At 44.3% G+C, this 69,916-nt stretch overlaps 4 protein-coding genes and 1 long non-coding RNA gene across 10 annotated transcripts; 4 read left to right on the top strand and 1 right to left on the bottom strand.

Annotated features, from left to right (window-relative positions):
• Window positions 1-22,686: 22,686 nt before the first annotated feature.
• Window positions 22,687-38,249, top strand: LOC131591194 (kinetochore protein NDC80 homolog). Of its 3 annotated transcripts, none has more exons than XM_058861668.1 (17): window positions 22,690-22,862; window positions 25,340-25,557; window positions 26,000-26,086; window positions 26,848-26,971; window positions 27,092-27,264; window positions 28,432-28,534; window positions 29,273-29,362; window positions 30,612-30,705; window positions 31,842-31,948; window positions 32,756-32,900; window positions 33,098-33,303; window positions 34,379-34,531; window positions 34,799-34,888; window positions 35,394-35,486; window positions 36,935-37,065; window positions 37,584-37,686; window positions 37,952-38,249. In XM_058861668.1, the coding sequence occupies exons 2-17, from the start codon at window positions 25,457-25,459 to the stop codon at window positions 38,072-38,074; spliced, it is 1,923 nt and encodes a 640-aa protein (XP_058717651.1). In that variant the 5' UTR covers window positions 22,690-22,862; window positions 25,340-25,456; the 3' UTR covers window positions 38,075-38,249. The 3 variants fall into 3 exon arrangements, with proteins under 3 accessions (XP_058717653.1, XP_058717651.1, XP_058717652.1); XM_058861669.1 differs by lacking the exon at window positions 22,690-22,862 and adding an exon at window positions 24,172-24,282; XM_058861670.1 differs by lacking the exon at window positions 36,935-37,065 and having other exon boundaries at window positions 22,687-22,862; window positions 37,952-38,042.
• A 3,578-nt stretch (window positions 38,250-41,827) lies between these two features.
• On the top strand, window positions 41,828-46,867 carry LOC131591206 (E3 ubiquitin-protein ligase FANCL-like). Of its 4 annotated transcripts, XM_058861686.1 has the most exons (5): window positions 41,828-41,946; window positions 43,767-43,825; window positions 44,846-44,906; window positions 45,681-45,737; window positions 46,167-46,867. In XM_058861686.1, the coding sequence occupies exons 1-5, from the start codon at window positions 41,848-41,850 to the stop codon at window positions 46,191-46,193; spliced, it is 303 nt and encodes a 100-aa protein (XP_058717669.1). In that variant the 5' UTR covers window positions 41,828-41,847; the 3' UTR covers window positions 46,194-46,867. The 4 variants fall into 4 exon arrangements, 2 of the variants coding, with proteins under 2 accessions (XP_058717669.1, XP_058717668.1); XM_058861685.1 differs by having other exon boundaries at window positions 45,681-46,867; XR_009280292.1 differs by lacking the exon at window positions 41,828-41,946 and adding an exon at window positions 42,068-42,216 and having other exon boundaries at window positions 45,681-46,867.
• A 193-nt stretch (window positions 46,868-47,060) lies between these two features.
• Window positions 47,061-49,076, top strand: LOC131591188 (coronin-2A-like; the record flags this gene model as incomplete). The annotated part of the gene is made up of 1 exon (XM_058861659.1): window positions 47,061-49,076. A coding segment is annotated over one exon (753 nt), but the record flags the coding sequence as incomplete, so codon positions are not given.
• Window positions 49,077-54,518: 5,442 nt separating this feature from the next.
• On the bottom strand, window positions 54,519-57,314 carry LOC131591208 (uncharacterized). The gene is made up of 4 exons (XR_009280293.1): window positions 57,202-57,314; window positions 55,927-56,144; window positions 55,398-55,484; window positions 54,519-54,636 (listed from the first exon to the last, which is right to left on the bottom strand). It is a non-coding gene; the product is annotated as an uncharacterized LOC131591208 (long non-coding RNA).
• Window positions 57,315-57,872: 558 nt separating this feature from the next.
• Window positions 57,873-62,721, top strand: LOC131591187 (uncharacterized). The gene is made up of 3 exons (XM_058861658.1): window positions 57,873-57,883; window positions 58,503-58,973; window positions 60,596-62,721. Exons 1-3 carry the CDS (start codon window positions 57,873-57,875, stop codon window positions 60,819-60,821), a joined length of 708 nt encoding a protein of 235 aa, XP_058717641.1. The 3' UTR covers window positions 60,822-62,721.
• Window positions 62,722-69,916: the final 7,195 nt, after the last annotated feature.

The following is a 69,916-nucleotide window of genomic DNA, read 5'->3' as shown; positions in this document are numbered from 1 at the left end:
CCGGGGTTGGTGCCGATGGAAATCTCGGCGGAGTCTCCCCCTTTGTTTCCAGTGATTGTATCTCCAACACTGGTCTGACAGGTGGGCGATTCAGGACTAGCAGCGGATACTTTTCTGGGGCTTGTCTTTGTCGACTTTGATTGTTTCACAACCGAGGTCTGCAGAGACGTTGGTCAGGTCCGGAGTTGGGTTCCTCCTCCGAGCTAGTCCTTTTGTTATCCTTGATGGCTCCCATCCTGTCTATTTTCCGAGTTAATGTTTCTTATCTGGGTGTTGGCTACAATCCTTTTTCTTATCTGGGTGTTGGCTACAATCCTTTTTCTTTCGGGGAAGAGCTCCCAGCCAGGTTTGGGAGGAAGGTTTCTCTCTTTTTACATACACATCTTTGGTTTTTATTATTTTAACATATACATCTTATTTATATATCTTTACGAATTTTTATTTACACATAATTTATTACAGAAAGATAAACAAAACACTCACCCTTTTGTCTTCCAGACACACCAGATTCCAACACAGCATAAAATGAAGACAAGCACCAAAGAAAGCAGGCCTGACATTAATTCTAGCCAACCGCGTGTTCCTTGACAGAAACCTCTTCCAATGCCCTTCTGGGAATTGGGAACATGTGTTGTGCTGGCTGCATCTGTGGGAGCAATGGGCAGCGTGAGTCCGTGCTGTGCTCCACTGCTGAGCTGGCAGCACGGTGGGTATGTCCAGGATATTCCCTGTTTCCCCCAGAGCTGGGGCCTGCAGGCACCTTGCCACACCTTGGCACAGGGTGTGACACCCAATAAAACCCAGAAAGCTGAGAGGAGAACCTGGGGAAAGCACAGCTTCTTGAGCAGTGGCTCCTTCCAGGAACACGGGCCAAAGCCATCCCTGAGCAGCCACTGCCACCCCTGACCCTCCCTGCTCCATGACAGCTCCCCCAGCCCAAGGGGACAGAGCCAGGCCCTGTCAGGGGCCAGTGCAGCCCCTGCCCAGTTGGGAGCCAGGGCTGGCTGTGGCCCTGGGCTCACAGCAGGGCTCCCACTCGGGGCTGCTCCTGTGCCTTGGGCCTCTGGATGCTTAGGGCCAGCTCTGGGAGCAGCTGCAGTGGAATGGACATCGGTGCACGAGTCCCGTTTCCCAGGGGCTGGGAATGAGCTCCAGAGGCCTGGAAGCTGAGGTGCCTCCAGCTTTGGCTGCTGCTGGGCCATGCAAGGAGAGGCCCTGGGGAAGAGCTGCTGGCACACAGCCCCACCGAGGGCTGAGCCCAGGACAGCAATTACCTCCTGTGCCTGGGCCCATGCCTGCAATTGCCTCCCTTCCTTCAGGAAATGCCACCTTCCATAGAGCCTCTCTGTCCATCCCTTGAGAAAGGAAGAGGCACAGCTGGATCAGATGGAACCATTACATAGCAGGGAAGTGGTGTCTTCAGGAGGCAGTGCTTGTCAAAGACATGGAAGAGGATCAGGAAAAGTCAGGCTCTCTCTTGTCCAAACCACCACCTCTCCTGATCTGCTCAGAGACCAGGAAGTTGCAGAGGATCTCAAGGTGTGTATGGCCCATTGTGCAGTTTGGGCAGCCTGCCTGCTGATGCCAAATGCCTTCCTGCAGAGGCTGGGGAGAAACTGCATCCAGGCCAGGCTGGGAAACAGCCCTGCAGTATGTGAAAGCAGCAGTGAGGCAGTGAGGCTGCCATGGATCCCTTCCCGCTGTGGTGGGCACGGCGTGTCCAGATGTGCAGAGAAAGTCTCCAGCTGCTGAGTCTCGGGAGAAGGCTGAGGGACACGGACCCACTTTGTGCTCCCTGCAACTTTTCCTTCAGAATTTGACTCATGGGTTTGGATGGCTCATGGGGTTTCATAACTCCTGTAGATTTGTTCCTCCTCCTCAGAGGACCATGACAGCAAGTAGATCCATTTCCCAGGAATGGATCCCAGAAAAGCAATGCTCAGCCTGTGGGGTCAGCAGGGACACACCACTCACCCCTGTGATGGGAGCTGGGCTTGTGTGCAGTAACCAGCCCAGGAGCTGGGAATGTCCTCCCTGCAGACACACCTGTAACTCAACAGCCACAGAAGCTTCTGTCATCTCTGCCAGCTGGACAAGCTTTAAGGTTCTGAGCTGGCAGCTCTCCCAGGGGGAAAGGCCTTGACCTACCCTCACCATCTTTCAAGGGCAGAATCCTGGACATGGGTTGGGAAGCTGGATCACCTTCACCAATAGGTTCAGCTGCAAGGAAAGGCAGGACAGAACAGGTCCTGGACAGTGCTCAAGATTCTCTTTCAGGCTGGAGTGACAGTGAGGGCACCTGGCTGATTGCTGCCCTCCAAGGCACTTCCTCATCTCTGCCTTCCACCCAGGAGCAGGGAGACCATATGCCTGTAGTTGCCCCATACCGGGATAGAAGAAGCTTCTTGAATGGCAGTCAGGGGAGAAAGGACACCCTGGAACTGCCATCAGCTCTGAACTGAGCCCCAGGCAGGGCAAGGGCTTGGCAGTGGCAGCAGGAGCAGCTCAGGCTCCCTGGGGCTGGCAAAGGAACCACACAAGGCACAGCCCCGGGGCACAGCCTTGGGCCCTGCCCCTTCCCTCTCTGTTCTTCTCCATGGCTGCACAGAGCACACGGAAGGAGACACTGGCATTGCACACAGGAAGAGGATTGACAGCTAAATGCTCCTTCCTCCCACTGACAGCGATGCTGTGGGATCACTCAGGGCTCCAGAAGAGAGCAGGGCAACGTTTCCAGAATCCATCAAGCCTGAGATTATGTTAAGAGATATGGTACACGAGGGAGCTCTTGCCACTCTGACACCGATTATTCTCTCAGGAAAGGCACATTGAGAACTTGCCTCCAGCATTCTCCAAGCGTTTCGAGCCGTTGTCTAAGAGGGCATCCAGATAATGCAAGTTACGATCCCAGTCTGGAACAAAGTACAGATCAGAACCGTGTCCATGATGCGCTGGGACCCCCTTCTGTTTTAGGGAACTGGGCGCTGCAAGGGGGTCAGGTAAGGCTGGGGGAGCCAGATGTCAACGGACATGGCCAAAGCTGCAGAGGGGCCTGGAGAGCTCTGGGCTGGCTCTGGTCACTCTCAAAACCCTTTCCATGCTCTGTGCAACATCCCTGAAGGGCAGGCACTGCCAAGCAGCAGAGATGGCAGCTCAAGCCTCAGCAGGGCTCAGGCCCAGAGGCACAGCAATTACCTCCTGGGACTGGGACTGTGCCTGGCATGGCCTCCCTTCCTGCAGCAGGGGCTGTCCATGAGCCACTGCTTCCTCTGGGAAACGCCGCCTTCAACACTGCCTTTGGGTTCATCTCTGGAGAAAGGAAAAGAGACAGGAGGATCAGATGAAACAATTCCCCACTGGGGAGATGGCATGTTCAAGAGGTGATACTTGTCAAAGTCATGATAAGGATCAGGAGAAAGGCCAGGTTATTGGGGCTGGCCAGGGCCCTCCCTCCTCCAAACAGCCCCTACACCTGAGCTAGCCCAGGACTGGGAAATTGCAATGGAGCTCTGGGTGTGCATGGCCCATGGTGCCGTTTGGGCTCCCTGTCAGCTGATGCCAAATGCCTTCCTGCAGAGGCTGGGGAGAAGCTGCAGCCAGGCCAGGCTGGGAAACAGCCCTGCAGGCCATGAAAGCAGCAGTGGGGCAGCGAGGCTGACATGGATCCCTTCCTGCTGTGCTGGGCACGGCGTGTCCAGATGTGCAGAGAAAGCCCCTGGCTGCTGAGTCTTAGGAAAAGGCTGAGGGACATAGACTCACTACGGCGTCTCTCCAGTTCACTCAACATCTTATCCATGTGTTTGGATGTCTCCAGGGACTTACTATCCTCTGTAGGTTTCTTCCTCTCTCTAGGAGGACCTTAACAGAAAGTATTTCCATTTCAGATGAATGGATCCCACAGAACCAGGGCTCAGCCTGTGGGATCAGCAGGGACACACCACTCACCCCTGTGATGGGAGCTGGGCTTGCCTGCAGGAACCAGAAAAGGAACTTGAATCATCCTCGCTGCAGACACACCTGTAACTCAACAGCCACAGAAGCTTCTGTCACTTGGTTCCTGCCATGTTGTCAATGATTATTCCTTGTTGGGAAAGTGAGAACATACCTGCATGGGGCTCCAGAGGCTGAATATCTTCATGAAGCCAAGCTGCTGGAGAAGCCTTCCTACCACCCTCATCTGGAAGGGAGCACAGATCAGAACCATTCCATGGTGTGCTGGGACCTCCTTCTGCCTTATGGAACTGGGCACTGCAAGGGGTTTGGTTAAGGCTGTGGGAGCCAGATGTCAATGGAGATGGCCAAAGCTGCAGAGTGGCCTGGAGAGCTCTGGGCTGGCTCTGGTCACTCTCCACCCTCTTTGCAGGCCCTGTGCAACATCTGTGCAATCATGGAGGGGCAGCAGGACCAGCCCAGGGCCCCTGAGACCACTCTCCCTCCCACAGAGGAAACCCTTCCTAAAGCCCTGGGGAAAACCATCCCCAGTGCTTCCCAGGGAGAAGGGAGCGCTGTCCCGGGAATGGGGACCGAGGCCGCTGGCTCACCTGCTCGCCCTGCTCGCCACGGAGCAGCCTGGGCAGCCCTGTCAGGCAGGGCCACTGCCAGGAGGAGCAGGAGGAGGAGGCGCAGAGCAAAGGCCATGGTGCCTTGCCCACTGCCAGTCCTGCAGCTCTTGCTGCCACCACTGTCCTGACACCGCTGTCCCAATGTCAGCACCGCTGCTGCCGCCGCCGCTGCTGCCGCAACAGCCGTGGTCAAGGACTGACTGCTCGGTCCTCGTGGGGCTGTGCAACCACGGGGCTCTGGGACCTCTGTGACCTCAGAGCCTGCTGTCACCTCAGCCTGCTGTCACCCCACAGGCTGCTGTGACCTCATGGCCAGGGTGGAATTGTGTGGGGAGTGGGATCTGCCTTCTTCACTAGGGAGCTCATCCTGCCCAGCAGCTCTGTCCAAGGGCTATGACAGGGTCCCAGACCAGCTGATCTCACAGGCTGGGGGACGAAGGGATGGAGAGCAGCCCTGCCGAGAAGGACTTGTGGCTGCTGCAAGGTGAGAGGCTGGACATGAGCCAGCCATGTGCCTCCAAAGGAGGGTGCCCAGCAGCTTGAAGGAGGTGATTCCACCACCCCTCTGCTCTGCTGCGAGCCCACCTGGAGTACTGCATCCACCTCTGGGTGCCCAGCACAGGAAGGACGTGGTCCTGTTGGAGCTGGTCCAGAGGAGGGACAAAATGCTCTGAGGGCTGCTCAGAGCCCCTCTGCTTTGGAGACAGGCTGGGATAGCTGGGGGTGTTCAGCCCAGAAGGGAGAAGGCTTCACGGAGACCCGATTGCTACCTTTCAGTACTTTAAGGGGGCTTGTAAAAAAGACAAGACAGAATTTTTAGTAGGGCCTGTTGTGACAAGACTGAAGGGGAATGTTTTCAATCCAGAAGATGGCAGATTCAGACTAGACATAAGAAAGACATTTTTTACACTGTGGGTTTTGAAACCCTGGCACAGGTTGCCCAGAGAGGTGGGCATCCATCCCTGCTGACATTCAAGCTCCTGCTCTGAGCAACCTGATCTAAAGGTGTCCCTGCTCACTGCAGGGCACTGGACTAGATGGCCTTTAAATGTCCCTTCCAAGCCAAGCCATTCTGTGCTCCTGTGCACCATCAAAGCAGTGCTGGAATAATGCTGGGGTGATGATGCTGGCACCTGTGTTTTGGTAGTTGTACCATTTAGCTGTTGGTCAAGAGAGGATTGATGGGCTGAACAGTGAAGTCTGCAAGAACAGTGTGCTCAAGGAGAAACAGGAGAGGAACATGGCTTCCAGTTCAGATAAATGCCAGCATTTTGCTGCCCATTCCTTGTAAAGAAATAAAGGAATGTCCTGAAAATCCCTTCAATGTGGGTGCACTATTGGCTCAATCAGTACTTGTGTTCTGCTAAACAGGTGAGTTGTTACAGCTTCTTGCCCCATTCATCACTGGCTAAAACCCAAATACTGCATTGCTCCATGTCTACTTTCTTCCCAGCAAAGGCAGATTTTGTTCATTCTTGAGTGGGACATATTCATCTGTTGACAAGCAAATTCTTCTTGCCATTCACACAATGTTGATTTGCTCTAATGGGATTGTAATTAAGACTTGCCTCTCACTTTAATTAAGGCTGATGGATTGTGAGGCAAAGTGTTGCGTAATTCGCCCTGGCGAGAGTTTTTCTCTAATTCAATGACATTTGAAGACAGGTGTAGCCTACCCTACTTCTGGCATACTAGAAATGAAAAAACAGCCTTTGAAACAGGATTTTCTCCTTTCTTCATCCTCTTCCTCCCAGGAATTTTAATCCCTGAAGTCTGAGCTCTTCAGCTGCCTCACAAACATAGTTTCAATTCACACAGGCATCCATGCAGTGAGCAACAAATCAGGACTGTTGCTGTGAAGCTTGAAGCAATGTAGGTTTAGAGCACCAAAAATAAGAATCCATTTCCCAGGTTAAGCCGAGCATTTCGCAAATAACTCTGCTTATCCTCAGGGATGTTTCCAAAAGTATCATAGTAAAAGCTGGGAGCGGGGAGAGAGCATGTCAACAAAATTAAAAATACAGCTTTCTGAGATCTTTTTATTCTTATGAAAACAGTCAATTTCTTTTTATATCTGGAAAATTAACTAAGAAGTGAACAAGTGATTGTCAAAATAATTGCTTGGGGAATGAAAAAACCTAAATAAACATAAGTTTACATGTGGATTTATAAGAAAACAAACATACTAAGAGAAAAAACAGACCTACAAAAGCAAAAAAACAATAAAGCTCTTTCATCTATCGCAATAAAAAAAAAAAATCATTGAAAACAATCAGATCCTCAAGATCATATACAGGACCCTCCAGGTAGTGGGAATAAACAAAGGAAACTGTAGTGTGCAATTCACAGAGGTAACCTGGAACTTATTGCTGGATTGATTGCAAAATTTCTGAAAATTTCTAACTGAAAAGCAAATAGGCTTGTCAGACCATGTTTGGGCATTTAGAGCAGACTGACGGATATTTCTGGGAGCAATAGCAGAAAAAAACCAGCAGCACACAATTCCTGGGACAATCTGTTCCCTGGCTGTAGACTTTTTGACAGGTTTTTTTTCTCCTTGGGCTGGGGGAGCTGTCATGGGGCAGGGAGGGTCAGGGGTGGCAGTGGCTGCTCAGGGATGGCTTTGGCCCGTGTCCCTGGAAGGAGCCACTGCCCAAGCAGCTGCGCTGCCCCTGGGCTCTGCTCCCGGCCTTCTGGGTTTTATTGGGTGTCACACCCTGTGCCAAGGTGTGGCAAGGTGCCTGCAGGCCCCTGCTCTGGGGGAAACAGAGAATGCCCTGGCCATATCCAGCGTGCTGCCAGCTCAGCAGTGGAGCACAGCACGGGCTCACGCTGCCCATTGCTCCCACAGATGCAGCTGGCACCACAAGACATGCTCACAATATCTGGGAAAGCATGAGAAGAGTGCTATGCTGGAATTTGGTATTGCTGGAAGAGAAAACGGTGAGTGTTTTGCCTCAAACAGCTTCTTGAAAGGTTGGTCATAGTCAGGAGACATTTCCAGTGAGGCTGCTATGCACCTGTGGATAGTCCTTGGTTGTCCAAATAACCCTGCCGAGAGTTCTGCTGCTGCCCAGGCCTTTCATTGGCCTCTTAATTGCTGGGTCTTGTCCTGGGGAGCCCGCTGGGGCTGCAGCCAGTGCTGGCTCTCACTGAAGCTGCTGGCCAAGAGCAGCCCCAGGAGCAGCGGGCAGAGGCAAAGCAAGGTGGGCAGGGGAAAGAGCAGAGACGAGATTGCCCTTGAAAGGCAGAGGCGCTTAAGGGCTCTCTCCTGGAAAGGAACCCTGCCCAGAGCCATCCCCTGCTTGCCGGGACTTGATGGTGCCAGGAAAATTAATCCACAAACATCAGAGGTTTATGTCCAAAAAGGAGACAGAGGAGTCATTTTACTTTATTCCAATAAAGGGAGAGGCCATGGGGCATTCCCCTGGGGTCTCTCCAATTTTTGGAGGGCGCAGCCTCCTGTTTATCCGAATTTCCCAGCCACATCTCCCTCTCTCTTTCCCCAGTGGCTGAGGTACTTGACAGGCACAAGCTTTCCAGAGTGCCTGATACCGAAATTCCCCTCTAATGTATAACCCTCTTAATTTCCAATTCTTAGAGATTGATGGTATTTCCCCATTGTTTCTTTCATCTTTCAATATCCAATTTCATTTATCAGCAAACCTACAGTTTGTTTGTAAAGGCAAATATCTTTTTTCCATTCATCAATCACTGGAATCTTTCCCATTGTTTCTTTTATCTCTCAGTGCTAGTTTTATCAACCAGCAGACACACAGCTTGTTTGTGAAGACAAATCCGTCATTCCTCTCAATCTTTTTTATTTTTTTAATAATTGTCTTTATAAGCTGTAGTTATTATTGACTCATTGACTTAATTTACTGTTTCTGGGTTTTTGGTTTTTTTTGTTTTGCAGTTATTTCCAGTGACAGCAATTTCTGTCCTTTTGTAGCTATTCCTGGATTAGTAGGGATGGCTACTACCGGCATCCTTTTCATCACATGTTGAATAACTTGTACTAAGCAAGGGATCATTCATGCTAAAAAGATTAGAGTTGCTACAGCACAAGAAAAGCATTTGTTAAACCCATAGTTTACTAGGTAACCATGAAAACACGTCTTATTCTCATTCTTTCCATGTTTGGACTGGTACATGAGTTAACTTTCTTATTGCTTTTGTCATTTGTTTCACCACCTTTTATCTATCATTTAATTTGCCACACACTCTCCCTTCTTCTGCTGATAGTATTTGCATTTCTAAGCTCTCACATGAGCTTTCTACCTGCAAACATATTTTACATCTGTTCTGTTAGATCTGGATCAGGACCTATTACAAAGGGTTCAAGTTTTGTTTTGGTGTTCCCATTTCCACTGATAGTCACGAACAGCGTGCGTCCTGCTTGTAGAATTATTTTGGGGGCAGTTTAAAAATAAGGAGTTAAAAAACCTGCTCTTTCCCCACTGCTTTATAGCTTTCCAAATCTTTTTGGTAAATATGGAAGGAACACCTTGCTTAGCTACTACTAGTGAGCTTAACATGTGTTTGATTCTATTTGCTGTGATATCTGAAACAATTATAAGGAGGGCAGTTGGAGGTCTGACAATCGAAACCTGAAGTCTAGTCACAAACACTTTTCCCCAAGTATGTGCTTCTTGTTCTATTTAGACAATAAAGATATTGACCCGATAATACTGTTAAGGCAAAAAATTGACAAATTATTACTACGTTACCTTAATCAAATACTTGCTAGAATAGCTTTACACTCCCACAAAACCTCAGAATGTTACTGATTTCTACAGAATGTCAGCTTAAAAAAATAAAGAGAGGAGGTAATAAAAGATTCTTTGGAGACTTAATGACTATAAATTGTAGTTACCACTGCAGTGAAAAGAGATTCTCGTTTCAATGGCCACTCAAAGCAATAGAATTTTTATCTTTCAAAGAAATAGCCTTTTTTATGGGTGCAGTAGAATTCCATAAACAATGCATTACTAACTCCTTTTCCAGTTAAATAGCTACGGAATCCTAACTTCATTGAAATTACTATAGGACATAAGACTAATGCCTTCATTGGTGATCAGAAGAGGTAGTTACAGAGATAGATTATTTCAAAGTCATCTTAATGCAAGATTCACAGCAAAAAGAAACACTTGAAGTATCCATGAAGAATCATAAAACAACAATACTATCAAACTACTTCTGCCACCAGCTCACACCTACTGACCTCCAACAAGTCTTGTGTCGGTTTTTTAAGTCAAGGTTTTGTGGGGATCACACCTATTACTCAGTTTCTACAGTTTCACAAAGATTCTGGTTTCTGCTGGTGCTTTCCATAGACAGGCTCCAGCTTATGCACATCCAACAGCAGAGCACACAAATCTTCCTGCCTTAGCTCTACTCAAACACAAAAATATTACCTTCTGCTCTGATTTTTATTTGACAGATTCCTCTTCTGTATCAAACTCCAGCAGCCACTGTGAGTCATCACCAAAGTCCACGTGACTACTTTTGATCAAGTTACACAGGTGAACATTTTCTGGGGCTGGGTGGCCTCCAGCTACTGCAAAGGACTCCAGTGATTAGCTGTTAGAAACTGGTTATAAGGAATGAGCTTTTGTGTTCAGAGCTCATTCAGCACGTTGGCATTTGTCAAACCTTTGATTATTAATAGGGTCAGAATTTCATTCCAAATACAACCGAGGAATTTGTGCCTCGGGCTTTGGCAGGACAAGATTTCACGCGCTGACTTTTAAGGAAAAGGCCCACATAAGGCTAATCAGAACAAACCTGAATGAGAAAGAAGCCTGAAAGTAAGCCTTACCCGTGTGCTAGTTCCCCTGGGGGTTTTCCTGAGAAAGTGATTAATACTTCTCTACTCATATGGAAAAAACACTGTTAACAACTGCTTTTCCCTTGCTCGAGTCAGAAAACGTGAACTGAAATCAAAGCGTATTAGTGACAATAAAAGATTAATGCTCTGGATTTCTTATGCAAACTTTTTCAACACTGCATTATTAATGACACCTAATTGTAATGGAGATTGCTGCAGGACGAGCTAATTTTACTACACACTTTATATTTTTAACTATGAAATGCTTTCTTGTAAGATCCCTCCCCCACCAGGATCCTAGTAGGATTTCATCGTGTCTTCTAAAAGTCAGTTGTTAGTACTGATTCAAAAGTTTTCACAGGAGCCGGTAACTTATGAAAATATTGTGACATGTGCCAGTTTTTGTACAATTTTCTTTGACGACAGAAAGAACAATTTATTTTAAATTGTTCTTGCACAGACTGCATTCAAAGAGTGCTATACTCAGTCTCAGTATTTTACCACAGCAAGAAATTTCTTAAAGTTAGTATTGCCCATACGTAGACACACATCTTTGGTTTAGGCTGAGGTGGGCAGCACTGAACCACTCCAAGCTGCTGAAGCAGACCCCGAAAGCCAAGGGCCACCAGAGCAGCAGTACAGTTTAAACATGCCACCTTCTTCCTACAAGATCAAAAGGAACTGGAAGATCACGCAGGAGTTCCTTTACCCCATATCTGTGGCATGTAGGGACTGTCAGCTTCTTTCAGTGGCACAGCAACAAAGAGAGCACCTGAAGAGCAATATCATATTTATTTCAGGAAATTACTGTATTACTCAAGAATGGGATCACTGAGCTGAAATTGAGACAGATTTCAAATCAGAAGAATTCTACTCTCAGATACAAATCTTTCATGAGAGCCTCAAAACATCCAGCCTTCATCCCCTGCCTGGAGCCCCCTCCTGATTCTAAATGACATATCCCTTCTTTTAAAGGAGGACACATCTCCATGTATTTTTTGCTCCTGGAGCAAAAAATACATTCTTCTATTTGATAAAAAAATAAATCTTCTGAGGCACTTCAACCAAGTAAAAGACACCTCTGTAACTGTGTCTCCTTACTACAACCTTGGCACAATAAGGTTGTTTGACTCATCAACAAACAACAGCTTCAAAGATCTGTGACTGGCAAGAAGAGCAAGGAGGAAATAAATATATCCAGGGAAATCATGGCACAAACAGCCCTGCAAAACCAGGGAAATGAAGAAAGTACCATATTGTAATGAGTCTTTTTCATTGCAGATCACTCAATTTTTACTGGCGCTTTACCATTCTCTGATGTGAGGAATAACTAGAAACAGTTGTAGATGAATGCTCAATTTCAGTAGGAATACAAACTTGTTCAACAGAACCTGACTTGTTTCATTATGCAGATTAATAATGGCTCTTTTCTGCAGTGTGCTATCTATGATGGATTTTTATTAAGCAGCTCCCTGTTTATTTCACATTGTTCCAAGAAAAAGAATAAATTCACTCAGGCTATTCTTAACCCAGTGGATTCATGACACACATCTTTGTCTACTGTCAGTTGCTCTTCTCTTTCCAGTGTTCCAGTCATAACACTGTGGTGCATTTAGTTATAAAACAGAAGACTCAGGTCTCCTTAATTTGAAAACTCAGTCATTTGAACAGGATTTTCTTTGTTTGCTGAGAATGGGAACAGCCATGTAATCTCTTGTAACATCAGCCTCCGTGTTCCTCATTCCTACAGTGGATTTGCTTTCCCTTACGGCACTTTGGCAACACAAAAGCCGCTTTGAAGTTAAGTACTAAATTATATATTATGGCTCTCGTCATTCAAGAGCACTACAATAATTATCTCTATTAAATAACTGGAAAGTACAACAGGCAAACCTAAGTGAAGCCAAAAAATTGTGGAGTCCAAGATAAAGCTGTTGGTTTTACCCCCATTATTCCCTGCATTATGCGTTCCTAGTAGGAAACTCCACGAGAAAAAAACCTGCTACTATTACACCGATAATTAGTTGCTAAATACTCATGTGACTAATAGCAACCAACTGAAAGAGAAATCATACATATTTGTGTTGTTAAACCCTAGCACGTCTGTGAGCCCAATGGAAAGGATACCTAGATTTAATTAAAAATGGCAGTTCTAAGAGAAAAAACAGTACAGAACTGAAAAAAAATCTGGCCTTTGTTTTGATTAGAAAATAAGGGAAAGAATCAAGCAAAGAATATATAAATAATACAGTCCTTGAAGTATATTAAAAATTTTCCCATTATTCCTATGAGAAACAGTACATTTTAGACGCTGAGTTCAAAATAGGACTAAGACCATGACAAACCTTACTCTAACCTTCCTTTTAACCATGGAAAAGCTCCATTATTTAAGCATTCTAGAATTATTGGCTTTGTTGAAGAAAAATACCCAACAGCAGTAAGCAATTATGCAGATGCATTTGTACTGTAGAAGTTAAAGGTTTATTATGCTTTCAGATTAATAAAATAATGCCCCTGTATAGAGCCAGCCAATTCCTTTACAAGTTTGCATTTCACATTTAATCTAGTCCCATAATTTAATCGTGATAGGTCTTGTGCATTATACCAGGGCTGAAAAAGTGTAATGATCTGAAAGCAGGCTTTTTATGCATGAGATAATTACAGTGTTACCAGCTAGCCCCACAATGTAAACAAGAATAGATGAACCAAATTTTTTTTTTTTAATTTTTTTTATGTTACGCAACTCTTCCATGCTCCTAGGTAAATATAAGACATAATAGAGACTACCACGTTCCTATGAATTTAGACCTCAGATACTTGCCATCTCTGAGGAGAACCCACTTTGAATTTGATTGAAGCGTGGCAATGCTGTTTGAGGATCTGTACCCATCCTTTCCAGCCAAGACAGAGACCTAAGTGGGATAGCAAGGACACTCCCCGTCGTAGTTGTATGAGAAAAAGGTTAAGAGTCTCTGCTTCCTTTTCCTTCCTGGCTCAGCCAAAACAGCTCAGCTGAGCTGTGCAAAGATGGGGGCTGCAGGGAAAAGGCAGCAAAGCCAGCACAGCTCAGATAAGGGAATAAAATAACAAGAATCCAAGACTACATATTTGCCATGAAAGACAAGAAAATATTTCCTTTTGTGCCTTAGTCATGGGCAAGAAAGAATATAGGTCCTGTCAGACATCCCTCAGACAGAAGAGAAATACTAGGAACTGATTTCATTTCTGTCGTATAATTTATTTTCTCAGCAAACAGATTATTTTTTTGGTATTTACTCAATATAGAACTTTTCTACTAAAGCAATTTCTTTTTCAAGTATCAATCTGAAAAAGCTTTTCTACTGGTTTATAAGTATGAAATAAACACTACCTTAATGTTTAACTCTTTCTGTCTTCTCTCCTTTAACTTAGGAGAATTAAAGCAGATAGAAATTCACCCTTATTTGATGTTGCCAGAACAAGTTCTGCGACACAGCATCAATTTCGTTGCATGCACAGACATTCTCACCCTTCTGCCTAAAACTTCAGCTGAAAAACGGTGCTAAACCAGCAACACAACTTGCATCCTTTTCAGGGAGGAACTGTAAAGAATATTAAGCTTTACTGAATATCAGTGCAGAACAAAATTGTAACCATGAAGGATTTAATACTCCTCATGGTCTACTTCAGACTTAGAAATCACTCATCACAAATCAGCATGATGTAATGTGGTTCTGCTAAAATATATTACATGAAGAAAATGAGCTGATTTCCCTTACTGACTCGCCAGTCTCCATTTCTGTCATAGACAAACTAGAGAGGTCTGGGTTTGCTTTAATGTATCTGAATAATTCCAAATTGATTTACAGTGAGACATAAATGGGTAAATACAATAGCCAGCATTGGTGAAAGGTACAGTTTTAGAAAGACTAACAAGTCTTATTAATGCATATTCTCTTTCTGAGAGGCACTGTCAACCACGAGACAAATCTTTCCAAGCACCATAGGTTGACTGTATTCCATCACACAGCCAATACCATGAAATCTGGCATGCCAGAAAAAGGTTTCATACTCACACCCTGTAGTTAAATACCTCATTTGGGCCCCCGAATCTGGCACCTTTATAAAGGAAAGAACCAACCCAGTAACTGCTGAATGTGCTGTGAACAAGCCTCTAACCCGGTGGCCCTGCTTGGAGCCTGCCACTTCCAGCACGTTCCAAGCAGCTTACAGAGAAGTAAAACATGGCTGTAGGAACCACTTAAGGGTTTGAAAAACTGTAACAACATAAAATTTAAAGTGTCTTGATTGTCTGCCCCTATCTCTTACACCTCTGTACAGTATCCACAGAAATGCTCCTTGACAGAGAAGTAACACTGTAACACCACTAACAGTAGCTGAGCACTGTGAAAAATGAGGTTCACATATTTTTCTTATAGAATTTAAAAGTTTAATAAAAAGACAATTGGGAGATAAAAACAAAGTACACAGATACGGCCCGGTGTCTCTGCATTCAGCCAAGAGAGCACCCCTTACTAACAAAGGACTGTCCCTTAAAAACAGAACCCTACTTCGTATCCATAAATTCTCATGCATATTCAGACATTCTTCTTAGGATCTTTGGTGTTCTTTTGTTTAGTTTTCTCTTGCCCCCTTCCCAATAGATCAATCTTCTTGGCGCCATCGAGATTTACATTCCCTGATAACAGAAATGCAATCAATTCCTCCCCCAGAGTTCTGGTCACTGCTGTCTTCATCTGGATAAGAGAGTTTACGAATGCAGGGCTTCTCTAGCTATTTTTTCTCAGTCTTTGGGTTATACAAACAAAAGTAGTTTTTGTTTTAATACTATGCCATAGCCCAACATATATGTATTATACCACTATTTCTAAGTTTCATCCATAACAGAAATAAAGGAAACTATATTAATACAACAAAAGTTTCCAATCTTATGCACATAGCATTCATTTTCATATTTGCAAAAAGCCAACAATATAATATGTATCTATAACAAGACCCAGCTCACATCTGGAGCCAGCAGTGTCCTGTCAGCGCAGGGAAGCAGCCCAGCATCCTGCAGTGATGCTGACCAGCAACGCTTTCATCGGTGCTTCGTGTGAGGACCTCAGCTCCACAGCCACAGCCCCTGCTTCAACTCAGCTGGCAAAACTGTTTCTTGGAGAAACAAAAGCAATAGAAGTCAAAGGTGCTTCTAATGATAAGAAACGCTGATGAACAAATCAAGGTGATTAGGCAGTTTCAATCACACCCTCCTTTGTGTTGAGCTCACTGTCTACTGTGGAACTGTTAGAAATCGTCAAGTTTACTTCTATTTTTTGTGTCTTGCAAAACTCAGCTATTGTCTCACTCACCTCTCTCAAGGATTAAGATTACAGCTGGGTGTTCTCCCCTTTCATTTTAGAAATGAATATAACTTGCAGAAGATATTCTTCTTTTATCTTGTCTTGCTAGATCCGTGTACAAACAGCTCGTATTGTCCTCAGCTGATTGAGTTTGTTGAACAGACAACTGTCAAAAGCAGAAATGAACAGATAAAATGTTCTTCAAATTTGAACTACTACCTGTGACACTCAAGTGAGGTTACTGTACTGTTCTTGCCTCATTCCATAAAAAATGATTGACCAAAAGTCTCCGGCAGAAGACAGTAGTGGAAAGAGTAGATTTTGGAAAATGACATCCTCTCCAGAAATTCATGCACAGAAAGTGGGAGTCTGTTTTCATTAACGATATTCTGGGGGTGCTTGACATTCTTTTCATTTGTAAAAAGCAAACAAAAAGAATTGGGATAGTTTTGAATCAACCTTCATTTTGTTATTTGTTCCTCAGTAGCATTTCACACAAAAACAGAGACTTGCCGTTTAAGTAATTCTGATGATGAGTGAACAAGAAACAGTCTCCTACATGTAAATCAGATTTGCCTTTTAAATGGTTTACTTCTTCCAACTTGTTATTTAGCAGCATGCCAGTTTTGTAAAAAATACTAAAAAGTAGCTGACATTAATTGTGCTTTGCTTGAGCAAAGCCATTTCTTTTTTAAGAAATGTTATTCAAAGAAATGTCCTTTAAGTCTCTAAAATCAAAAAGTTAATTTTGTTATGCCTAAACAGGCTTTAAGGTTAGTGAAATTGTTAGTAATGGAGTGAGAAAATGGTAAACAGAACTGGCTTTACAGCTGGAAATTTCCTTCATAAGTCTGGATGCAGTTCTTGCCTGGAGCCATACACAGTACTTTTTTATACAAAAAAGCAAACCTACCCTGTCTCAAAGATTTAATTGATCAAATATCTGAGAAGATACTGAGCAAAAATGCAGTTAGGGTTTGGGTTTTTTTGATACGTAAGCTCATTTTTATATGACTGAAATTGCTTTGGTGATTTTTATTCTACAGCGTAATGCTTAGTGGGCTTAGGGACCACCCACCGAAATAACAATTTGAAGTGAAGGTTTTGGCTATGGGAAGCCGTGCTTTGTAATAGCACGCAAGGGCCCTTAAAAAGTATTTTTTTAGGCAAAAAAGAAGTTTTGCTTGCTCTGTGATTATACTAGAGATGGTCTAAACCTCGTGTGATTAGCAACAAAAATGCAGGTCAAGTCTGCTAATCTTTTCCTGTAAAATATTAACCTCTTCTATTAAGAATAAATGGCAATACGTTATTTTATAGATATATTTTCTCATTAATTTAAGACACTGTCAGGTTTGTGGTGCATGTTCTAAATGCTCAAGTGTAGATCACCAAATAGTTACTGTTATTTCTGAAGTTCATTACTCTCTAGTGATTTCTCCATATTTTGCTGCTTTCCTTAGCATTATTGCTGGTTCGGAGGTACTCTTAATTTGTTACCAGTATTAGCTCCTTAATGAAACTCTCTTCAGGTAGATTTTAATCTAGATATTTGAAGATGCAGGATGAAATTAAGGTCAATTTTCATGGGAGCTTGGGACATTTTACATATTGCCTTTTAAATTTGCAATTTTCTTTTCATTTAGAAACAAATTTGGATGAAGCTGCATTGATACATTGCAATGCCTACAATTTTATTTCCAAGTCTTGTGAAAGAGAACTTGATTTGATGACCTTACTGACAGTTAATTACTGCTAGTAGATTATTGAGGAACCACTTCATAAAATAAGCAAGGAAGTCTATAACTCTCTCTAAAATACTGGCTTTGATGCGGGTGAAGATGACTTTGGACTATTCTGAAAACACAGACAAGAGCAAGAAATTTTGCTTTTCATTAAGGAGAATGCTAATTTCTCTTCTTACAAATGTGGAGAGTTGAGATTCATTTTTATATTTTGATGATAGATGACTAATAGGAAATGTGTTATCTTAACACTGGTTTACATAATCTCTGAAACACTCTGCATTTTAATATTTTTGAGGGTGATATAATTGACAGATGGAAGTAGCAGTGTCCTGGTTGAGGGCAAATTTGGGAGAAAATCAGTCATAGATCAAATCCAATACCAGGACACCACGCTAACTTCTGTTGTTGGCTTTCATTTTTTGGTAAAGTTACAATAATTGGAAGGCTGGAGAAAGAAAGAATGTGAAACTACTGAATACAACATTTCAGACAACAGACGTGGAATATCATTGTTTCAACCAAACATTTGAATTTCAAATTTCAAAGCAACTATCTGAAGTTTAATTTAAAATTCTAATTTAATTTCAAGTCACTGTGCCCATGAACATACTTTTAATTGAACTGTATACTGGGATCTAAAAATAAGTCATTTTCCACATTTGAATTCACTTCATAAAACAACAGTTTATGCATTTTACAGTATTACAGAAGTACAATCAGTAAATCAAAGTATCAGAATTTGATTTTTGTAACTTTTCAAAGTGGCAAACCTCTCAAAAAGCCTGTTAGTCAGTCCAGGATGACACCATTCCTGGACCTATATACACTGTTATTCACTTCAGCACCTTCACAAAATTTAGAGACCTGTTTTGCTGCGTTGCGCAGCTGCAGGATCAAGTCCAGGGAGGTTATGGGTTCTGGTGACCAACATGGGACTCAACGAGACGGGTCTCTGCTTGGTTAATGTCAGGAAACCATTTATTCAACACAGGAACAAATTCATCTTAAATCCAGAGACAGAGAATACAGAGCAGAGGCAGGGTGGGGGTTTTACGGAACAGAGCCAGCCTGGAGTTTAAGGTCAGGGTCTAATAGGGACAGAGCAAAGGAGAAACCCAGGGGCACAAAACACATCACAACACCCTGGGCTGCCACCCCACCAGGGGTCTGCAGGTGGGGCAACTCGTCCCGGGCTCACAGGGCACATCTCCTGAGGCAGAGGGTGCAATTGACTTTTCCTGCCCTCTAAAGACACACCTCTCACTTTAACACTGCTTATCCAACACCAAATCTTTGCTCCCCACACCGTTCTATACCCAAATCACGGAGCCTTTATGTCTTTTGATTGTCAGTGAGGTGTGTTTATCCGTTCGTCCATGGTCAGTTAGAGTGGCTTTATGCAAGGTTTCAAATGCTTCTGATTACAGAATCTTCCAGACTACAAGAGGGTTTTACAAAATATGCTTTATTACAATTCCCAGATTAGTGACAGGGGAAGAATTTATTTTTTTTTTAATAATTTAATAGTGCCACCTCTAGATATCAGAGAGTACAGAGTCATAAATTTTTAGTACCTGGGTTTGTGATAAGAGGAGTTCATACTGTTTCAACAGAATTAATGAATATATCTTTAGAAATGACACCCTCTTACATGCACGCGTTAACTCACAGGTGGACAAAGTGGACAAAGTCTCCTGACTATCAAGCTATTGAAGCGGGAGTTTTAACAAATGGCTGCTGAAGGAATTTAGCATATTTTGTACTGTTGCCACTGACTGAAATTCATAAACGGATTCAATAGCTAAAATTCATAGATTCACTTGCAGAAACAAAATTGGGGTTCTTTGGGGTTCTTGACAATGACTCTACAGATACAAATACGTGCCAAAATAATCTGGGTTGACTTGCAGGGCTATAACCTTCAACAACGCAAATATAGTAAAAACCCAATACTACTTTCTAATCTGTCAACGATAGAAGAGGCTAACTGGGGTCACAGATTTTTCCAAACTCTGTCTTTTCCACATATTTACCAAATATCACTTGAAGTTAAACAAGCCTTCAAGACTTCATTTCTTTCCTTATTTCTACTGTTGAATGATTTTATTTTTGCCCTGAAGTTTTCATACTCATGTGGAACTTCATGCTGAACTTCAAAGTTTTTTTCCTTTATGGTGATTTTGCACATGCACAGCTTACTCACAAAAATAATCACAGGACCTCTACACTGTATCAGCAAGCTGCAAATGTTTACTACAAGATGGCTGCCATGTAAAAGGAAAAAAGCATAATCATCTAAATGTAGTTCAAGCAGAACAGATTTAAGAATAAAGCCCAGTATGACTAACATCTTTGCCAAAGGAAAGAAAGCAAGTGTAGCTCCCAGTTCAGGCTCACATCACTATTTGGGAAAGCAGTAAAATACATCAAACATTACCTACAGATTGTATTTCTACGATTCACTATTATGCTTCAGTGTTAATCAGCTGTATCTTCACCAGCACATCACTGACATAAGCACATAGATTTGAATTCCAATTAATGCATGATCCTTTAGTAGGACAATATAAAATATTAGAGAAAGGTTTTTTGTTTATTTTTTCAATTGCAAAATAAGATACTTTGAAGCACATTTTCTTCAAAGGTCCCAAAAGCTTTGAGTAACTCAGCACAGTGTCCTGAAATGCTGAGGAGCTGATCTTCAGAATGGGTTATGCTGCCAATATCAAATCGATCACTTCCTAATATTCAACTCATCACAACATAATGTTCAGTTATCTATAGCAGTACAAGTTACTTTGTGAATGCAGCTTCCAGCTCTCTGTAATGTCTCAGATGCAATTTCACATGTATGTACATAGAAGATCTACTTTGTAAACATGAATTCATGTAAGGATTGGAGAGATTGAACTTCCTTTCCCTTTCCTTCTTTGCACCAGTGGAACAAGCTACAAAAACAGAATTTGTTTGCAACCGTGCCCTCCACTTTGCACATGCCCAAAGTCAAGTAGCTTTTACTTGCAAAATAGACATTTTTTCCAACTTACATTTGAATGGTATTCCAAAGCATCCAGTTCACCTTGGTTGAACAGACATTTCCTTTCACCTTTCTGCAGAATTAGCAAGAAACAACAACAAAAAATCATATAATTCCACAATGAAATAAAAGGGAAAAAAAAATCAAAGATACCTGAATTACAACTTACCTCTTTAAAAGCAGACAAAATTTTCCATCTCTTTTTACTATCATGAGTACAAGTCAAATAAGCAAAAAGATCTGAAAATAACTAAACTACTGCAGGCATTCACAAGGTACATAGGCTTAAAGCTGCTCTAAATTATTCATGGTACTAGGATCTGAAGCTACCTAGTGCACAGTTTGTGCTCATGCCTCCTTTGGGCCCATACTAAAAGTTTCAGCTGCCAAGTGCAGCTTACCAATAAAAGAAAAAAATTACCTATTTCTCTATGATTACATTTATTGGTTTAGGCAAGTGACTCTTATTTTCTCATGTCCATATGGAACAGTACTGAACAACACTCAAAGTAAATTCATACTCTCCTTCCCAACTCGCTAATCTGCGCAATCTCAACAGCTACCACAGTTTCAGGCTGTGTACCTGACCACAACCAGTGCCAGGAGATCTCGGCAGCAATCCACTGCTTATGAGACAGAATGCACATTACTCACATGAGGGGCACAAGAATATCCTCAAAAGTGCCCGCTCTTCTACACTACCTCAAAAGACTCAGGTATGCAAAACAATATTAGCAGAATACTATTTATCAAGGGATTACTGCAATTTACTATGTTACAGAGAACATACCTTCCTAGCAGTGGCAAGAGAATCTCCAGTGTCACTCTCTGCTCCTTCTTGGTATTCCTGTCTGTTGCTGTTGGCCTTTACTTCTGCCAGACTCACCTGAGGGCAGGACACAGCTGCTCCTCACAAGCCGCAGCTATATAGGGCTTAGAAATATCCAAGAACTCCTCCCAAAACACGGATCTCATTTTTGCTCTTCTACCTTCTGCTTCTACGGCATCTCCGGGATCAAAAGGAGGACCATCGCTTGATGAGGGCGTGGCAGCAAAAGTAGAAATACTGTAACAGTCTTCAGTAGATGTGACAGAAGTGCTGTGAGTGACACCACCAGGGTGTGCAAAGGAGTCACAGATCTCATAGCCACACTGGTTGATGAAAGAGAGATGATCCACAAGCCATCCCACTGTCAGACCATGTACCACGGACATCCTAAGTCCCCTTTTCAGGACGAAAGATCAGCTCCCTGAAACCACAGCCTTCACCAACCATCTGCACTTCCTGGAGCAACCTCCTCCTCCTCCTGTGGGAATTTTTATAAGAATTCACTTTACAGAATTATCACTATTTAACAAACTAGCACATCCCTTCTGACAGACATTTCCATGCTCACACAGGCCACACTGCTGACTTCAGCTGGTTTCCCCATTATGTTGATCCCCATATCACTACATTTTTTGTAGCAACCAAATTTTATATGACTTTCCATACTTTTATACGGCATGTGCTTACTCTGGCTCTTTTTAATGAGTCAGAAAACAGCCCTATGACACTCCAATTACGTCTAAGACTATATGATACCTGTGTATATCTATACACTGTATATACACCACATATATATGCATTTACACTACATATCTTTACTACATATGTTACACACATGCTACATAGACTACATACATCTGCACACTATAGACTATAAACTACATATATGCACACACTATATATACACATACGCTATACATATTCACATATAAACACACACGTGTGCATACATACTCACTATGTACACATGCACACACTGTATCTACACACACACATATACCTAGAGACATGGATCACTATGACGGCACCCGGGAGCAGCAATATAGGCACAAGGGCAGGGGCAGCCGCAGCCCCAGCGCGGCTGAGGCCAGGCGCCGACTCCCATCCCCGAGGGCACACAGGGACCGAGAGCTCGGGGCTGGGTTTTCTCCAGGAAAACTCTCGGCGGCTGGAGAAAAGCCCGGGGTTCGCCGTGGCCCGGCAGCGCCTGGCAAACACTCACCGCGGGCGCCGCCATGTCGCTGTACGGCCATGGCCCGTCCCTGAGCACTTCCGGGGCTTCAGCTCCTCCTCTCCTCCGTTCACTCCTCCTCTCCTCCGTTCGCTCCTCCTCTCCTCCGTTCCCTCGTCCTCCCCTCCGTTCCCTCGTCGTCCCCTCCGTTCCCTCGTCCCCTCCGTTCCCTCCTCTGGGCGCTGCTCCGCCCGCGGCCCCTCCATGAGGCAGTTCCGTGGGACGCTCTGAGGGACGTCCGGGCGGGCGGATTTGAAATGGCGAGCGGGCGGCGGCGCTGGCGGTAAGGGCAGGGCGAGGAGCGGGAGGGGAGCGGCAGCAACACCAACATCCTCAAGCACCGGGACAAATGTCCGTGCGGCGGCGGTGGTAGTGGTGGGGAGTCCCGGGCTGGCCTCGCTGCTGAGTGCCCCGGTCGCCCTCGGTACGGTTTAGACGCGCTCTCAGGGCGAGAGGGCGGAGCTGCCCCCGGCTCGGCCGCGCTCCTGCGCTCTTCTCTTTTTTATCCTGCTGGCGTGCTGGCTCTGGCAAACTGCTCTTCCATCTCTGCTGCAGCTCTGCTCTTACAGCGGGCTGGCTAATGGCAGCAGCAGCGTGGCCAGCAGGAGCAGGGCAGTGACAATCCTGGTACGCGGCGCTGGTGAGGCCGCGCCTCAGTGCTGTGTCCAGTTCTGGGCCCCTCAGTTCAAGAAGGACACGGAGGGGCTGGAGCGTGTCCAGAGAAGGGCAGCGGAGCTGGGGAAGGCTCTGGAGCACAAGTCCCATGAGAAGTGGCTGAGGGAGCTGGGGTTGTTTCACCTCCTGGTGAAAAGGAGGCTCTGGGCAACCTCATCATTCTGGAAACACCTGAGAGGAGGCTGTAGCCAGATGGGGGTCGGCCTCTTCTCCCAGGCAACGAGCGACAGGACACGGGCTCAAACTGTGCCAGGCTTTGGTGGGACAGCTGGAGGAATTGCTCCACAGAAAAGGCGATTGTACACTGGAATGGTCTGCTGTGAGCTTGCTTCAGCAATCACCGCACCTGCCCGGCATGTTGGTGGAGTCAGTGTCCCTGGAGGTGTTTAAGGAAAGGCTGGATGTAGCACTTAGAGCTGTGGTCTAGCTTACAAGGTGGTGATTGCTCATAAGTGGGACTAGAGGATCTCACAGGTCTTTTCCAGCCTCATTGATTCTGTTATACTAGAAGCTAATCACTTGCTATGTTTGTGAAAATTCAATCTTTTTGTGGTTGGTCCCAGTTAAAATAATGGACTAATGCAGCTTCTTCCCCAGCCACAGTGAACTCATGAATATGCTGCCCTGTGAGTTGAGCTCGAGAGCTAGACTTCTGTTGTGGTTTGTGAGCAGTGTAACTGGAAGTAAAATGAAGCAACAGTTTATACTAATAATGTGTTTTGGTAATGTTTGTAGTGGAGGGGGCTTTTCTTAGTTATAATTCAGTCATTTAAGCCTATCCCACAAATGAGATACACTTTCTGCCCTCTACAGAGGTTCTAACTTTTCTCTAAAAAATCCTTTTTCTGTTTCTCTGATTCTGCTGCATCTCTTCTGTATTTTCCTCTCTCTTCCTGGATTTCTCAGCCTCCTTTGGACTGAATTCTTTTGGGATCCTCCCTTATGGGGAGCTCTGCTTATCTCAGCTCTTGTGATTTGATGAAAACTCCCCAGCTCGTCAGAATCTTGTTTCTCGTGTTTATTGGAAGGTCAGCACAAAACTTGGCAGGTCTCTCCAGACTGACTGCACAAGGTTATATCTTTGCAATCTGGTACATTTCTTTCTTCTGCTGGTACAACAAGGCCTTGTGGCTCATCCCGTGCCTGACAGCACAAAATGGCCCTGAACTACACGGTTCTTTTCTCTTTATACCTATTTTTACTCAATTAATAATAGACACGTATATTATTTCTCTTAATGACCCAATGACCCTTCACCTTTGTGCTACACTGCGGCATTTTCTGTCCAATCACTTACTATTACCCAAAAACCTCTAGGAGAAGAACATGAAGAAGAAAGGACAAGAGACAACACCCTAAATCCTCCATCTTGCCTTCTGCTCTCTAAACTAACTTTTTCACCCAGTGATTTAAGAAAACTTTCTAATCTACACACTTACACTTTTAGCTTTTTCTATCTAATTTTAACAGCTGTTTTCATGTATCACCATGAAAACATGCTCATGAATTTCATGTTACATGAAATTCAGTGTTTTTCTGGATCTTCGAACTAAGTATCGGAAACAAGGGTACACACTTTGTATCCCAGACTCCAACAGAAAGCTGGCACTGTTTTCCTGAATTAATTCTGTTTACTTCAAATTCCACCTTAATGCCACTGTGGGGACTAATATTCCACTTTGATTTATATCTGCATGCATAGTCTGAAGACAGCCATAATATTACCTCAGAACAGGTTTTCCAGTGATTGTGCTGTGATGCTGGGGGATCAGTTGCAAATGAATTGGTAGGCTCAGACTGAGCAGCTCAGGAGCTGATGTATGGCTGAAGTGCTGTAAGCAGTACTTGTGTACTCGTGGTAGTGTGGCCTTTTTCCCAGTGGACTGAACTGAAAAATTTCTCAAGCTCTTTTGCTTTTGGAACCTGGGGGTTGGAAGTGACCAAACAGAAAGAAAGGCAAAACAGTAGGTTTGGAGTAACCACTGACTCTTTCATCAATAAACCAGTTGATTTAAAAGACTGTGGCTGCTCTTACATATTTCTGGGGTCTAACATAATCAATCTTTTTTTTGATCCAATGTACAGGTCTACTTCTTTATTCTGAGCTTTTGGGAAATCATTGTGGCATTTAGAACACAAAATACCCTTAGACCCTGTATTTTCTGACACTGCTGGAACACTGAGGGATTTACAGCAGTCACAATGAGGCGAAGCTCAAGTATTGCTGGAAGCAGCAGCCAACAATCTATGATGGCACTGAGAGTGGAGGACAGCAACAAGATGGGTCTTCAAACACCTCAGATGTAAGTCTTGCCTGTCAGATTGCTAAAAATAATTATATAGAACTAATTCTATATAGAAGAATTCTATGATAATAGAAATTATAATAGAAATTCTATGAAGAGATTTATCATAGTGTGTGGGAGTAGCAACTGAGAAAAAAAAAAACTGAGAAAAAAAAAAACTGAAACGGTGAGAAGTCTCCTTACAGCCAAGGGTGTTTGCACAAGTGCTCCAGTTTTGCAACACTACTTGCTTTAACCTTTTTGTATACCTGTGTCATGTTTCAAATGGTAACCCTTTGTTACGTGTTGCTTAGGAGATGGCTGGGTGCATGAGCTGACCTTTCTAAGATGTTGCTGTGATGAAGGTGTTGAGGAATATATGAGTGCATGTATAGTTCTTGTAAAAGCAAGAGATGAATTGGTAGAAACAGTCACTTGAATCCTTCTCTCTATTCCTAAGGAAGGACAGAGGCACCCTTGGGAAGCGGACCATGAGCAAAGCTACATCTGGAGCTTCAGAAGGAAAAGCCAGCTGTTCTGGGAACACGTATGTACAGGTTTTGTTCTCTGCACTGTATATTAAAACAAAAATGGTCCTATATAATTTTGGAATTTTTCTTTCTTGACCGGTTTTTGTTATAGGGAATAATGGATCCGAGGCAAGCAGACCTTCAGTTCTGCCTTCCTCCAGTCCTTGATCAATAAACAATAATGCTGTGGAGCAGGAATTGCTTTGGGAGCTTTTTTTTTTTCTTTTGGGAATGACGTGCACTGCAGACCTTAAGAGTATCCCATTACATTTTTTTGTTTAAGGAAGAATGACATCTAAAGTATACTCTGCATTAATTTCTTCTCTCTGAGGTACCAACCTTCCGAAAATCTAAAATCTTTCTGCTTAGCTCATGACTTTCTGTGTTGTGGGTATCTTCTTTCATAGGACCCCCAATGCTGCAGGAGTCTATTCCTTTTAAATAGTCCTTAAATATTTTGGTCTTTATTCACAGTCACCAACATGATTTCTTCATCTTTGGGTTTGTTTTCTGCTCTCTAAGAGTTTATTTCTTTCAGTAAAACGATGACATTATTCATCTAGGATGCAGTAATCCCTTTGTTGCACACGTGGCATTGTGGCTTCCACGTCGATGATGTTTATCCAATCACCTTAAATGAAGAGAAAACTTCAAGTATCACTTTGTATAACAAATGCAAAGAAAATATCAACATAGCATTCGTGCTGTGACTTAAACATGAAGAGTGTTCTCCTTTCTATGTATTGTCACAAGACCTGTGTTTGCTGTCTGTCCTTAGAGCGAGTGGGGCTGGAGGGTCCCACAGCAGCCAGCACGGTGTGTTTGGGACAGAAAAGATAAAGGATCCCAGGCCCCTTCATGACAAAACATTCATCCAACAATGTATCAAGAAGCTTTATGAGGTAACATATTAACTCCTTCTGCACTTATGTTATGAGGTGTAAAATATATTCATAACTTTCTCTTGGTTTCAACTCTTAAGCTTTATTTAGTGACTGGTATTCTGTGTTTCTTTTGCACAGTTCCTCCTTGAGAATGCTTATGGCCACAATGTTTCCATGAAATCTCTACAATCTCCGTCAGTTAAGGACTTTTTAAAGATCTTCACCTTTCTCTATAGATTCCTCTGCCCTTCTTATGAGCTGCCTGACTCAAAATTTGAGGAGGAAATTCCCAAAGTTTTTAAAGACCTTGGGTAAGATTATTATTGTTATTCTCCTGGGCTGAATAGATATGGCTAGAAATTTAAAAGCTAAGAATTCCGCATTGATAGTTGGGGAGAATGGGTAGGTTTTTTAATTCAGATGAGACTCTAAAAGTACAATGTTGTGATAGTTTTGTTTCACTTTTGTTCAGCTCTAGGTTTACTTGCTGATTTTCAGAGTCTACTGTACACTTTATATTTAAACCTGCAGAACTATAAGCTCTTGGAATCTTGCTTTGTAACATTAAATTTAATTGATTATTTGTATAAAAATTTGAAAGGTAGGACAGAATTCTTCTTGACAAACCTTTCTGTTCATTCTGTTAGAGTCTAACAACTAAAATTTCCAGAATTTTTGGATCAAGTCAATTTAGTTTAAAGTATGTTTTCCTGCAATTACACTTATTCTGCTTTGAAAGCAGAATGTGGAAATAACAAAAATGACTGTTGAGGTGATAAAACGCTAAGTAGCTGAGTGGTTTATTGCTGAATTTGTTCAGTGTTTGAAATTATTAATGCCCCAACACTTTCCCAGAAAGAAAACCCTCTGCCTATTGTTAATTGTGAATTTTCAATCTCATTAAAAAAAAAAAAAGTCTATTTTACTCCTGTAGATTTGAATCCGTGATGGTGTGAAAGTGCCAGGGCTCCTTAAACGTAGGTGTAAATCTGGTTTTTTTCACTTCTCGGCATTTTAATAAAATTTTGCTTTGATCTGTAACATTTGATACTGCTGACCTAGCGTTGAAAAGGATTACACTGCTGCACCAAGAGTGTCATTTTGGATAAAATTACTAATTCTGACAACTCACTTGAGGTTGTCTTTTGGGAGCATCTGGATGACGCTCTTGATCATATGGTTTAGTTGTAGGCAGTCTGACGAGGAGCAGGGAGTTGAGTTTGTTGATCCTGAGCGATCTTTTTCAAATCAAGATATTCTACGAATCACAAAATGAGAAACCCACAAAAATTTAATAAAATAGTGCTGTAAGAACTTAATTTCCTTTGAAGTACAGTATAAAGTGCAATTGAGTTTGCTCTTCCTTCTGTGCTTTCATCCACATATAAAAACGTGCTGCTTTATTTTCCAAATATGCTGGTTTGTTTTGGTCACTGTGTGCCACAGCTATTAAAAATCTATCTTCTTTGGCCTTATAGGTACCCCTTTGCTCTGTCAAAAAGCTCCATGCGTACCGTGGGTGCACCACACACCTGGCCTCAGGTTGTGGCAGCTTTGGTTTGGTTAATTGATTGTATCAAGGTAACGTTAAACAAATCTCTTTAACATATAGGTAAAGAAAAAGTTGGGTGTTCTTAGCTGTAATCTGGGAGCTGACCCTCAGCCTTACGTTTTAGTAACTTTTAAAGTGAGCTTTTCATGTTATATTGTGATATTTTTTTCTTTAAATGTATGCACTGGATAAACTAAAGTATAAAAGAAAGGTGGGGAAACACTGACTTATGCATACATTAAACATGGAAAGTTAATGGGTACAATCATTGAATAGAACATCTATCTTCAGTGCAAATGTTGTGACATCTACCATTCTCTCCTAAATCTGAAATCCAAGGATGTAATTTTCAACTGAAATTATTCAAATGTCCTGTAATTCTTATACAGAGTGGCAAGTTTTGTGTTTGGGTGGGGTGTTTTGATTTAATTTTGGTTTTATTTGAGTTTTTTCGTTGTGGTAATTGTTGCTGCTGCCAGCTCAAGTCTGAGCAAAATTTGGAATCTGTGACAGAAGTTCACCACTGCTGACCTAAGCACCCATGAACATCCTTGTCCTTTTTTGCTGAAAAGACACGAGACAATTTGCCAGTGTTGACTGTCCAGTTCATGCCTCTTTGCCTGCGTGTTTAGTCAACTCAACACAGGCTCATTCCAACCTGCTTGCTGAAATCCTAATCCGGTGTTACTTTGCTTCTTATGAAACCAATATGAAAACGAATGGATGTCTCCACGTTCGCTCTTTGAGTGTGCGCCTCTGCTTTTCAGCTGTACCACGCGTTCAGGGAAAACCCACCATCGTATGATGATGAACAGGCCTGGGGAGGAGAGACGGATGATGGAATTGTACATCGTAAGGTACCATAACAAGGGAATTAGAATCAGAATTGCTCAACTAAATTTTGCCATGTGCTGTAGCAACACAATTTAAATACAGTTTAGGTTGCTGTGTCATGTACTTAGAGATTCTGTTCCCTTTTTTATTCACAACACTTTCTAGGAAGTAGAGTAGCATTATATAAAAAGCCTGATCATCTGTTTCCTGAGCAGGCATCATGGCCAGTCTGTTGGTGAAGACTGGGTATTAAACAGAAATGCCTTATTCTCCAAGCACCTACTGTTTCAGTTCTCCTTTGTGGAGAAAGGGAATCATGCTGCTTATTGTTTTAATAGAGTTTCTGGTATGTTTTGCTGTAGCACTCGAGACTTCTGAAGTTCACAGCAGTGCAGTGTAAAGACAGTGACTTAATTCTAAATATAGTGGCTCCTGCCAGTATCTAGTCAGTTAACTACGTAAAAATGGATTATAAAGTTTTATTTCTGAGCCACAAAATAGGGTGGCAATGTAATTCAGGGTCTTAAAAATCCAGCAGCTTGGTTTCTTTTCAATGTATCATTGATTTTTAGTACTACTCAGATTGAACTCGGTGTTAACACACAACAGGTGTTTGGAAGGGGTCACATTATAAGCTAAACATTTAATTAGAAAATTGCAAAAAGCAAGTTAAATCATAATTTTGGACTAAGGCTACAACCTGATGGTTGGCAAGTAAAAATGTTTTTAAATTCAAAATGTTCTTCAACACTGACACTTATGCATATACGTTGATACAGAATTCACAATATTGGTGTAATTGCTTCTGAAACATCTGTAACAGTGTCTAGCAGATTCTTTTTGGGTAAGCTTTCGTTAATTCTAGACTAGTTCTTTGACATCTGCAGATCTGAATTTTAACGGTCATATTTACTCAAGAGATCTGTTAAACAGATCTCCGGTTTCCATAAACTAGCCTGAGAGAATCATATCCGTCAGGATGAAAAAGTCTTAAATATGGTACCTTCAATCCTTGTTAAATATTACAGAAATATACAGAATTTCTAGACCTTTCATACGGTGAATTATAGGTGCCTCCTTCTGTCTGAATATAATCTGTTGACATTCTTTGCTCAAAGGAAAGAAAAATGTTTAATTTTACAAAAGTACAATCAAAGCATTGAAAGATATTTTGGTGTCTGCTTAATTCCAGTGACTGAGTAGCTTTAGACTACCCAGATATTTTACAGGCCTTGGAATTGTTGAAATGACAGATTTTTAAATTGTTTTCAGCTTTTCATGGACTACTGTGTGAAGTGCTATGATCTTTTCATGCAAGGGAGAGATACCTTTGAAGAGTTGGATGCTGAAGTGCAGTCAAAACTAAGTAAGTTTTTGAGTTTTAATTAAGTATTCAATTGTGTTACTGGTTTTTCTCCTAACATCAGTTTGTTTGGTTTACAAGTGGAAGTGATCTAAGGGAATCTCGAATTCCTAAGTACGTTTTGGTTACTTCAACTTTTAATGCTCTCTTTTTTATATATTTTTTACCAGTACAGATGGATAGGTCATGATCTACTATCAGCTGTAGCTGTGTCACCTGTTTTTTTAATGGTTTGTCACAGAAAACCAGTGTACAATTCTTCAGATGCAAACTCCCATCTATGCAGATGACTCTTGTTCATGTCACATTTATGTCTTGTTTATGGCAAAGCTAACAATTAAAAATCAAGAAAAAGGAGGATTATCAGAGGATGCACACCTGATCACTAAGAAAGTTCATCTTTTGAAAGCTCTGGAAACAGTCTGCAAGTTTCAAACTCTGTTGTGAGGGTTCTTGTGTATGATTCAGCTGTACCTGTGTTTGTCTTCAGGTGGTGGAAAATTATTAGGTTTTTTTTACTCACTCACCACCTACAAAAATACAAACAGAATGTGAGAACAAGGAAGAAAAGTGTTGCTTACTTTCTTTGATTTCCTATGAAAAGCCAGACTAAGGGCCCTTTGTTTGCAAACTGGAGCCATCAGTTGGAGAGGAAACAAGCTACCACGCTGTCACTGGATATTAGGAAGAAATAATCATCCCATTCTTTGGCAAAGCCAAGTGAAGTAAGGGAAAAGATGTCTCAAGAAGCAAGGAAGTGTATGGATAAGAAAGAGGTTGTTAAATAAGTTTGATCTGTTCTAACTTCACAAGGTAGTCTGCCTTGTATACTCTCTTGTGGTTTGGGCTGTACGAGAGTTTGGAAACTCTTACCCCTTGGGAGTGACTTTGAAATCTTTTTGTCATGAAGACTGAGAAACCCATTTCTCTTCTTGTTTGTTTTGGGGTTTTTGCCTAGTTGCATTTGAAGGAAGGGTTTTTCTGATAAGTTCTTGGGGTGTTGCAGTTACTTCTTCAGTGTAAAATAATTGTGCGGATCATGGGTGCTTACTGTGCTGAAGCTTAAGTTCAGATACTCAAAATAGGTGGTGATATTAGTGAGATTAATTTGTAACCCCACTTTCTTCTCTCTCCTACAGAGGATTTATTTAATGTAGATCAAGCCCGGATGGAAAGTTTAGAAGCTGAGAACAGAAGACTTCAAGAAGAGATTGCAAGACTAGAAAAAGAGAAGGAAAGCGAGCCAGTTAGTAAATTGTGTCTCTGTTTTTATGGTGGAGTTGAACTTTATATTATTGACCGTTTCTGAATGAAGATACTTACAATACATAACAAATGGAAAATTATTTTCAGTGCTTTAAGTTTTTAATTAGGCCAGGTTTTTACAGACTTTATACCATTGTAGAACAAGGCTTTTTCTGTGGAGTGTTCAGTGACTATTTGTTTGATAATGTGCAGATGTTTCCAGATAATAAGGTCTTGTATTGACTGAAATATTAATAAAATACTTGAACCTCTTTTTTTTAATATAACTTTCAAGATTATTTTTTCCAAATGTGTTGGTATGAGGCGTGGGATTCAGTGGTAACAATATATTTTATGGAAAATATTTTGCTTTAAAAGCTGGATTCTGCTTTTAATGCATCACGAGCTTAAAAATGGGTTAGTGCCTGTGCAGGTGGCAAATTAAAACTCTTGCTGTGCAAAATGTGCTGGGTTTATTCCTGGCTTTCCATGCCCTAGTTTTATCTGCCTTCCATATATTATTAGAGTTTAGTTGTGAACTACTGTAGTAAGAATTTTCTAAGTGCAGTGTCTGATGCAAATGACAGACGTAATGCTGCAATGCAAGAATCTTTTCAGGCTTCTTAGCTGTTATTTTAAAGGTGCTTGACTTGACTCAGCTCTCACAGGGCTAAAAAAATTGTTAAAGTTCTTTAGTTTTATATTTGTGCTATTGATATTGACCAATTATTCTACTGTCTTGTCTGGAACGTGAAGCCATTATTTTATATTCATCTAAGAGTGGTTGTTCTTCTCATCCATTTCCTAGGATCGTAGAGTAACACTACGAAAAGTGAAATCATCTCTTGAAGGAGACGTCCAGAAATACCAGGCTTATTTGGCTAGCCTGGAATCTCATGTAGCTGTCCTTGATCAAAAGCTGGAAAGTGTTAACAGTGAAGTTGAGACAGCAGGTAAGGAGGCCTTGATCACAGTCAGGACAGTGTAGCTAGAAACAGTCTTCAGGTTGTAGCTCTTAGCTTGAGGACAGAGGTTGATCCTTGGAGTAGGATGATGCTACAAATAAGCTTTCCAGTATGGATTGCTAATAAAGATACTTTTTGTCTAATAGTTCTTTCATGTCCATTTCACAAATGTTTTGTGAGCTTAGAAATGGAAGTAGAAGCAATGAAGCAGGAGAATGCCCGGCTCCAGCATGTCTTAGATAACCAAAAGTACTCAGCTGTGGACATTGAGAGAGTAAATCACGAGAGAAATGAGCTGCAGCAAACCATTAACAAGCTGACCAAGGAACTAGAAGCAGAAGAGCATCTGCTGTGGAATGAAGAGATAAAATATGCTAGGAATAAAGAGGCGGTATGTGAAAACCACACTACACTCAGAGGTGGCTGTCAGTTGTCATCATATAAGCTTCAAATTGGAGTCTTGATAGTTTATTTCCTATATAATCTAACACCACCATATGTGTATCTAACCAGATAAAACTGACAAGAATGGCCTCTGTTTACATTATCGCTGAAAGATGTTTCTCTTTTTGTCCCCCCTTTTTTCTGTTTTGCACTTAATGGAAGCGTATTCTTTTTTTTTTCTCCAGAAGAGATGTGGCTAGAATATGAATCACTGTCAGCTCTCACTGCTATAGCAGTGATAAGAGCTTTGATAACATTAGCATGCCATTGCTTTGATAACACAAGAAATTTCAGACTAATGTTAATATTTCATAGCAAGGAAGCAAGGCAAAACTATTATTTGAATCAATAGCTTTGCATGCATTTAGGGCTTGATTAGTTCTTTGTGTAGAAGTTGTAACTTCTTTTAAGGGCAAAGTTCAATCCCTTCAAACAGAATGAAAATATATAGTCCTATAGGTGATAGGATTTAAAAGCTTCTGTTTTGCCAGTTGGAGAACTAAAGAAAAAAGTTTCAAATATATTTGGTAAGGTTACCCTTTATCAAGCACTTGTATTAACTTAAATCCTTCTGTACAAGTATGAAGCACATAAAACTGGAAAAAAAACCCCTGAGTACTTTGTTTGCATATAAATAGCACTCATTAATTAGAAGTTAGAGCATTTAATAAGCTTAGTTTAGAGGTATGCTCAAGTTAGTTATAAGGATGTGTGGCTGTGTGGCATTTCCTGTCAAGATGAATGAGAGAAGGCATATTGACCTGATGACTGATCATTGGTTTAGTGTTATTTTCCAGCATGTTTTTAGTTCCCTGTCAGCTAATTCTCAAAAACTTGAGGCAGGAAAAATTATGGCAGATGAATCTGGAAAACCACAGGTGAAGCTGTTCAGTGTCAGCCACATACCCTGAGAAACCTGGCTGTATTATATGTATGCTTCTTAAAGTACTGTATGAATGCTTCTTGCAAAGCTTTCCACTTGTATCTCTTCTATGATTTCTGCCCTTGTCTCCTCTGAGCAGATTGATAAGCAACTGGAAGAGTATCATAAACTGGCTCGAAAGTTGAAATTAATTCCAGTAACTGCTAAGAATTCCAAAGGCCACGACTTCGAGATTCAGTTTAATCCTGACGAAGGACCAAATTGCCTACTCAAATACGGAACTCTGATCAAGGTAAGCAGAGTCAACACTGGAGGCTTTAGTTACCACTCACAAAAAGGATGTGTTTCTTTGAAAATGCTGGAAAGGTCTCTGTCTCACAATGAAATGTCGTTGAGAAGTTTGTGTGATGAGTCACTATAATGATGTTGTATATGAAAGATGTTTGGGTTTGGAGAATGCAGTAGCCTAAAAAATATAGAAAGAAAAGTTGTACTGGGGTGCATCTTGGTTCAAATAAGCAAATTGCATTTGTCAGATCTTCTTGTATGTGTATTACAGGTTCCCCTCATGGAGATCATCAACGAGACTGAGGAAGAAATCATTAAAGCTACTCAACGGAAAATTACTTTGGAAGATGCTTTGGAAAAGGTGTGTTGGCTAATGAAGATTAGGACTAAAACACCAGCCCTAAAACCTTATCTGCTGCTTTCATTCAACCTTTTACATGGGTGAAGTGTGGTGCGGTGGGTTGGATTTTTGAATTGATTGGGGTTTTTCTGAGGACAAGTAGAGGGGGAGAAGCTGTGAGAAAACTTTAATTGTGATGGAACCTAAAAGTTTTTCTAGGAATTGGGGACTTCATTGGTTGCAATATTGTCTATTCCCTGAATTAAAGTTTATCAAGGTTACGTATATTTGACCGTAAATATTGGAAATATTTGTTTTTAATAAGTTGCCCATTCCAGTCGATTGTGTGGCTTACCATCACTGACAAATTGTCATCAGGACGATTTTTAGCAATCCTTGGTTTGCTGGTATCCCAGCCTAGCCTATTTTGTTTTTTGGGAGCTAGCAGGTATAGTTTGTGATGGCATCTATTTGTACGTTGGAATTCTTTCTGAACCATATTTCCTCGGTTACGTTTTCATCCTAGGTGAATATAGAGCTAGCGGACAAGAAACGCAGTGTGAAAATGCTGGCAGAAGAAGCTGAAAAGCTAGATGATCTTTACCAGCAGAAGCTTAAGGTAGAACTTCTTACAGCTTGATGACAAGTCATCCTTAATCATACCCTTATCCTTAACCTTCGTGTTTATAGAGAAGTTTTGGGGGTTGCATTTTTGTTTGGGCTTCTGCCTTTGCCTTCTTCCCTTCCTCTTACAGGATTTTTTCATTCTTTTCAGAAAAGTTATTTGACTGCTACCTTAACGGAATCAGTTTTCACTCCCTTGTAAGAGAATCTGGCATGATACTGTAGCAGATCCTGGAAATCTTAAATTACTGCATCCATTAATAAAAGCAGCAGCAATCATCTGACCAGAATCTGCCATGTCTAATTAATTTGTATATAATAAATACATTTATATTTTTTAGTAAACACGTTTAATCAGCCTCTGTAGAAAATAAGGAAATCTTTTGGCTAGCCAAAAGTACGTTAAATTGTTTTAATGATCTCAAACTGCTGCTTGCTTTAGGTTCCTTTCCCAGCACAGGAGCAGTCCCTATCCTTTTCCCCACTTGCAGTTCAGCAACAAAACACAGCCCTCTGTTAACAACAGAGTGGCTATTTTGGTACCTCCCAACTTCTCTGACAGCACTGTTTTGCTGGGGCTGAGGTGCTCTGCAGAAAAATGTTCTTTGAACTAAGCCAGTGTTTACCAGATATGCTCTTGTAAATCCTAACTCCTTTTGCTATAGCCGTGAAACAGGGTTGTTTCACTGCTAATACCTGCTGAGTTGGCTAAGGACAATTAATTTAGTTTCTATTTTTCAAAACCACATGAAATTTAGCTTTTGCTCTGTGCTCTTGCATATACTTTTCTCTAAAGTTAAACTCGTCAAACATACAGTTGCCATTGGATGTTTATTATAAGACAGTCATGTAATTCCTCTTGTGATTTTTAAAATGCTGTTTGTAAGTCTTAAGTATTAAAGTTATTTTTTCAGGATGATGCTTCAGTAATCTCCCAGAATTGCATGTCGAGTTGATGACAGAATTTTGTTTGGTTTTGTGTGTAGCATCAACAGTGTCATTCTCCTTGAAGAGACGATTGCTTGGAATTGCACTCTCAGACAAAAAGGAAAAGCCTGTTTTCGCACTCAAATGTGGTTGTATTTTTTTAACCTAGAGAGAGTTGCTCATGATGTGCCGTTTCTAAGCTATATAGACTATCTAAGCAACACCTTTGGAGTTTAACTGTGAGGGGAAACGAGCTGCAACACAGACCTTTAAATATGGTCAAAGGAATAAAGAGATGGTTGGGCTTGTTATGGGATGGGGATGATACAGAAAATAGCTGAAACTTTATGTTTGGGAGGGATATCCTTGGGTTTTCTTCTTTTCAGTTCTGAAATTCGAGTTACTTGTGTGAATTTTGAATTCAAGCATTAGAATGTAATCAGGTAATAAAAACAAGAAAAAAAAATTAAAATTATTCCCGAGCAATGCCATTTTTTTCTCCTCTTATGACTATAGGAGATAGAAGAGGAAGAGCAAAAACGTGCAAATATACAGGAATCAATAGAAAAGCATAAACAGTTACTTGAGAGTGGTGTCTATGACGGTCTCAGTGAAGCCACAAATGAATTGCATGATCTCCAGCGACAGTAAGACTCGTAACTTCGGTGTTTGCCTTGTTTATTTTGTTTTTTAAGGATAAAGATATTCTCTTGAATGTAACATAAAGTTGTTTCAGCATGTATCCATCTCAGTGTATCAATTTCACAAGTTAACAACTGAAAGGTGTTTCTCCTCAACACTATTTTGCTAGAATATTTGTCTGCTGTATCAAAACTCCTGTTTTCCATGTAATTTTTTATATATATATATATATATACAATTGGTTGTAGCAAAGAAATTAGTTCCCAAACTTACATTTTATACCTCAAAGTCTGGAAAGAGTATTTGGACTTTAAGGTACATTGTTTCTTATCAGTTAGCAAAATACAGGCTTTTTTTTTTTTTTTTTTAATTGAGTATTAATATATTCTAACTTGGTTCAAATTAACACTAATAGAAAAAAGTATGGCTAAATATGATGATAAATCAGACTTGAAGTGTTTGTTTTAAATGTTAGGATGTCTTGCATTTAGGACACGACCTTCTGAGTATCTTTCCCTTTTAGATATCAAGTTGTTCTGCTAACAACAACAGAAGAGAAGAGAAAAATTGGTGCTAACTTGAATCATCTTATAGAAACAGTTGCTACTCATATAGCATCTATAGTGGTAAGCTAAAATTTGATATCCAGAATTAAATCTCTCTAGAGACATTTGCAGTTAAACACTTGGAAATTAGAACTTACTCTTTCTAAGGAACTATCAGTTATTTAGCTGCTGCACTGAGTCCATGGGAAGTGTTTAACTGAAATCAGGTAACCTCTGCCATGACTGCTTAAAATGCTTTAGCAGAATCAGTACAATACTGATAGAGCTGATAAATACATGACAATACATGATAGAGCTAATAAAGTTTTCTATACCTCTTTTCTAGAAATACCTTGATGAACAGAATGTGAAAATTCACAGAGACTATGAAGAATTCATGTCTGAAGATCTATTGTCGAACCTGACCAGCATCCTAGACAGCTATAAAAAGAAGGCTGAAAGTCTCTAATCACTAGAAGGATGGAGATAAAGATGTTGCATTTCTGAAGCTCTTGTATGGTGCCTTCTAAAAGGATGGATACTACCTGTATTTAGCTCTGAAACTGGTTTGAAGTGGAAGGAAGTAGTTAGGAATGTTTTTTTGTTGACACAAATACATGAAAGAAATAAAAACCATATTTGCATTTTCTGAAGAAATGCTTTGCTCAGACTTTGTACTTGCAATAGCACATGTATACATGATGGGCACGTGCATGACAGAGTTCACATCCTTCTCCAAGCTTCGTTTTACTAACAAGACCAAATGTAAAATGTCTGTCTCCTGCTTGTTCAGTTCCCTATGAAAGTGCACAGAGACACCTCTTACATGAATAAAAAATCAAAACCTCTTTGGAGAAGATGATTGTTCCTTATCTAGTAGTCTTGTAAATAGTCTAGAAAAAGAAACAGTGCCGCGGCACTGCCGATGGCAGGGGTGCCGCGACTACCCTGAAGAAGCCGTCCTGAAAAGGACTGCCCAGGGGCACAGGCACGTCCTCTGCCCGGCGAGTGATCTCAGCTCAGCGGCAGCGTGCAGGCGACTGCAGAGAGGGTGACTAGAGAGCTGTATGGCATGCCACCGAGAAACAGCCTTTATTATAGCAGGGCCCTCCGTGAAGGGAGCCAGTGACAGCAGCTCCCCGAACAGGGGAAAAAGTGGGGTATTTATAGGGAAGGAGAGGGGAGGGGGAAGCTGGGATACCTGTAGCAGGGTGGAGTGGCAGGGGAGAACACCAATGGGGTGCAAGAGTTTAACATCACTAACTCAAAGACCTCTGGGAGTAACTCAAACCTCCTCTGGGAGGCTGAGCCGGAGCCTGTCACCTCTTCAGAAGCCGGAAACCAAAGAGAGACAGAAATTCCTGGGTTTACATCTTAAGGTAGGTGTTCACAGGTTGATCTCACTTTTCAATGGTTAAAACCAGTGTCAATTCTCAGAAATGGCCAGTTATTGGCCAGGAGAAAAAACTCCCATCAGCCTCCAGCAGTGTCAACTTCCCTAGCTCTCAAAGCCAGCCTGAAAGGTGCTGAACTTAATATACAACATAAACCAGGCCATTTGGGGACACCAGTATCATAAAGTCACCCCAGGATAAATATTTAATGCCTCTGATCTTATTGTATTTTTATTTAGATGCATCTATAAATGCACTTGGCTAAAGGGACTTGACATTTTTTTAATGCCAGAGGCTCAGATAATCATGGCCAAAAAAAGAAATAAAAAACTCCTGCCTCCAATTTTGCACTTGATGCAACTAAGAAATAATCAGTGGACCTGGTAAAGTCCAGAGCTACTTCACAATTAAATAAGGTAATTTCTAGTGCAATGCATACTGAGCGAAAACAGCTCAAGAGGAGAAATGTTTTGGTCAAAATTAAATTAATAGATAACACAAGGGATACAAATTGCTATGAAACATTGGATGAACTGCTCATGGTGAGATATGCTGGGTAGTGAAAGGCACAGGAACGGCTTCAGGGGAGCAAACTACAAAGGGGCTGAACTTGATGGTGCATGTATTTAGAAAATGTTTCTTGCATTGGTAACAATCTGGCATTGTCCAAGCTTTTCTGGAGCATAAACTGGTGAGTAAAGCAACATTCTTGCACAGAACTGAATCTTTCTTTTTCAGATACACTGATAGTTTCCTGGATGTGTGGAAATCACGATACTTCCAAGGTATATGAAAAAGGTAAACAGTGGTGAGAATATATATGTAGTGTCACATATACCTGAAAATCTTACTGTGATGAGTTTACATGTCAAATCTTGGGACTCTTTCACCTCTCTATTGCCTCCTTGTGCATTCTATATTATATTTCCAATCGCCTCTACAACAACATACAGCTGCAAAGGGTTTCGCTGCTTTTGACTCTTCTAATTCCATGCAATCCCTGAATGGGCCTCCCAAGCTAAGGGAATAGGATTTAACTGCAGGTGTGAACATTTGTATGGTTTTCTTCATTTCTCTTTCAACCCATCTCCTGTCCCACAGGTACAGTTGCTTGTGCCACACACCTCTTAGGTGACTGCGGTAAGTCACTTCTATCTTCAAAAAACTGTGTTGTCTTGCTCAAATATATCTAATTGGGAAAAAACAGTGTTTTCTTTCTTAAAGAAAACACTATTTGGGCAGAAATTTAGTTTTGCATGTTGCTCAGTCTTGGTTGAAACAAAGAAATCAAGATTAAGGAAAAATGCTTGAAAGGGGGGTCTGACAAAAACCAGACCCTGACACCTAATCCACAAGAACAGGAAAAGAGTCAGATTGCAAGATAAGATAAGGAGCTAGAATACACAAACAAGAAGCAAAGACAAACGACTAAAAGGGGCACAGGGCTAATTATAATATAAAGTGGAGATAGGCGGGGTTAGGAAATGAATATGTATTAGGCGTATCGTGTAAACCTGCTCTGTAAAGGATAAAAAGGAAAAACCCAATCAAAAAGGTGTGCATGCTTTTTGGAGGAGATATCCCCCATGCACCTCAGCGCTGAATAAATTCATACCTGCTCTTATAACTACTCTGTGAGTTATAGGGTTCCTTTTATTCCGCAAATCATGGTGACGTGAAAAGTTGTAATACCTTCCAAAACAAACACAAAAAACCCCAAAGTTTTAAGTTTCTCTCCTCAGGCTTTCCCACAGATTTTGGCTACCAGGACCTGGCAGCAACCCACCCAGAAAAGAAAGGAAGGTTTTTATCCCAACACCTGTGTGAGCGGGCAGAGGAACTATTACAACCCTCAAAGTATGAAACCCTTATGGTACGAAACATTGACTCCTAGAAAAGAAACCCTGACTCCTAGAAAAGAATGGATAAATCAAGTAACCCATTGCCCTGGGTGGCACGAAAATCTGCATGACACAGTCAGATGACTACTAGGAGCCTTACTTAATAGTTATCCGCACGTAACAGCTAAGTCCTTACCTTAAATCCAGTCCATCCCCTCAGGATGTGCTAAACAGCGAGGAAACCCCGGCTCTGCTCTAGGGAAGCCGTGCTCCTCCAGCGCTCTGGAAAAGACGCTCCTCAGAGTAAGGGGAGCCCCTCCTTGCTGTGAGAGAAGACAGGGCTGCTCCTCGGGATTCTGGACGCCGCTCCTCGGGATTCTGGACGCCGCTCCTCGGGATTCTGGACGCCGCTCCTCGGGATTCTGGACGCCGCTCCTCGGGATTCTATGGAAGCTGCCCCTCAGGAGCTCTGGAAGCCGCGGGGGCTCTCCCTCGGGGTTTCCCGCCTTCGCGACGCGCGCGCCTCCCCTGAGGGTGCGCATCCCCCAGCGCAGCGCGCTTCTCCCCTCAGGCCTTCGCCTCTCCATAGGTGCGCTCCCCTCAGTGGCACGCACCTCACCCCTCGAGGGCGTTCCTCCCCTCAGGTGCGCTTCCCCCTCCTCAGGTGTACTCCCTTCAGCGACACAACCCTCCCCTCAGGTGTGGTCCCCCAGGAGTGCTCTTTTCCTCGGGTGCGCTGCCCTCAGTGACACGCACTCCCCCCGCCTCAGCGATGCTCCTCGAAGCGACACAACCCTCCTCTCAGGCGTACCCCCTCCTCAGGCGCGCTCCTCCCCTCAGCGACACGCTCGTCACCTCAGGCGCGCGCCCGCCTCAGCCTCGCGCGCCGCCCCTCAAGAGCCCGCCCTTCCCTTGCCCTCGGGCGCGCGCGCCGCCCGCCGGCGGGGGCGGGGCCTCGCTTTCGAACGGCGGCGGCGGCGGCGGCGGCGGCGGCGGCGGGCGGGAACATGGCGGGAGCGCGGGCTCTGCTCCGGCACTGCCCGCCGCCGCTGCTGCTGCCGCAGGACCGCCGCGGCGCCGCCTACGAGGGCTTTGTCACTGCCCAGGTACCGCAGCCCGGGCGCCCCTCGGCCGGCGGACTTTACTCCGAGGCGGAGGGGGGGGGTTGCTTCCCGCCCTGCCGGGTCTGGGGAGGGGGAAGCGCTTCCCGCCGTGTCGCGCCTGGTCTGAGGGGGAAGCGCTCCCCGCTCTGCCGGAGTTGCTGGCTGAGCCACGGGGAATGTGAGTCGGGCAATGCCGTTTCCCTGCCCTGAGGGATCCCGCCGCCGTCCCGCGGGTTTGCCCAGGGAATGGCTTCCTGCTGCCTTCTGGGCTGGGTTAGTTGTGCTGACGAAAGTGGTTTTGGGGCAAGGCTGAATGTGCCCGCGTTCGTGGCCTGTGGTAAAAGTGGACGTAAATGACTGATGGCGGGTGTTTGCTTTTTCTTTACTTGTGAGGCGGTTTATTTCCTTTACTTACTTCAGCTGAGGCGGTGCATCGTCCCTCGGGGTGCGGAAAGCGCGGGGCGGGGGGCAGAACAGCGCCTGAGGCAGGGTGAGGAGGATGCTCCCAACCCAGCTTTGCCATCACTGACACTGTGCCGCTGTGGCTCCTTAAAATATCACACAGACACAGCTCTGAACGGTGTATTTTAATTTAGAAATAGCGCGGGGCTTTACTCCTCTAAGGAGATGGCAAAAGACCTGGGCTGTGCCCCCTAGCATTGTCAAAAACGTAGCGGACATTGCGACTGAAAGGAACCTCTGGAGGTCCTCTGCCTTCAGCAGGTTGCTTTAGGCCATTTTCAGTCGGGTTGTGAACATCTGCAAGCGTTGAGATTGTGCAACCTCTTAGATGGCCTGTTCCAGTCTCTGATCCCCCCCTTATCTATAAATTAGGGTTATTTTTCATTCCATTCAGGTGACATTTCCTGTCTTTCTGTCACCTTAGCCTGTCGGTTTGTGTCGCTCAGGTCTGGCTGTACGTTTTTTAGTCCTTCCCCAGTCCCTCTTTTCTCCAGGCTAAACAGTCCAAGCTCCCTCAGGCTTTCCTGGCATGGGAGATGCTTTGAGCTCTTGGCCACCTTCAGAGCTCCTCCCTGGATTAACTCCAGCGTGTCCATGCCTTGCTTGTGCTGGAGACCCAGTACTCCCAGCTTCAAGGTGTGCAGAGCTGGGATAGGGTCTGGAATAAAAGTTTTAAGGTAAGTTATCTGTCCCCTATGCTTTGGGGCTTCACCAACTTTCTGTATTTCAGTTTTAATTTGATCAACCCGTAAGAAAGTAGGAGGAGGGCCTCAGTAAGGACTGCAAATACAAGTAGGGGGGATTTAGAAGCCGCTGCATGTAGATTGCACTGACAAGAAAAGAAGTTAAATTTATGTACCTGGGGCTGTTTTTGTTTTCAGTTTGTAAAATGCTGATGCAATGTGCTGTGGAGCAGTGCCCAAGGTTCTTTTTAGTGTAGTTACTTCTTAGATAAGCATCTGTTTTGACTTTGACTTGAGCTGAAGATAAACTTCCATGTACAGCAGAATGACTTGGATTACATTATGTGTTTCGGTCTTGTCCAGATTTGGATAATGTTTATTTTTCTCCTGAAAAGTGTTATGTTTGCTTTATGAAATGTGATGTACTGAAGAGTTTTTGCTGAATATTGTAAATTAAAGGTCAAGAGTATTTCAACTTCAGAATTAAAATCAACATTATTTGTACTTGTCACTCATGCTGCTTTTTATCCCTAAGGCAAGAGATTCTGATTAGTATTCATGAAAGAGAGAAAAGACAGAGGTTTTTCCTTAGTAGCTGATCTGATGGGGAATCGTTCCCACAAGTGTCTAATATTTTTCTTTTCTGACCTTCCTGTTAACTAAATACTTCTTTTCAAGGGTGGAGACTTCCACATCAGGCTACTGCTGCCGGTGGATTTGCAACTGAAAAGTGCCAGGTAAGAGACTTTTATGACAGCACTTTCTAAGTGTGATGTTACAAAGTTAATTTTGATAAAAGCAATAATGGATATGAAAATGAGTTATCCTTTTTTTCCCAATATCAGTGTTATTAAGTAATTTGCACTGGTTAATTTGCACTGGTTTCATCTTAACCTTGCAATAAAATTGCACAGCACCAGTGTTAATGAATGCTGACGATAAGCATCGCCTATATCAAAATATTTTGTTGTTAATTAACTTTGAAACATGTTGTAATTAATTGGTTGTATTTACATACATGAAGCAATGTACTGGGGAAAAAATTATATTTTTATATACACTTTATATTTATAGATCATTTAGATGTGACCATTTCAGAAACAGAAAATTCAGTGCAAAGCTGTAAATTTAAGCAATTAGGTGAGCAATTTAAGCAATGATGGATAACAGAGCTTTTAAACTTCATTTTCTGTTTGCTGTTTCTGTGTATTAATTGGTATGACCCAACTTTTCCTTGAAAGCTTTGTTCTTATTTCCGTTTATCCCAGCAGTCAGTGGCAAGTGGGATGAAAGGGGCCACTGCACCTACATGGGTGAGCCTTTAAGTTTGTATTCCATGGTTCTGCCTGGGCCAGCCAGCTCCAAACTGGGAGCAGATGTGGTATTCCACAGCTTTATTACATTCTAGGTTGGGTGATTAAAACTGCATTACAAAGGTAACTTTGACATTTTCAGCTTATCACTTTTAAATATTAGTGGATTTTATGAAGTCACACTTGCTTGCAAGAATTATGTTGTTGTTTTTGGCACAGAAAGGGCTTTTGCAGGTGGATGCTTAATTTTTAATGGGCTTTGACATAGTGACATTTGGAAGTTTTAAGTAACTTTGAACACAAAACTCAAAGCAGTTCTGAAGTATTGTTTCGTTCCTTTGGTTTTTTTCCAAGAAAAGCTGTTGTGTGTAGAAGGCTTTCTGCTGTCTTCTAAAAATCATGTACTGTGAATTTAAAATCTCTACAAAACTCTTGTTTGCCTAGGATAGAGTGCAGCTGGCGTCTGAAGAAGATCCTGCGTGGATGTCGGCACATTTTAAAGCAGGTATGCCAGTTTAAAACCACTTATTTAAATATGATTATTAAACAGTCTTAAATCTTTGTTTATAAGGATTCTGAAAAGCTTGTGCTCGTGCACCTATTCTAAAAGGGCTAAAGAGCCTCCCTTTCATTGTAGAGCCAGGATGGTTTTTTTTCAAATGGATGCGGATTTGCAAGTAAATATAATTAGAAATGGATGGAATTCAGTGAATATTTACTTTTATTAAACTTTTGTCTTTTATTTTTTTGACATCAGGCTAGAACAATTTTTAATAAATGACTGATGACATTTTTACTGGAATTTTTCTTTACTCTCTCAATTAGAAACAGATTTTGTCTTCTTTTTTTAACGTATTTACTTCTTTACAAGTTGTTCATAATGCACAGGGGAGAATTCACATTAATTTTTAATAGACTCAGTTCATTCTTGGGATCTAAATTACACCTGAGTACCCAAAGGAAGCTTTGGAGTGAGGATACAGCAGCCTTTGAGTCCTAAGGAATGCTTTGATTCCAAGGAGGAACCTTCGCCATGGTGTTGGTTGAGACACTGTATCTCATGGATGTGGGTTCATAAATACATAAATGAGTGATGCCAGGGGATGTTTCCTTCTCCAGAAAGTTTCCTGGAAGTTCTCTTCTGTAGCTGAAAAATGTAAACATGTGGTGTACACTTGGGGTTTTTTGTGTTTAGTTTAACAATACCAGAAAAAGAGTTGGGCTGAACCACCAGAAGTTACGAGTTGCAGAAAATTAACTAATCCTCTCTTTCCTCCAGAGGCTGCAGAGCTGCCCAGATCTTGTCAGATTTGTGGTGGAACTGAAGACTGTTTTGGTGAGTGGCAGAATATATGTGTGGGACATGGGAGGCTCTTAGAGCTTTGGGTTTCACTTGCAGTTTTTACAGGTTACTGTTCCATAGATTTATAGCTTTTTTTTTTTTTTTTTAATAAAAAGAAGTGATTTTGTATATATGCTGTTCATGTAACAGTTGTATAAATATCTTATTTAAGTGACTGTATTCTTTGGAATTTGGAGTATTATAGAAAATTTAGAATCCCAGCGAGGGATCTCAGTATAGAGATCCTCTTTACAGTGATTTTCTTGGAATTCCTGTTATTGTCTGGTTTAGGGCAAATTTAGGAGAAAACCTCCAGTGGGGCTTCCCCCGCCCCGGGAAGCAAACCCACGTGGCCCTTTTCCCCCAACTGGTTCAGGAAGAGATTTCTCTGAGAGAAGCGGAAAAAACCTGTTTATTTCACAGGCACAGCACCACCCAGCACAAAAATGAATGATATCAAGTTACAAAACCTCTCGCCCTTCAGAAGAGATGACAAACTTCAGAGGGTCTCTTTCCTGTGGGTGTTTGCTCTGTTATCAGTCCCTTTGGCGCTGGAAAATGCCACTGCCCAGGCTGGGCTCCCGGTAGTCCACGGGTGCAAGCTCCCGGTGCTCCCCCGAGTCCCCAGTCCAAAGCAGGTTCGATTTGTTTCAGAAAAAGGGAAAGAAAACAGTCCAGGAAGACCTCTCTGCTCCGGCTAGTTGGAAAGCCAAGGCAATCTGTGTCTGTCTGTCTGTCTGTCTGTCTGTGCTGTAGTCAAAACTCCCGATGCGGGGGGAGCAAGTACAGCCTCTGAGAACAGACTCGGTGCTTCTTCTCCACTCACTTTTAGTCTCAGATGGAATTTTAAGAATATAAAACCTGTCTCTGGGTTAGGTGGACGAATGGGGATACAATTTAACATCATAATTAACCCAGGACAGGTGGGCTTTGATAACAGCAGCTCTGGGCAGCTGATATCAGAGAAACGGAAAACTATAACAAAAATAGTTTTCTTGTGAGAAACTCCATAAATTAACAGAAAGGAACTTCTGTTTCTCTACAGAAACTGAGGAAAAGACTATAGAAAGAATTAAGATTGTTTAAACCATCAAAATTCTAAAGTTTTTGTCTCTGTTGTCATGTGAACAAAAGAATGATGGGCAGTGAGAAATGAAAAGGTTTTTTTTCTAAAAGTTTATTCTGGTGTTCTTATTCTTGTAGTTTGTCAATAAACTTTCTTTATTCCTTTTAAGTTTTATGCCTGGTTCGCTCTTGTTTTAATCCATATCTCACAGCAAGAAATAAGTAATTCTTTTTTCCCCTTTTTGTTAATTACTGGTTCAAAACCACGACACCATCACCCTCAATGTCCACGACAACAACTTCTGTGCCGTGAACCCCAACTTCATTGCGGTGGTGACCGAGTGCGCGGGCGGTGGCGCCTTCCTTGTCATTCCTATCAAGCAGACAGGCAAGCTTGATCCACATTATCTCAAAGTGTGTGGGCACAAAGGAAATGTTCTGGACATCAAGTGGAACCCATTCAACGACTTTGTAATAGCCTCATGTTCAGAAGATGCCACAGTTAAAATCTGGGACATCCCAAATCACTTGCTAAAAAGAAACATTACCACTCCGAAGAAAGAACTTCTTGGGCATACTCGAAGAGTCGGTCTGATTGAATGGCATCCCACAGCTGAAAACATCCTCTTCAGCTCTGGCTATGACTACAAGATCATTATCTGGAACCTTGAAGTCAAGGATGCTATTCTTCGAAAGCCAGTGAAGATTCTTGATGCTCACAAAGATGTGGTCCTCTCCATGTCATTCAACACAGATGGCAGTCTCCTTGCCACTGCCTGCAGGGACAGAAAGATACGTGTGATAGACCCTCGTGCTGGAACAGTCCTACAGAAAGGAAACTCTTATTGGTTACTAAAGTGCTACATTACCATCATTGGTCAGTGGGGTTCACCACCCCCTGACTTTCTCCTGCAAGGAAAACACGGGAACAGACAAACAGCACCTGCAGGCTGTTTTCTGTCTTTGAGGATTGTTTTGAATCCTCCCATGAAATTCCCAGGCTAGCTTCTCAGGCAGGTCTGGCAGGCCATGGGGCCTGCAGCTTGCTCTAAAGCTAGCCTCCACAATTCACCCTTTTGGTTTAGGAAAAAAATAAAAAATGTACAGTGTTTGTAACATCCTGCTGGGCCCTGCAGGAGGGAGAACAAACACGGCACAAGTGGTTTATTTTCCTAGATATTGGAATGGATATTAATTTGGAATTTTGGTTTATGATGATGTTTAAAGATTGTTTTCCTTGCAAGGATTTGACGGTTGAGTCAAATATCCTTAACTCATTGAACTAATACAAAACATTGTTAGTCTGCTCAAACTGACAGTCTAACTTGTCAATATAGTAGTTTAAAAGAACACTAAAGTGGTACAAAGTGAGCAAATTTGGGACTCGCAGGGATTGCAGGACTTTGGTGCGGTTCACCCCCTGCAAGGCGGGGGGGAACGCGTGCTGGCCGGGGCACTGCTCGAGCCCCGGCACCGTCTCGCGGGGCGGCTCGGGTTCGCAGGAGAAGAACCTGGCAGCACAAGGCTGGCAGAACTCGGCCCGGCGCCTGTAGCACGGTCCGCGCGCGCGTGGGCCGCACTGACGGGCGCGAGGGTGTTAAGAATAATTAGAAGACTGTTACCATGTTACTGTTTGTAAACCCCTTACTTACCTTGTACCCCTGTCCCAAATTGCTGTACCCCGTATTTCTTGCTCCTTGTTCAGCCAGGCCCTGCTCCCACTGCTCCTAGACTCCCACATGGCAACACTGTACCCCTGCCCCAAGTTGCTGTACATTGTTCAGTTGGGCCCTGAGGAGGAGGATGACATAAGGACTTCTATGTAAACGAAAGAGACCAGAGACTCACGGGACGCACCCAGACTGGAAAAAACCCCGAGACAACGAGCCACACAAAAGGGAAGGAATAAAAACAGTACCATCGAACAAGGAAGACCCAGAGGAGTCCCCTGACTTCCTTCCAGAGGCCGACATAACCACGAGGGGACTCGACTGGGATGACACCCTAGGCTACGAGGCCAAGAGAACGAGACTTCCCAGGGACTCCCGTGAGGAAGGAAGGCCCAGCTCTGCCCTAGTGACAAAGCTGCACGGATCCTCCTCTTCTGCGGTGTCCAAGTGGGAGCAGTGGCGGTGTGCGAAACCCCTCAGGCCCCCACCCCAGAGCTGTCCTGTTTAATAAAGGCCTTTTTAAAAGGAGCTGGTCTCCTGGCCCGTTCATCACAGCTTGGAGGCTCGTCCAGGATAGCCACGCCCTGAAGAGGACCAGGGACGGGACGGCCGCCCGCCCTATCGGGCCTCCGGGGGACAGCTGGCTATATTGGACCCGAATGACAGCCTGGGATCAGCAGCGCAGAAGAGCGCCGGATTGGGTAAGCCACCGGTGGCGGGAGTAGGAGGCGAACGAGTGTGGTGTGAGTGAGACGGGGGCTGGCAGCTCGGACCCCTGGGGCGAGTGTGGACTGCCCAGTACCGCGGTTCCGGACTCCCGCGAGGGGGCCGGCCGGGAACGGCAGGAAGCGAAAGAGGCCCAATTGGGCCCAGAGAAACGAGTGAGGCGTCTCCTGGGGATAAAAGCCCCCCTCTGAGTGTGCAGAGGGTACCTAAGTGGATGAGTGGCACACATAGGGGTAGGCCCCTCTACTGAAAAGGGCTAAGCGGCCTAGGCTGCTCTGGGCGTGTGGAAGGCCTAGGCAAGTGAGGGTCACACGCAGGCAATCTAGGTAACTCCCGGGGTGGTGTGTGGGGGTGCCTAGGTTAGGTGTGAGTGAACACACCCCCCCCCGCTTGGGTACTGAAGACGACCTGACCGGGGAATTGGAATTGGGGGTCCCCAGGCCCTACCGGCACCAGGCGGTCAGCGAAGGGCCCTCGCTTCCCAGGGTCTGTGACACAGGACGTGCTGAAAGGCTCTAGTTGTCGCGGCTCAGTCTCGGCTCAGGGGGTTCCTGGGAAGGGAGGTTGTCAACCTGCTGCCAGAGAGCACAGGGGCAGGTAGTCTGCGCGGGCGGGTAAGGCAGCTAGAGTAATACACTCACGCATCCCTTAGCCGAAGCCATTCCCTGGTGGGCGGAGTGGCTAGGAGGCAAGGGGGAATTTTCCCACCACTCACTTACACTCAGCCCTCGCGCAGAAGCTATTCTCACTGGGGAAGGGGGATAGTCAGGGAGCGGAGGGGCAGGGGGTTCCGGGGTGAGCCCTGCTGACCAAACCTTGTGGACGGCACTGAGACAGGGACGGGGGAAGGTCCCAGGAGTGTCTAGTGCTAGGGTCCCCTCGACGTCGACCCAGGAGTGCTCATAGTCTTCGCTGGCAAGGGGGTCAGGGAGGCGAGGCGCGAGGGGAACGTGATTGGGGTGTAGGGAGGGGCAAGCGGAGCCTGCAAGCCCCAGAAAGTTCGAAGTGTGAGTGGAAGGCCGGCCGAGTGTAAGAAAGGGTGCAGATTCCTGTGTGAGATTGAGTGTATTCCCTAGTGTGAAAGGAGAGAGTGAGTTCCTGGAGTGTAAGTGGTTTTTTTGTTGAAGTTTGAAAGGTCAGTTGCCCATCATTACAGATTTTCAGTTTGAGTAGGGGCACCTTTATAAAGTATAGTTTAAGTAAGGGCCAGTTTTAAGTTGTTTAGAGGTTGTGTTGCCTGTCAGTTCTAGTTTCGTTCGGGTAGAGGCACCATAAGTTTTAAGTTAAGGCCCATAGACAGAAAGAGCAATGGGACAGTGTCTAAGTAAGAGTGTAGGTCCCAAGGAGAATGAAGAGGCCACCAGAACCATTCCCCCTGATAGCCCACTAGGGCAAATGTTAAATTGCTGGGATGCACAAGAGGCCACCAAGGGCCTAGACCGGATCAAGATGATCCATTACTGTATAGAGGTCTGGCCCAAACTAGAGATGCAAGGACAATGGCCTTGGTATGGTACTAAAGATCCTTGGATGTGCTCCCAAGTGTACCAGCATCTGAAAACCAGAAGAGGCTCGAGTCCAGAAGAGATCAGTTATGAAGCCATGTGGCTGAAAGAAAGAGTGGACACAGAGATGGTGAAGGTATGCAAGTTAAAGGAACAGAAGGGAGAAGGGAAAGAAAGTAGGAAGCAAGAAAAGGAGGCTAGTGAAACAGGTAGTAGATGGGACCCCCTAGATCATCTACCCCCTCCTCCTGCATACCCAAGAGCACCCCAGACTTCTTCTCCTAATTCCCTGACTTTTTCCTCTTCTGCATCATCCCCACAAGACCCTTGTATTTCCAATTCAAACCCTCTCCACCCGAACCAATCCCCCTCTACATCTTCAGCCTCCTCTACCATCCCGATACCCTTTTCCTTAACACCACCACCATTGGGGGCCCCAGTCCCTTCTAATCTACTTGTTACCTCTCCCTTACCTCCAGAAACGCCTATATCAGACCAAGTTTCTTCTCCCTCGCCTAGCACTGTCCCTTTGCCCCCTCCCAACTGGGAGCTGAGTACCCCCAAGGTTAATCCTCCTCCTAACAACCAGCAGGTCCTTATGACTCCCACCTCTAGTCAGGAACAGGATCTTGGAGATGGACCCTACTGTCACACACGATCTAAGACAACTAAGCTCCTTCCCCTAAGAGAAGTCCCTATGGGAGGAGTAGCTGGAGGGGTAGGGTTTGTCAATGCCCCATTGACAGCTTCAGAAGTTTGGGGATTTAAGAAAGAGCTAGGGAACCTAGTTGAAGACCCAGTAGGGATAGCCAACCAGGTAGACCAGTTTCTGGGTCCAAACACTTACACCTGGGGGGAGTTAAACTCTATTTTAAATATCTTATTTAACCCTGAAGAGGTCGCCATGATCCGTACTGCAGGGATACGGATCTGGGAAAGGGAGAATAGATCGGGACTCCCAAGATATGGGTTAGTGAATACCATTGATTCGGATAGGGGATCCCATTTCACCTCCCAAGCCTTACAGGCCATTGTAAAGGCTCTAGGAATAAAATGGAGACTGCACACTCCATGGCACCCCCAGAGTTCGGGTCGGGTGGAACGTATGAACAAGACATTGAAAAATGTGTTAACAAAACTAACAGCTGAGACCCAGATGAACTGGTTAAGGTGTTTGCCTCTTGCCCTCTTGAGAATCAGAACCAGGCCACAATCTGACCTTGGGGCCTCCCCATACGAAATGATGTTTGGGCTCCCCTTTCTAATGACCCCTTATAGCACTGGAGATCATATAGAAGGGGAAGAAATGGCTAAAAAGTACCTAGAGACAATTGGAAGGACCCTAAACAACTTAAGAAAGAGAGGATATCTCCCCCAAACCTTCCCACTTGACACAAACATCCACCAGATCAATCCGGGGGATTGGGTATTGATTAAATCCTGGAAAGACACCCCCTTAACCCCAAAATTTGAAGGTCCCTTCCAGGTCCTGCTGGTGACCCACGCTGCTATTCGGACCCAAGAAAAGGGGTGGACTCACGTCTCCCGTGTAAAAGGACCAGTATCACCTCCTCCTGACTGTGGACAAGGCACAGAAAAATCCTCCACGAATTCTCCCAAGTGGACTGCCATTACAGACCCTACCAGTCTAAAAGTGACTCTTAAGAGGCAGCCAGAAATAGACTGAGAGAAAAAGAATTGAAACAAAGACTGCAGAACTCTGCTGAGTGTGTTGGTTTAAGCCGGGAGTGTTCTTTAAGTTGTTGTTGTGGTTATTGCTGTTAAGTATTTTGATGTTAGTAAAGTTGGTTTAATAGGAAACCCCCCCATTAACTTCTCCCACAGAACATTCTCCAAAAAGGCAACTACATTAAAGAAAAGGTGGGAAGAGAAGGACCATACCATCTCTCCTGATCCCCATCTCTCCCGATCCCCAAACCTAAGAGGCAAGACCGGGTGAGGCTAAAAAGGAGGTGAGCCATGAAGCTCCCTAAAATGAAACTAGCTCATACCGGACTCTTAGGTGGACTGATATTGGTCCAGCTGGTGAGCCTTGGGATAGGGGGCGGTGGAGAAGCATGTACAAAGTGCTACTATCCCCTATATGATGGAGAGGATCTAGGATCACTGATGAGAGTCCACACAAACATCAATCCCACCTGTTTTGATCATACCCAACTGGAAACCTGCCAGGAGGAGGGAAAGACATATTGGATTACTAGAAATACTGCCTCATTTAGGCAACGCCTGCTTGGAGAATGCCCTGTAGGAGAATCCTGGCTCTGCTTTGAAGAAGAAGGACTGAATGATGTAATAAAGGAAAAACAACTGAGGATAAAGAAGGGTAATCTGGATGAAACACTGGGTAAGAACCTATTCATTGACCTGATGGAGAGAATCAGCAGAGAGTTAAACTTAACCAATTGTTGGGTATGTGGGAACACCCAGATGTCAGATATTTGGCCCTGGGAAGGGATCAGCTTGGCACCTTTAGACATTTTAAGGTGGAAATTAACTGAGCAGAAATCCCAGATGGGGAACAGGGGACGAGAACAATGGGATCTGAAAACAAGGGTGATCGGGGAAGAATGCATTAAAAGGACAGGAAAAAGATACAAAACCCCTGTGGGAAAAATGGCCTGCAAAAGATACCTAACTGTGAAAGACTCAGGTAGCAGGTGGATCCCCCAAGAACCAAACAGGTATTGGGCCACTGGGAGAAAGGAAAGGGGGTGTATTTATCATGAGGGGTACAAACTGCATGAGTGCGCAGAAAAGGGAATAAACCCTTTTTGGGGGTTAAGAGAACTCTCAAAATATTGGGAACATCCTACCGACACACAGGACACTTTTTGGAAGGCCCCTGAGTATTTATTTTGGATTTGTGGGAGCACTGCCTATACCCAGGGGATTGGGTGGGAAGCTGCACAATTGGGATAATAAAGCCTGCTTTTTTCCTCCTACCCAAGGAATCAGGGTCATACTTGGGAGTCCCCTTGTATGATAACTTAAAAAAAGGCAGCCGAAAGAGGAGGCATGTAATAGACCTAGGAAGTAATCAAAAATGGAAGGGGAAGATCTGGACCCCTGAAGAAATAATTAAGACATATGGACCGGCCACGTGGGCCCAGGATGGATCCTGGGGGTATCGTACCCCAGTCTATATGTTAAATCGAATCATCCGTCTCCAGGCAGTATTGGAAGTGGTGTCAAACAGAACTGCCCTTGCTTTAGACCACATTAGCACCCAATTGGCACAAACCAGGGCGGTAGTCTACCAGATTCGGCTGGCAGTAGACTACCTATTGGCAGATGAGGGAGGCATTTGTGGGAAGTTTAATTCCTCCGAATGTTGCCTGGAGATAGATGATAAGAGTGAGGTAATTAAAAACATCTCAAAAGAAATACGAAAGGTAGCTTATGTGGGCGCCCAGGAATGGACTCCTCTGGTGAACTCAGACTGGTGGAATGACCTTTGGTCCTTCAAGGGAGGGTGGTGTTGTAGTCTAGGGCATTGCGCTGCGGAAGAATTCGGGATGTAACGGGAAGCTGCTAGACCCCCTCTCTGTTAGGACAGCAAAACCTGCAATTAGCCAATAGCACTTAGGTGTGACGTATGTAGATGGGAGTAACACAATGACCCTAGGTTATAAATTGTCAAATTCCCCTGCAATAAACGCCATTGCTTCGCCATCCATCATATTGATGTCTTGTGGGTAGATTGGCCAGGGTGGCCCGGGAGAGAGGCCACGGGCTGGCTCCTGGACTAGGGTGTTAGCCTTGCTTGGAAAACCCACAGTTACCTCATAAAGCTTCTTGATACATTGTTGGATGAATGTTTTGTCATGAAGGGGCCTGGGATCCTTTATCTTTTCTGTCCCAAACACACCGTGCTGGCTGCTGCGGGACCCTCCAGCCCCACTCGCTCTAAGGACAGACAGCAAACACAGGTCTTGTGACAATACATAGAAAGGAGAACACTCTTCATGTTTAAGTCACAGCACGAATGCTATGTTGATATTTTCTTTGCATTTGTTATACAAAGTGATACTTGAAGTTTTCTCTTCATTTAAGGTGATTGGATAAACATCATCGACGTGGAAGCCACAATGCCACGTGTGCAACAAAGGGATTACTGCATCCTAGATGAATAATGTCATCGTTTTACTGAAAGAAATAAACTCTTAGAGAGCAGAAAACAAACCCAAAGATGAAGAAATCATGTTGGTGACTGTGAATAAAGACCAAAATATTTAAGGACTATTTAAAAGGAATAGACTCCTGCAGCATTGGGGGTCCTATGAAAGAAGATACCCACAACACAGAAAGTCATGAGCTAAGCAGAAAGATTTTAGATTTTCGGAAGGTTGGTACCTCAGAGAGAAGAAATTAATGCAGAGTATACTTTAGATGTCATTCTTCCTTAAACAAAAAAATGTAATGGGATACTCTTAAGGTCTGCAGTGCACGTCATTCCCAAAAGAAAAAAAAAAAGCTCCCAAAGCAATTCCTGCTCCACAGCATTATTGTTTATTGATCAAGGACTGGAGGAAGGCAGAACTGAAGGTCTGCTTGCCTCGGATCCATTATTCCCTATAACAAAAACCGGTCAAGAAAGAAAAATTCCAAAATTATATAGGACCATTTTTGTTTTAATATACAGTGCAGAGAACAAAACCTGTACATACGTGTTCCCAGAACAGCTGGCTTTTCCTTCTGAAGCTCCAGATGTAGCTTTGCTCATGGTCCGCTTCCCAAGGGTGCCTCTGTCCTTCCTTAGGAATAGAGAGAAGGATTCAAGTGACTGTTTCTACCAATTCATCTCTTGCTTTTACAAGAACTATACATGCACTCATATATTCCTCAACACCTTCATCACAGCAACATCTTAGAAAGGTCAGCTCATGCACCCAGCCATCTCCTAAGCAACACGTAACAAAGGGTTACCATTTGAAACATGACACAGGTATACAAAAAGGTTAAAGCAAGTAGTGTTGCAAAACTGGAGCACTTGTGCAAACACCCTTGGCTGTAAGGAGACTTCTCACCGTTTCAGTTTTTTTTTTTCTCAGTTTTTTTTTTTCTCAGTTGCTACTCCCACACACTATGATAAATCTCTTCATAGAATTTCTATTATAATTTCTATTATCATAGAATTCTTCTATATAGAATTAGTTCTATATAATTATTTTTAGCAATCTGACAGGCAAGACTTACATCTGAGGTGTTTGAAGACCCATCTTGTTGCTGTCCTCCACTCTCAGTGCCATCATAGATTGTTGGCTGCTGCTTCCAGCAATACTTGAGCTTCGCCTCATTGTGACTGCTGTAAATCCCTCAGTGTTCCAGCAGTGTCAGAAAATACAGGGTCTAAGGGTATTTTGTGTTCTAAATGCCACAATGATTTCCCAAAAGCTCAGAATAAAGAAGTAGACCTGTACATTGGATCAAAAAAAAGATTGATTATGTTAGACCCCAGAAATATGTAAGAGCAGCCACAGTCTTTTAAATCAACTGGTTTATTGATGAAAGAGTCAGTGGTTACTCCAAACCTACTGTTTTGCCTTTCTTTCTGTTTGGTCACTTCCAACCCCCAGGTTCCAAAAGCAAAAGAGCTTGAGAAATTTTTCAGTTCAGTCCACTGGGAAAAAGGCCACACTACCACGAGTACACAAGTACTGCTTACAGCACTTCAGCCATACATCAGCTCCTGAGCTGCTCAGTCTGAGCCTACCAATTCATTTGCAACTGATCCCCCAGCATCATAGCACAATCACTGGAAAACCTGTTCTGAGGTAATATTATGGCTGTCTTCAGACTATGCATGCAGATATAAATCAAAGTGGAATATTAGTCCCCACAGTGGCATTAAGGTGGAATTTGAAGTAAACAGAATTAATTCAGGAAAACAGTGCCAGCTTTCTGTTGGAGTCTGGGATACAAAGTGTGTACCCTTGTTTCCGATACTTAGTTCGAAGATCCAGAAAAACACTGAATTTCATGTAACATGAAATTCATGAGCATGTTTTCATGGTGATACATGAAAACAGCTGTTAAAATTAGATAGAAAAAGCTAAAAGTGTAAGTGTGTAGATTAGAAAGTTTTCTTAAATCACTGGGTGAAAAAGTTAGTTTAGAGAGCAGAAGGCAAGACGGAGGATTTAGGGTGTTGTCTCTTGTCCTTTCTTCTTCATGTTCTTCTCCTAGAGGTTTTTGGGTAATAGTAAGTGATTGGACAGAAAATGCCGCAGTGTAGCACAAAGGTGAAGGGTCATTGGGTCATTAAGAGAAATAATATACGTGTCTATTATTAATTGAGTAAAAATAGGTATAAAGAGAAAAGAACTGTGTAGTTCAGGGCCATTTTGTGCTGTCAGGCACGGGATGAGCCACAAGGCCTTGTTGTACCAGCAGAAGAAAGAAATGTACCAGATTGCAAAGATATAACCTTGTGCAGTCAGTCTGGAGAGACCTGCCAAGTTTTGTGCTGACCTTCCAATAAACACGAGAAACAAGATTCTGACGAGCTGGGGAGTTTTCATCAAATCACAAGAGCTGAGATAAGCAGAGCTCCCCATAAGGGAGGATCCCAAAAGAATTCAGTCCAAAGGAGGCTGAGAAATCCAGGAAGAGAGAGGAAAATACAGAAGAGATGCAGCAGAATCAGAGAAACAGAAAAAGGATTTTTTAGAGAAAAGTTAGAACCTCTGTAGAGGGCAGAAAGTGTATCTCATTTGTGGGATAGGCTTAAATGACTGAATTATAACTAAGAAAAGCCCCCTCCACTACAAACATTACCAAAACACATTATTAGTATAAACTGTTGCTTCATTTTACTTCCAGTTACACTGCTCACAAACCACAACAGAAGTCTAGCTCTCGAGCTCAACTCACAGGGCAGCATATTCATGAGTTCACTGTGGCTGGGGAAGAAGCTGCATTAGTCCATTATTTTAACTGGGACCAACCACAAAAAGATTGAATTTTCACAAACATAGCAAGTGATTAGCTTCTAGTATAACAGAATCAATGAGGCTGGAAAAGACCTGTGAGATCCTCTAGTCCCACTTATGAGCAATCACCACCTTGTAAGCTAGACCACAGCTCTAAGTGCTACATCCAGCCTTTCCTTAAACACCTCCAGGGACACTGACTCCACCAACATGCCGGGCAGGTGCGGTGATTGCTGAAGCAAGCTCACAGCAGACCATTCCAGTGTACAATCGCCTTTTCTGTGGAGCAATTCCTCCAGCTGTCCCACCAAAGCCTGGCACAGTTTGAGCCCGTGTCCTGTCGCTCGCTGCCTGGGAGAAGAGGCCGACCCCCATCTGGCTACAGCCTCCTCTCAGGTGTTTCCAGAATGATGAGGTTGCCCAGAGCCTCCTTTTCACCAGGAGGTGAAACAACCCCAGCTCCCTCAGCCACTTCTCATGGGACTTGTGCTCCAGAGCCTTCCCCAGCTCCGCTGCCCTTCTCTGGACACGCTCCAGCCCCTCCGTGTCCTTCTTGAACTGAGGGGCCCAGAACTGGACACAGCACTGAGGCGCGGCCTCACCAGCGCCGCGTACCAGGATTGTCACTGCCCTGCTCCTGCTGGCCACGCTGCTGCTGCCATTAGCCAGCCCGCTGTAAGAGCAGAGCTGCAGCAGAGATGGAAGAGCAGTTTGCCAGAGCCAGCACGCCAGCAGGATAAAAAAGAGAAGAGCGCAGGAGCGCGGCCGAGCCGGGGGCAGCTCCGCCCTCTCGCCCTGAGAGTGCGTCTAAACCGTACCGAGGGTGACCGGGGCACTCAGCAGCGAGGCCAGCCCGGGACTCCCCACCACTACCACCGCCGCCGCACGGACATTTGTCCCGGTGCTTGAGGATGTTGGTGTTGCTGCCGCTCCCCTCCCGCTCCTCGCCCTGCCCTTACCGCCAGCGCCGCCGCCCGCTCGCCATTTCAAATCCGCCCGCCCGGACGTCCCTCAGAGCGTCCCACGGAACTGCCTCATGGAGGGGCCGCGGGCGGAGCAGCGCCCAGAGGAGGGAACGGAGGGGACGAGGGAACGGAGGGGAGGACGAGGGAACGGAGGGGAGGAGGAGGGAACGGAGAGGAGGACGAGGGAACGGAGGGGACGACGAGGGAACGGAAGGGAGGACGAGGGAACGGAGGGGAGGACGAGGGAACGGAGGAGAGGAGGAGCGAACGGAGGAGAGGAGGAGCTGAAGCCCCGGAAGTGCTCAGGGACGGGCCATGGCCGTACAGCGACATGGCGGCGCCCGCGGTGAGTGTTTGCCAGGCGCTGCCAGGCCACGGCGAACCCCGGGCTTTTCTCCAGCCGCCGAGAGTTTTCCTGGAGAAAACCCAGCCCCGAGCTCTCGGTCCCTGTGTGCCCTCGGGGATGGGAGTCGGCGCCTGGCCTCAGCCGCGCTGGGGCTGCGGCTGCCCCTGCCCTTGTGCCTATATTGCTGCTCCCGGGTGCCGTCATAGTGATCCATGTCTCTAGGTATATGTGTGTGTGTAGATACAGTGTGTGCATGTGTACATAGTGAGTATGCATGCACACGTGTGTGTTTATATGTGAATATGTATAGTGTATGTGTATATATAGTGTGTGCATATATGTAGTTTATAGTCTGTAGTGTGCAGATGTATGTAGTCTATGTAGCATGTGTGTAACATATGTAGTAAAGATATGTAGTGTAAATGCATATATATGTGGTGTATATACAGTGTATAGATATACACAGGTATCATATAGTCTTAGACATAACTGGAGTGTCATAGGGCTGTTTTCTGACGCGTTAAAAAGAGCCAGAGTAAGCACATACCGTATAAAAGTATGGAAAGTCGTATAAAATTTGGCTCCCAACTGGGCAGGGGCTGCACTGGCCCCTGACAGGGCCTGGCTCTGTCCCCTTGGGCTGGGGGAGCTGTCATGGAGCAGGGAGGGTCAGGGGTGGCAGTGGCTGCTCAGGGATGGCTTTGGCCCGTGTTCCTGGAAGGAGCCACTGCTCAAGAAGCTGTGCTTTCCCCAGGTTCTCCTCTCAGCTTTCTGGGTTTTATTAGGTGTCACACCCTGTGCCAAGGTGTGGCAAGGTGCCTGCAGGCCCCAGCTCTGGGGGAAACAGGGAATATCCTGGACATACCCACCGTGCTGCCAGCTCAGCAGTGGAGCACAGCACGGGCTCACGTTGCCCATTGCTCCCACAGATGCAGCCAGCACAACACATGTTCCCAATTCCCAGAAGGGCATTGGAAGAGGTTTCTGTCAAGGAACACGCGGTTGGCTAGAATTAATGTCAGGCCTGCTTTCTTTGGTGCTTGTCTTCATTTTATGCTGTGTTGGAATCTGGTGTGTCTGGAAGACAAAAGGGTGAGTGTTTTGTTCATCTTTCCATCAAACAGCTTCTTTTGAAAGTGTACTGTAGACAGGAAACATTCCCAGTGAGGCTGCTGTGGACCTGTAGATAGTCAGTGGTTGTCCAAATAACTCTGCCGAGAGTTCTGCAGCTGCCCAGGCCTTTCATTGGCCTCTTAATTTCTGGGCCTTGTCCTGGGGAGCCCGCTGGGGCTGCAGCCAGTGCTGGCTGCCACTGAGGCTGCTGGCCAAGAGCAGCCCCAGGAGCAGCGGGCAGAGGCAAAGCAAGGTGGGCAGGGGAAAGAGTGGGGACATGATTGCCCTTGAAAGGCAGACATGCTCTGGGGCCCACTCCTGGCCAGGGACCCTGCCCAGAGCCATCCCCTGCCCACCCCCGTCTTGAGGGGCAGCTGTCCAGCTGGGCCAAGCTGTGCCAGCAGGTCCAGCCGTGCTGGGGAGCCTTGGCCACTCTGGGCCCTGCTGTGCAGGAGGGTCCCTGAGTGCCAGTGGCAGCTGGGGGCCTCAGCCACCTCCTCTCTCCACAGGAGCACCTCTGCATCTTCAGAAGACTGGCCAAAGGCTTCAATCAGGGAGAACTACACCTGTCTTCCTGAATCTCCAAGCCAGTGTCTGCTGTCCCCACCAAAGCTGCAATATCAGTTCATTGCTGTGCCGCCACCACCCAGAACAGGACCCTCTGTCCCTGAAAGTGCTGGCCCTGGTGCCTGCTCAGGCCTGAATGTGGGCCCCTCCTGCCCGGGAAGGGCTTGAGCAACACCTTTGGGCTTCTGCTCTGGGGTCTGGCTGGTACCACCAGCACTGGCACAGCTGCTTGGCTGGCCACAGCCTTGGCTGGGCAGGCAGCAGCCGGGCATGGGGCATATCTTTGTTTTTCATTTTTAGAGATTAGAAATTACTAGAAATATTTAAATTTTTTTTTGGTAGAAAGAAATCCCCAAATGTTTCTTCTCCTTTTCCATAATAGTGATATATTTTTCAAAGCAGTTTTAGAATTCTGGAATATTTTTTACACTTCTGCAATAAAAGATGAAATTGCATTTAATTGGTAATGTGTACTCTAGGAAGAACTGAGACACCCCAAGACACCCAGCATACTGGGGAGGCTCTTTTCCCACTGGAGATTTGGATCTAGTAAAAAAAAAAAATTGCATAAAATATTTTTCCAGATATTTTCTGGGATTATTGACAAGCTCACCTCTTAGTCTTCAGAGGCAAACTTTGAGCACAGTGGAAATCACTTAAATTCACAATCTTTGCTTGTGGAAGAACTCCCTCAGTTCTAGAGCAGGGGCTTCTTCCTGCTGCCCTCAGGCTCTCCTCTCGGCCTTCTGGGCTTTGTTGGGCAGCACAGCCTGTGCCAAGGGGCGGAAAGGTACCTGCAGGCTCCAGACGTGGGGGAAACAGGGAATATCCTGGCCATATCCACCGTGCTGCCAGCTCAGCAGTGGAGCACAGCACGGACTCACGCTGCCCATGGCTCCCACAGATGCAGCTGGCACCACAACATGTGTTCCCAGTTCCCAGAAAGGCATTGGAGAGGTTTCTGTCATGGAACACGCTGCCGGCTAGAGTTAACGGCACACCTGGCTTTTCTATGGCATGCAGGTGATGGGGGACCCCTATAAAGCTGCCAGATGATTGGGGTCCATCGTGAGGCACACGGACAGGGTGTTGTGTTTTCCAGTAAGACAGGCACAGATTTGGGTCTTTTGGAAGTGGTGCATGTGGCTGAGGTTTCCTCTTGAAATTCTTAGGGGAATTGGGATCACTTCTATGGCTACAGGTGACTGGAGAACACTGTAAGACTGGCAGGGGGCTTGAGTTCCTCGTGATTTACGTGACCATTTAGTGGTTGCCATCAAGGCCTGGAGAGGAGCTGAGTCCTTCCTAAAATGAGCCGGGGGCCGGATTCTTTTGTGAGGCACATGAGGTTATTTTGGGGTCTCTGAAAAGGTGTGCACAGATTCCCTGTGAAGAACAAGGGATATTTTGGGGTCCCTGCCAAGGTATGCAGAGATCCCTTATGAGGCACAAATGAATATGGTCTCTGTAATAAATTATGGTTGTATTAAAAATTCGGAGTGTATAAGAAAGATATGTTTTGTAGAGACAAAACAAAATATAAAGCATGGAAAAGCCTCCCCCCCCAAGTGGGATGAGGCTTTTCGCCAAGGAGTTGCTGATTGCCAGCAACGCCCAAGATAACTAACCAAAACCGGCCCATCAACCCAAACAAACACACAGGACACGGATCATCAGGAAAACAATGACACTAGCTCGGGAAATTATCTACCTCCGGATCCAAGCAACGCCCTGCGGATTCCAGTGGGTAGAGAAACCGATCAATAGGAAAAAGACAAGTTCCAAAAGAAAGGCTTCGCCAGACTCAAACATTTCTGTGTTGAAAAAGCAATCAGGGGAAACAAAGGAGGAAACCCGGCCGAGATACTCATCGGCACCAACCCGGATTCCACCACCCTGTCATGAAAAACTTAACATTGCAACACACAGAGTCTCCTTTGCATGTGAGGAGATTCTGGCCGGACACGAAATAATGTCATCATTCTATGTCAGGAAATCCATTCACTGGACAATCAAGGACACTTGGTGAATGGAACTTGCCTGGAATTTTGGCCTGAGGACTTAAAAATCCTATAAAACCCCAATCCTGAGGATGCTCAGACGTGGATTTGGGAAACCTATACCTCCGGTGTAGACCCCTGTCCACCCAGCGCTGCGCTGTTCTTTTTATTGTGGGTTTTTATCGCTGTTTCTGTTTATTATGGTTTATTAATAAATTTCTCTTTGATTTTATCCCAAAATTGCCTTTGCATTTATAACAGTCTCTCCTAAGATTTGCAGAGATCCCTCATGAGGTCTGCAGCGAGGTTAAACTGGAGGGGGTTGTTAGTCTTCCCAGCATAGCAAAGGGACACTCTCGGTGGAGGTTGTGCAAAGCTGGCAGGAAGCTTCCTGCAGAGCCTCGGGCCTCGCCTGTGGGCTGTGCAGGCAGACAGAGCCCATCCCTTGGGGACCGGGGCCAGGCCGGGCCTCTGGACCCACCGCGCCCTTGTCGGGCCCTGCCCCATGGCTGGGCCGGGCCAGGTCAGTCCCCAACAGGGAAGGGCTGAGGCCCCGGCTCCGATGGGGCTGCCGAGCAGTGCCCGAGGCACAACAAGGGCCTCGCTAAGCCCTGACCCTGTGCTGCAAACACACATTTGCAGCCACAGCCGCTCCCTGAGCCACAGGAGGCACCCGGGGTTACGTCTCAGGCAGTGGCTTCTCTGCCACTGAGGACCTCCTTGCAGTGCCTCGTTCCCTAAACAGGATGATGGGGAGCCCAGCACACCATGAAAACACTTCTGATCTGTGCTCCCATCCAGACTGGCACTTAGATACGGATTGACGTGCAGTCCTGGTCAATCACATTGTGAAGATCATGGTGCATGCTGGAGACAACTTCTCAATGTCCCTTTGCTGACAGAATAAGCAGTGATAATTAATCATGGCCAGGAGCAGTCCCAGGAGCTCCAGGCAGAGGCAAAGCAAGGTGGACAGGAGAAAGAGTGGTGATAAGATTGCCCTTGAAAGGCAGACAGCAGGGACCGTGCCCAGAGCCATCCCCTGCTCTCCAGGGCCTTGAGGGGCAGCTGTCCAGCTGGGCCAAGCTGTGCCAGCAGCTGCAGCCATGCTGGGGAGCCTTGGCAGCTCTGGGCCCTGCTGTGCAGGAGGGTCCCTGAGTGCCAGCGGCAGCTGGGGACCTCTTCTCTCCAGAGGAGTGGCTCTGCATCTTCAGAAGACTGGCCAAAGGCTTCAATCAGGAAGAACTACACCTGTCTTCCTGCATCTCCCAGTCAGTGTCTGTTGTCCCCACCAAAGCTACATTATCACCTTCTTGCTCTGCCACCAGCAGCCAGGCATGGAGCACCATGTTATCTTTGTTTTTCATTTTTAGAAGTAAGAAGTTTTTAGAAATATTTAGATTTTTTTTTTTTTTAGAAAGTAGTCTGTAATAAATTATGTGTAAATAAAAATTCGTAAAGATATATAAATAAGATGTATATGTTAAAATAATAAAAACCAAAGATGTGTATGTAAAAAGAAAGAAACCTTCCTCCCAAACCTGGCTGGGAGCTCTTCTCGGAAAGAAAAAGGATTGTAGCCAACACCCAGATAAGAAACATTAACTCAGAAAATAGGCAGGATGGGAGCCATCAAAGACAACAAAAGGACTAGCTCGGGGGAGGAACCCAACTCCGGACCTGACCAACGTCTCTGCAGACCTCGGTTGTGAAACAATCAAAGTCGACAAAGACAAGCCTCAGAAAAAAAAAGTATCCGCTGCTAGTCCTGAATCACCCACCTGTCAGACCAGTGTTGGAGATACAATCACTGGAAACAAAGGGGGAGACTCCGCCGAGATTTCCATCGGCACCAACCCCGGATCACACCACTTCTGCCTTGATAACCCAAAATTAAAATACATACAGAGTCTCTTTACATATGAGGAGACTCTGTCCGGACACAAGTTAAGTCTATTCTTCCAATCCAGGAAATCTATTCACCAAACAATCAAGAACACTTGGTGAATAGAGCCTGCTTGGAATTTTAGCCTGAGGACTTAAAAATCCTATAAAACCCCAAGCCTGAGAGCGCTCAGACGTGGACTTGGGAAACCTACACCTCGGGTGTAGGTCCTGTCCACCCAGCGCTGCGCTGATCATTTTTATTGTGGTTTTTCTCTCTGTTTTTTTCTATGTTGTTTATTAATAAATTTCTCTTTGATTTTATCCCAAAATTGCCTTTGCATTTATAACAGATTGGTGCCGTGGACTCGGATCGGAAAACTGTGGGAGAACCTCGCTGTCCAGGGGGGTACCCCCGCTGATTTCAGCGGCCTGGGAAGCCGAGAACCTCCGCAGTTCACTCCGACATCCGAACCAAATTTAGGCTGAGATAAAAACCACAATAAAAGAGAATACGGATCCAAGAAGAGCTCGGGAAAAGAAGCCGCGGCTTAGTAGCTCATAAAAAGTCAGTCGTGCACGAAGACATCCTCGCAAGAAAATTGCTGTAAGTACTGCGAGGTTGAGCGGGGTGATTGGGCAAGCGTGTGTGAGACGTGATCTGATCACGAAGCGAGTGCGGACTCCAAAGCCGCGGTTCCATCCTCCCGCGAGGGAATTGGCCGGCCATGGAGGAAGCGAGTCGGTGTGAGAGGACTCTCTCTACGCGTTTGTAAAGCCTGGGGCCAAAGGGGTGCTCTGGGGGACCGATCACAAGGGGCTGGAAGAGGAAGAGGACGTCCAGTTGAGCTCGGGAATGAGTAAACTCTTCTAGCAATCAGGGCCCCAGGAGAGGTCCGGAGGAGAGATCAAAGCGCTAAGAAAAACCCCGGTACAGCAAACCGCGAAAGTGAGTATTAGCAGACTTTTGACTCTCAAAACACAAACACAACGCAGAGAAACAGGTAAGACTCCCTTTTCACCATGGGACAGAGAAAGAGTAAAATACAAAAGCCAGTAGATAAGAAAAAAACTTCCATAACAACAAAGGAATTGTTAGACATCCCACCAGAAAGTCCTTTAGGTTGGTTGTTAAAATATTGAGAAAATTGCCCTGAGAGGAAAAAGAAGTCCAAAGCAAAAATGATCTACTATTGTGCCGAGGTTTGGGGTGGGCAGGAATTGAGACCCCATCTCATTTGGCCAATATTAGGAACGTTTAAAAGGTGGACGTGTAATGAATTACTCTCTTATGTAGAGAGCAAAGTTTCCTCGGACTCCGAGGAAAAGGAATATGCCAAACTCTAGCTAAAGGCCAGAGTAGGGCTATTTCCAATGAAACTAAGAAGTGAAACGAAAACAGAAACCTGGGAACCTCTTGATCATTTACCCCCTCCATACCACGGGCCGGCAGGGTCTCCCGTGGTAGATCAAGTGGTGCCATCAGCTCCCACGGGCTCGCCGGCACAACCAGGTGAAGCACACACATCGCAAACAGGGGAGCCGGCACCAGCAGTGGTTCCGGTGGCCCCCCCCTCTGGCTCCTCCTGTGGGGACCGCAGCCGCCGCCGCTTCTCCAGAATCTATGGTGGTGCGAGGTCGGGGATCTCCTTATCCCCCATTGCCCGTCCCACTGCCACAGCCAGGCCCCTCGAATTTGGCAGAGGGAATCCTTCATAGTAACCTGGTGGCAACGGACTTTACATCAATAATAAAGGAGCAGACTCTCAAAAAAAACCCCAATCCCCCCCCCCGCAAGCAGGACTCGTTTTAAGTCTAGACAGATGAGTGAAAGATGGGAAGAGAATGAGAGTAGGCACAGAATGTTCCCTCTCAGGGAGGTGCCTACTGCTCCAGGAGTGATTGGGTTTGTGAATGTACCCCTAAACTCAGGGGATGTGCGAGCGTTTAAGAAAGAGATGAGACGATTGTTAGATGACCCGTTTGAGGTAGCTGAGAGGTTGGATTTTTTTTTGGAAGTAGTATTTATATGTATGAAGATCTCATGGCTATCCTGAGATCGCTGTTCAGTCAGGAAGAGAGAGAGATGATTAAGCACGTTGGTATCAGGGATTGGGAACGGCATAACCCACAGGGGATGCCAGGCAGCCAAAAATGGCCTAGCGTAAACCCGAGCTGGAACGGCCAGACAGAGGAAGGTAAGAGAAGCTTGGTGAATCTAAAGAATATGATTGTACAAAGAATAAGAGAAGCAGTCCCCCGAGGACAGAATATTAGCAAAGTATTTGGAGAATGCCAAAGAAAAGAGGAATCACCCACTGAGTGGTTAGAGAGATTAAGGCAAAGTCTGCAGATATATTCTGGGACTGATCCTAGCCCTTCAGTGGGGGAAGTTTTGCTCAAAAACCAATTTGAGGCAAAGTCATGGGAGGATATTAGAAAGAAATTAGAAAAGATTGAAGAGTAGCAAGAGAAAAGTCTCCAAGAGCTTCTAAGGGAAGCTCAAAAGATTTACATGAGGAGAGAGGATGAGAAACAGAAACTCCAGGCCAAAATACTAGTGGCCGCAGTAAAAGAGGCTCAGAAACAGGAACAGGCACAGGGCAAATTTAAAAAGCGCCGAAAAAGCCGCAGGAGTCTCAAAAGGACGGCTCCGCCCCGCGGAAGGATTCCCCAGAATGTTTTTACTGTAAGAAAGTAGGACACATTCAGCGGAACTGCCGTCAGAAATTAAAAGATAAACAAGTATTTCAAGAAGATTAGAGAAGTCTTGGGCTCTTTCAGATGAGAATGGTAACAGCAAAAGAGCCCTTGATAAAATTAAAAGTAGGTCCCCATCACCAAGAAATAAAATTTTTGGTTGACACGGGAGCTGAGAGAAGCACCCTGCAGAGATTACCCAGGGGATGCGTGGCAAGTAAAGAAAAAGTAGTTGTAATTAGTGCTAAAGGAGATCCCTTCAAAGTTTCTGTAATAAAAGATGTGGAAATTGAGTCTCAAAATAAGATATGTTTAAGAAATTTATTATTAGTAGAAGAAGCTGATTACAATTTATTGGGAAGAGATATGATTGTTGCATTAGGTATAAGCATTGTTGTAAAGAATTCTAAATTAGTAATAAAGATATTCCATTTGACTCCAAAAGATGAAAGGGAAATTGATCCCAAAGTATGGCATTCGAAAGGGGAGGTGGGGAAATTAGATATTACCCCCATCAAAATTGAAATAGAAAACCCAGAGGATCCGATAAGGATCAAACAATATCCCATCCCGATAGAAGGGAGAAGAGGTTTGAAATTAGTAATTGAGGACCTCCTTAGAGGGGGTACCCTCGAACCCTGCATGTCCCAACATAACACCCCCATCCTGGCAGTAAAGAAAGCGGATGGGAGCTTCCGACTGGTTCAGGATCTCAGGGCAGTAAATGCTAGAACCCGAACCAGGTTTCCGGTGGTGGCAAATCCTTATACTTTACTTAACAAACTCTCACCTGAGGATGTATGGTACAGTGTAATTGATCTAAAAGATGCATTCTGGACTTGTCCTTTAAATGAAGGGAGTAGGAATTTCTTTGCCTTTCAGTGGGAGGATCCTGACACGAACAGAAATCAGCAGTTAAGGTGGACGGTCCTCCCCCAGGGATTCGTAGAATCACCAAATTTATTTGGACAGGCATTAGAGCAATTACTTACTGAATTCATTCCAGAGGAAGGGACAAAGCTATTACAATACGTAGATGATTTATTAATTGCCGGAACAACAGAAGAACAGGTTAAAAAGAGTACAATTTCGTTGTTGAATTTTCTGGGAAAAAAAAGTTTGAAAGTATCAAAATCCAAACTGCAATTCACAGAGCCCGAGGTAAAATACCCTGAACACTGGATTTCTCAAGGGAAAAAGAGGTTAGACCCTGACAGAGTGGCTGGGATCCTCGTGCTCCCAGCCCCAAAAACAAAAAGACAAATCAGGCAATTTTTAGGGCTCCTGAGATATTGCAGACAGTGGATTGAAGGGTTCAGTGAAAAAGTAAAGTTTTTGTATAAAAGATTAAACACTGACAGATTAAAATGGACAATGCAAGATGAAACAAAATTTCAAGAATTAAAGAATGCCCTCATAACAGCTCCGGTATTAACCTTACCAGACACAAATAAAGAATTTCAGCTGTTTGTGGATGTAAGCGGACAAACAGCACAGGGAGTCCTGACCCAGGAATGGGCAGGGAAAAGAAAGCCTATAGGATTTTTGTCAAAAATCCTAGACCCAGTCAGTCGAGGTTGGCCTACTTGCCTGCAAGCAATTGTGGCAGTAGCCTTACTGGTTAGTGAAGCCAAAAAGGTAACTTTTAGAGCCCCTGTGACAGTATTTACCCCACATGATGTAAGAAATATCTTACAACAAAAAGCAGAAAAATGGTTAACTGATTCCAGGCTTCTGAAGTATGAAGCCATGTTAATCAGTTCACCAGACTTGGAACTGAAAACAACTGCTGCACAGAACCCAGCACAATTTCTATTTAGGGAACCCACAGGAGAATTACTTCATAATTGTATTAAGACAGTAGAACTGCAAACAAAAGTAAAGCCTGATCTGGGGGATCAGGAACTGGAAGGAGGAGAAAAATAGTTCATTGATGGCTCCTCAAGAATGGTGGAGGGAAAACGAAAATCAGGTTATGCTATTATAGATGGCATAACAGGACAAATTATAGAATCAGGCCCTCGGAAAGCAAACTGGTCGGCTCAAGCCTGCGAGCTGTTTGCTCTCTTAAGAGCACTTCAGGGCCTGAAAGGGAGAAGGGGGACCATTTTCACAGACTCAAGGTATGCATTTAGAGTAGTGCATACCTTTAGAAAGATATGAGAAGAAAAGAGGTTAATCAACACAAAAGGAGATCACGGTTCAACCGAGCGGGAAATTACTACCCCCCCCCGGAGATTTGAAGATCAAACTCCAGCGACAACACAAATGAGTGGAGATCGAATAAGTTGTGTCAATGTTAATTGTTATTGCCTTCCTTTTATCCATTTTAAATGTGCTTATTGTAAGCAAATTTGGGTTGCTCACTGTTTAATGGGACGTAAACCAAGAGGTTTATGTACAAAGGGTTTTGAAAAGGAATTACAGCAGACAGACAAATTCTTAATACTTGCTGCCGAGGTGGGCCTGCTGGAACCGGACTCTCCTGAGTGGCTCCTGTTTTACCGAAACGGTCTAAGAGGTCAGCTTGACTGCAAAGCAGAACCCTTAGTAGTCGAGTGCCGGCAAACAATAAAAGTTCCGTGCAGATTTGACACGGTTAAAGCGTCCCGGTGGGCGGTCTTTAAGCAAAGATTTGCCATCAGAACATCAAGGGCCCCTGAAGATAGTCTCTGCTGC

Source organism: Poecile atricapillus, chromosome 38 (assembly GCF_030490865.1).
Source record: "Poecile atricapillus isolate bPoeAtr1 chromosome 38, bPoeAtr1.hap1, whole genome shotgun sequence".
Taxonomy (NCBI): domain Eukaryota; kingdom Metazoa; phylum Chordata; class Aves; order Passeriformes; family Paridae; genus Poecile; species Poecile atricapillus.
Note: the sequence above shows the minus strand (reverse complement) of the source record. Positions and strands in the feature narration are given on the sequence as shown.

What these genes read in the sequence shown, in the direction of transcription:
- LOC131591194 (XM_058861668.1), top strand. Translation starts at nt 25,457, where the DNA reads ATGAGGCGAAGCTCAAGTATTGCTGGAAGCAGCAGCCAACAATCTATG. An exon ending in AAGAGAAGGAAAGCGAGCCA is followed by an intron (nt 31,949 to 32,755) that starts GTTAGTAAATTG and finishes TCCATTTCCTAG; the next exon opens with GATCGTAGAGTAACACTACG. An exon ending in AATACGGAACTCTGATCAAG is followed by an intron (nt 34,532 to 34,798) that starts GTAAGCAGAGTC and finishes TGTGTATTACAG; the next exon opens with GTTCCCCTCATGGAGATCAT.
- LOC131591206 (XM_058861685.1), top strand. Translation starts at nt 41,848, where the DNA reads ATGGCGGGAGCGCGGGCTCTGCTCCGGCACTGCCCGCCGCCGCTGCTG. An exon ending in AGGGCTTTGTCACTGCCCAG is followed by an intron (nt 41,947 to 43,766) that starts GTACCGCAGCCC and finishes CTTCTTTTCAAG; the next exon opens with GGTGGAGACTTCCACATCAG. An exon ending in GTCGGCACATTTTAAAGCAG is followed by an intron (nt 44,907 to 45,680) that starts GTATGCCAGTTT and finishes TCTTTCCTCCAG; the next exon opens with AGGCTGCAGAGCTGCCCAGA.
- LOC131591187 (XM_058861658.1), top strand. An exon ending in GCGACATGGCGGCGCCCGCG is followed by an intron (nt 58,974 to 60,595) that starts GTGAGTGTTTGC and finishes CTCTCTCCACAG; the next exon opens with GAGCACCTCTGCATCTTCAG.